Source organism: Pantherophis guttatus, chromosome 6, assembly GCF_059756535.1.
Source record: "Pantherophis guttatus breed Tessera chromosome 6, ASM5975653v1, whole genome shotgun sequence".
NCBI lineage: Eukaryota > Metazoa > Chordata > Lepidosauria > Squamata > Colubridae > Pantherophis > Pantherophis guttatus.
In genome coordinates this window covers 55,486,307-55,547,254 of record NC_142068.1, presented here as the reverse complement: position 1 = coordinate 55,547,254, position 60,948 = coordinate 55,486,307, and the positions used below count along the sequence as shown (strand labels likewise).

The following is a 60,948-nucleotide window of genomic DNA, read 5'->3' as shown; positions in this document are numbered from 1 at the left end:
TTGTCATTTAAGGTAAGATTTTTTGAATCCTTTCATGAGGGCAGCTGTTTACTCTTCAATGTATAGAACAATTTTAAAATATTTTTCTTTACACCATAGCTCACAGGGAGTCAACAACTGTGGATTTAAAGTATTTTCTCTGAAATTCAGCACAGTCATTTTGAGAACTGTCATAGTGGAGAAAGGAGACAAAGACTTGGTATCTTACCTTTCAGGACTAATTGGCACATTAACAGTAGTGAAATACCACATTGTTGCCTTTTATTTCTTTCACAAAATAACATTCCATTCTTATTTTCTGTATAACAGAACAGTAACAATTCATCTAAAGCATTTCCAAACTTGACCAAAATATATGTTTTATACATGGAAATGACACATAAACACACATTTTACAAAACTATAGAAAGTGTCTGTTTAAAATACAAACCATCTGCTGATAACATTAGAAAAGGCACAGAGATTAAGTTTACAAACAGGATGTTATGTGTACCACACTACATAAATGTTTGATACTTACATGGTCTAACATTTGTTGGTTTTTTATTTTCACAACTAAGGCCATAAGCCGTGGGCTTATTTCAACACTGAGAGAACACTGTTACAGGAGTTGATAGGTTGCAATATAGACCATTATGTATTAAGAACCAGAATGTTACCTGCCTCCCATTTGTCAAGCTAGTCAGTCTTGAAATCTCTAATCTTGCTTTGCATATTCTTCAAAAGCACAATATGTTGCAGACTCTCACTCAAGGAAAGGTGTTAATCCATTTCAATCTGCTGATATCCAAAGTCCGTGGACTTTAAAAGCAAAGTCTGTGAATAGACTTGGTATGAATTTCATTTTGTCCAGACACCATTAAAAGCCAGGTGTGTCCTATAATTTTGTAATTTGCAAAAACAAAACAAACTAGAAAAATAAAACTTTTAACATGAAGTGTCTGCCAGATACTTTATTTACTCTAGTACAAGTCTATTAGGGAATATACCTGTCTGGTCTTCCTTTTTAATAACCAAATAGCATTTTTACAAAGCAAGTCTCATGGGAGTTTGAAGTGCTGATAGTTTTGTTTCTACTTTAAATAGGCACATTTATAACAGATTTATCCAGAAGTATGCAGAGATTAATAATGCAACATGAGGATTCATCTTGACTTCAGAAATTGGCCGATCTGCTATAGCCATTCCATTTTTATCTTTGGATCTGAAGCAAGATTTGGGATAAAAAAACAACAACTCTAGATTAATTAGTTATCAGTCTTGTTTCTTCATTAGCAGAAAACATTAGGGAAAACATTAGCAGAAAAACTAAACACTTCATGAAGAGATAAAGCATGCCAAATTTTACAGAAATTGGTATAAAGATTTTGAGGCTATGTTCCTTGAAAAAAACTTTTTTTTAATGTCCTAGTACTGGATGTTGTTTCGTGACATGTTCAAATTTATAGCATCAGTAGCTTTGTTGGAAAGAATCATCCAAATTGAATTTTGAATAGGTAGGGAATATAAATCAAAGAACTTGTAAATAATTTTCTTTTTATATGGAAAGGTTCATTGCTTGGAAATTGGCTAGGTCAGGTACTTGACATGAAGAAAATATTAAACCATAAACCATGCAGCAGCCTAGGATGAAAGATTGAATAACAACGAGGCACAGCTCATAGAATATCTGCTATAACTAAAGATTTCCCAAAGCTATAATTGGGTCCTACAGTCCAGGATCGTGGAAACAACAATTCCTTTCATGTAAATGACAAAAAGGCTTCCTGCATCATCATTGTTTGCAGCATGTTGAAGCTCCAGATCAAGACTTGACTCTCCATCCCAGGGAAATAACAACTCTGTTCTGAATTATCACATTTCAACTGGGATCTGGAGCTTGTCTCAACCTCATACACACACTACTTCAAACTTACATAAGCAAGAATTATTCTTTCTATATAATTCCGAATATGATGAATGGTCATTTGAAGCTATTACAAAGCTATTTGATAATGCAGTAGACAATGTTTAAATGAGGATAAGACACCAGATTTGGGCAAGTTAGATGAGGTTTAAAAACAATGTTCAGTGGAATGCTATTAGTAGCAATGTAAAATTAAGAGGAATTATTAAATTCCTCTTAATAATTAATAATTAAATAATTAAATGCTGTATATCAAACTTCTCTTTCCCAAATGCCACATAGTTTTGCAATGAAATTGATTCTCTATTAACCAGATAAAGTTTTGTTCACTCTACATCATTCTGAATTAGGTTAAGTGTAAGAATAGTTTGAAGTAGTAGTTAATTTGAAAAGTGCAAAGTATTATATAAATATCTTTAAATAGACAATCTGGTAATTTATAATTGCTAGTTTCAGGCACTCATTGCTGCAATGAATTAAATGAAAATGTATAATAAGGGAAACGTTTGAATTAATATTGGATCTAGATAGAGATGTATACATTTACAAAATGCATAATGTTAAACACCAAGTTTTAACAAAATCTTCTAATATTTTTTTTCATAAGGCAATGGATTATCTTGATCAACGGCAATAAATAACTATACCTTTGGTTTCATTTTGTTTTACAAGTTCACAATTAAAAGAGCAGTACAATTAAAACTTTTTGATGAGATGGGTCATTGAACTACCAATACCAGCTTTTAAATATTATTCATCACTCTCACGTTCTTCATTATCATCATCTAATGGATCTGGTTGGATGCTGTTCTGGGTATACATTTTGGTTTTATAATGACAGTTTTGATCCATAAGTATTGCCTACAAAAGAACATAGTTATTATTATATTACCAAAGCATTGCATTGTTTTATGTAACAACAGAAGACTTCAAAATTAGTTATCACTTAAGTATATAGCACATAAGATTAATTTTCAAAAGTTCAATCTATTTGCCTGTTTTAGACCAGTGTAACTAGTGTTTAGCTTTAAATATAAAACACTTAAAGCAGCTGTCCTATTTACTAAACACAATAATACAAAACAGATTGATCCAATGGTTTGTGAATTAATCCCAACTAAAGCTGGAATTAAAAAGTACTTTTATCTGTAATTTTAAAAAATGTATCTTAACTTAAGATACTATTTCAGCTATCTGGATAACATCCAAAATATGGGGAGTTTAGTCAACTACCAGGGAACAGCAGCTGAAAATACAGAAGACAGCTATCTCTAGTGTGGAATTATCCAGATAACTCACAGAATAACATTATTCTTTAGTTAGTTAGTTAGGCTAGTGAGTTAGTATTAGCTTTTTATCCTGCTTTATTCAAATAACTTAAGATGACAGACATACTTAAGACTCCTTCTCCCTCCCATTTTCTCAGAGCAACAACCCTATGAGGTGGTTTGGACTGAGAGTGACCTGTCCAGAGTAATCCAGCAGCTTTCATGCCTAAGGCAGGACTAGAACTCAATAGTCTCCTAATTAAAAATGTATTTTAGAGAAAAGTAAATGACAGAACAACTTTGTTAATGTATTTAAAAGCAGTCATGATTGTTTTGTTGCAGAAAATGTAACCATGGAAGACATGGTACAAAATTGTTCTATATTGACTCTGGAGAAGAACAAGCAACAGCTCTGTGCTTACCATTTTTTCTTCCTTGGCAGGTGGACTGCGTAGAAAAAAACACAGGGGAGCATAGAGGATATCAATAATTCCTATAATTGTCATGAGCCATGGGAATCCAATTGACTTTGCAATAGCACCACCAACAGATGGACCTTTGGAAATACAAATTGTGTAACCAAAAGAAAAAGCTGAGCACCATCAATAAGGAAAAAAAAAAGACATGATCTAAAACATTGGGCCACTTCATGTCTAACCCTAAGTCAAGGGGTACACAAGTAGGCCAATTCAAACTTCCTGGCTGGTCTCAATTGGCTCCTCCTACAAAAATGATAAGGCAGTTACCTATGTTTCTATTTAATTGACGTTATGTACAAACCTGGATGACAGGTTTCATCTATCATGGTGCAAACTGAAGCCAGGCTTGTTTGGGAATGCCACGAGATCCCAGTTGGCATATAAAGATAAACAAGCCATAGATTGGTTCCAGACTTTAGCCACCCTGAACAGAAAGAGGACCTGTACAGGAATGATTGACAATGTGCACCAACACATTTGTTCATAAGGTGTATTGATAGGCAGGATACTCTGAAAGTATGATTAGATATTTAAAATGTGAACATTATACTAAATGTTCTGATTGCTTGAAATGCTTAGTATAATGTCCTTGCTTCGTTGCCGTAGTTCTCATTCTTTCAAGAAATTTAAGAGTTAAAAAGGGAAATCAGTTTGTTCTCGCCCTAACCTATCATTTTTGTTATCAAGCTATTTTTCTGTAGCTTTCTTTCAGAAAGTTTAAACAGCATAAGTGGAGATCTGAAGGCCCCAGGCCCAGAGTGCCCCTCTTGACTTTCATGCAGGCCTTGGGACTTCTCCCAATGACTAAAAATAGATAGCATGATTCCCTAGCATTGTGCAGTAAGAAAGGCAAAAAGAATAGCTTGGGTAAGCCCTAGAACAGGGGTGTCAAACTCACATCATCACGGCATCGTCACATGATGTATCGCAACTTTTCCCCTCTGCAAAACTGGGCATGGGCGTGGCCAGTGTGTGATGCATCCACCCAGCAGGCCGCGAGTTTGACACCCCTGCCCTAGAATAACCTTTAAGCATCTCTTCAGCTGGAGAGTCAAATAGCCTTCAATTGCAAACCCTTATGGAGGTGGAGGCGGGTTAATATAAAATAGTGCAAGGATCTTCTGCAACAGTGTTTTAATGTTAAGTGCATTTCAAATAAACAGATTAAGTCCTTACCTAAAGCAAAACCCATACAAAAGGCAACATCTGCAATTGCATAAACGCTCCCATAGACAGAAACATGGCGCAGATCAACAAGGTAACCCATAATAGGCATCAGTGAAGAATCCACCATCCCTAATTATAACACCAAAAAAAGTATTTTAATCATGATGTCCAATTTATCTCCAAATTTCTACATACAAAATGGCTGGAAATAATTTCTGAAGGAAGTAGGTATGTGGACAAGTGCCCAGTTTTACTGAATTTACTACAGAATTTTTAAACCGACAGGCATTTCAACAATAACAAAAACATATTCCTTTCAACACAATGCAATCAAAATTTGAAATAGGTTGTGCTTTGTTTCCAAAAACTGGAACAATGACATAAAAAAGGGTAAGATCTTAATAAGAAATTTTGCTCCAAATGTCACATTTGCTTTATTATACATGTGTTTGCCCTTCTAAATTGGGATTACTTTTCACAGAGAGGAACAGCCCAGTTCCGCCTAGTCTATAAAAGCATCATATCACTCTTACAAACTTTGTTATGGTATCAGGTATAAAATCAATGGGTTATGATAATCAGTTATGATATTTCAGATCTGAAATTAGGAACACTTTTTAATAATCATGAATCCACCATCTACCTTATTATTCCAATATCAAAGTTCAGTTGATATTATTCAATATCAAAGTGTATAGCTGAGTACTAAACATATAAGTTTAGATTTCATATAATTATGTATCCTGCTACGATGCAAAATTTAAATTGTCTTAATACAAGTTGTCTTAATACAAGTATATGATCTTCAGCTGAATGGTTATACTGTAATATAATGTATTATACTAATGTGCAGTTTTTTCTTGCCATAAACTTTCCTTAAATCTCCTTATAGATTTGACCTGGCAGGCAGACAGATATATCAATCCACTAGAAGAGATATTCCACTCTATAGCTATTACAGCTGGGCTGCTAGAAATTAATCAAACCTTCTGCCATAACAAGGGTGAAATCCAGCAGGTTCTGGAGAACCGGTAGTGGAAACTTTGAGCAGTTCGGAGAACTGGCAAATACCACCTCTGGCTGGCCCCAGAATGGGATGGGAATGGAGATTTTGCAATATCCTTCTCCCAGGAATGGGGAGGGAATGGAGATTTTGCAGTATCCTTCCCCTGGAGTGGAGTGAGAATGGAGATTTTGCAGTATCCTTCCCCTGCCATGTCCATCAAGCCATGCCCACTAAGCCACACCATGCTGAAGCCACGCCCACAGAAGTAAAAAAAATTGGATTTCACCACTATGCCATAATATATAAATACAGCATTTCAAAACAAGAACTCTCCTGTTGCTGATAAAGATGGTGCTAACTAATATAAAGAAACATTCACCTTCATCTGCAAAAGCCTATATATGAAAGGCAATTTTCTGTGAAAGATTCATCCAAAATGTTTAGCCCTTTCTATGTTTATTGGCAAAATGTTCACAAAATACGTTCTGCTACCTTGTGATAGTGTATAAAAAATAGGACCTTGGACTAAATTTAAAACTGATAAATTATATGCTAGAATTAGTTATCCCTGATAAACTAAAGGCAATTTATTAGAATATAATCAATCCAGTAGTATTTACTAATGTCAAAATATTGTACATGTTCTCTATCCCGTAAAGACTCTTTATATGCTACAGAACGACATATGTATATCTAATTATTGTACCATCTGTTATATCTGTTATGATACAATAAAATATGTTTAATTTTCTTGCTGGCAGCACAGTCTACCAACATTGCATTGAGACAGAATAGGTTTTCTTATTTGTCTTATGTATTGATAATCACTGCTGACTGTACTTCTTTTGTAGATTGCAAAATATTTGCTTTTTGAAAGGAAGCAGCAGTAAAGCATTATCTTTTCCTACTATGAACACTAATTAACTCTATTGGGGGTTTTTTTATGTGTATATTTTTAAAAACAATAGCCAAGCCACAAATTTCCATGTATTTACAATGGCTAATGTATATTGTTGTAAACAATCTTTTTAGAATGTTGGACTCTTAACTGTTACTTATTGTTGTTAGTAATGAAAATGTGATAAAGTTCTTTATGTTAAAGCCATCATATTTCAAAAATATACATACATCTCTTGAATTCAGAGTCCAGGCAGGCAGGAGATCTAAATTACTAATTGATGTCACATGTTGCAACTTAGTTAAAATCTGAGATATAGAGTAGTCTATCTGGGATCATGAACCAATCCCATAAATCCTGGTGAGCTACTGTATTTTTTGCACTTTTTCATACTTTGCACTTACTGTATTTTTCACACACTTCCCCCCCCAAAAAAAAACAGTGAGTGGAAATGTCTGTGAGTCTTATAGAGCAAATATTGCAGTAGGGGGGAGGGGGATTGGTGCTGCCATTTGTCACTGCTGGGGCATGCTGGAGCCTTCATTGCCAAGCAGCTGATTGGCGGTTGGCCTCCCGGAATACCGACGATCGACTGTTCTATCAACACTGCCTATCTCTGCCGATTGCCGTTCAGCTGTTCTAGGCAGTGATAGGTGGCAATAGGCGGTGGCAATCGTTGACTAGAACAGCTGATCGTCAGTATTCCAGGAGGCCGATCCAACCGCCAATCAGCTGCTTGGCAGCAAAGGCTCCAGCATTCCTCTGCAGTGGCAGCAGTTCAGCTCAGTTGACTGGTAATGGGCGCAAGGAGAGGAGCCCTGATGAGCCACGTGCTGGGGATGCAATAACATGCTGAAGCTGACCAAGGCTGTTTGCTGTTTGCTGCAAGGACACTAGCCAAATGAATACCTGATGGATGCTGGGAGACAGAGACAGATTTTTTTTCTTGTTTTTCTCCTCTAAAGCTAATGTGCGTCTTATGGTCCATTGCGTCTTATACTGTGAAAAACACAGTATTTTCTATATTACCGCTTCTACCACTGTCCAACCGAAACATAAAGTGTACCTCAAGTACCTCCCCTTTTTTCACAGAATTGTGCATATAAACAGTTGGATACATCTTTTCACAGGAAAGTATTGTCCCCTTTCATATTCATTGAAGGTAATTGTGATAGAAATCAGAATCTACAGGATATAACTTATATTGTTCTACTGATCGTTATCTAAGAGAGAAGATTCTATGTAACACATCAAATAACAGAATGTAGCATTGCAATATCCTCTAAACCAGAGTTTCTCAACCTTGGCCACTTGAAGCTGTGTGGACTTCAACACCCAGAATTCTGCAGCCAGAATTTTTTTTTTTTTTTTTTTGCTTACCAATGGCAAAGCCAACTCCAAAATTTGGTGCTATAAGTCCATATATATTTTTAGCAAATGGTACCTGGAAGTAAAAGAAACAAAATGAAGTATAAAAGTTTTTCATTAGATGAGCAGACAATTTCCATCAGCTTGAGGGCTATGCTAGTTTTGCATGACACATGCCTCTTAACATTTCCAAACACAACTTTTTGGCACCACCTATTTGGTAGAGCCCCAAAAAGCAAAGGGGTGAGACGTATTTCCAAGATCCCTGCATTAAATTAAGATTATTAAGATTAAATGTACACCTATGTTTGTTATAAGATTCAAATAGTATGTGGATAATGTTTTAGTTTTAAAGACAGTGCATAGATTTTAGTGACACTAGTTACCCATACAAAGTCTTCAGCTATGATAATGGGAGCATGAGTAAATGGAATTTATTCAATAGAATTCAAGTCTAACTGGTTGTTTTTATACATGAGAAAGCAACATCATTTTAAAAATTGGTAGCATTACATTAAAAGATAGGGAAACATTAAGGCTCAAAAAAATGCAAACTAAAAATGTTAATGAAAGCAAGATTTCTAAATGTTGCTGAAACAAATTAAAATAATAATAGAATGAAGAGGGCATAGCTCATTTTTTATAATTATTTTTCTCCTGAATGAGGGTAACAGAATGAAATGGCTGCAATTTGAGATGTAAAAAAATATTTCACTGGAAATTCTGTAATCATTTGTTTGCCCAGATAAAAAATGCATGACAAAATATATAGTAGATATAGATATAGTAATGAATATTACATGTGAATAGCAGTATTTATATATTTTAAAGATTATATCTTTAAATGGATTTACAGCCAGGAATGTGCATTTTAAAAATGTGCACTAGGAAAATATACACAGGAAAAAGGAGTGCTAGAGGATCTACATTGGAAAAATATGGAAAAATATTGGACAATTTATTCAAGTGCATAATTGTTATGTATATTAGGGGGAATATTCCAGTTTGTTTTAAAAAAAACCCGTAACAATAATTTTTAAACCACAATTTTTCACCTTATAAAATGTGTGAACCGAGCTGCTACAGTTTGTTCAATAATACATCATTAAAACAAATCACAGTTGAAAGTAAGAAGCTAAATTAAACTCAAATTTTAAAGCTCCCCCCTCCCCAATTTTAATGAGCTACAGGTAGTCGTCAACTTACAACAATTCATGTAGTGACCATTTGAAGTTACAATGGCACTGAGAAAAGTGACTTATGACCATTTTTCACATTTGTGACTGGTGCAGTATCCCCATGGTCACATGATTAAAATTCAACTGCTTGGCAACTGACTCATATTTTGACGGTTGCATGTGATCACCTTTTGTGACTTTCTGACAAGCAAAGTCAAGAGGGAAGCCAGATTCACTTAACAAATGTATTATTAAGTGAACAACAAAAGTCATTTAACAACAGTCTCACTTAGAATGAAATGGCTCAGATGTGATCATTAGTCAAGGACTACCTGTATTTTGATCTGACTAAATACAGGATGTTGCTTCCTACTTCACTGTTACACACAACAAAAGAACAAAATAGAACAAAATTGAATTTTTTGCAGTAACAACTTTTACTCACACACAAAATGCTTATTCCCACTATTATCATCCCAATTAGGGCACAAAACCACCTATGAAAGAAGAAACAGTATCTTTTAGCCATCCAGAAACACAGAAACCAAATGTATTTTCCTGAAGTAATATATGGTAGCTAACAGCACTATACGACTTTAAAATAAGATTACTTATTATTATGAATGCATCAGGATGTTTTCACTAAGAATTAAGAAACACCAAGCATTTAGAAAATGTTGTCTGTTAATTCAGAGTTTAAACTTAGCCTACCTTCCCATTTTGTGTGCAAGGCTCCCAAAAAGATTTGTTCCAATCAGATAAGAGATGCTGGCTGGAATGAAAGCAACGCCTGAAAAATATGAACGAGTGTCTTATCAACATTGCTTTCAGTGAAGCATAGGAAAAACTAATACCTTCAGACACAGCCAATTTTATTAGAACATATCTAATGAAGGTCCACGGTCTGAACCAAATAAAATAAAATACCCTTTAATATCCGGGTTACCTCAAGCCTTTTATAATCTCAAACAAGACAATCTATCAGATTTAAACTATAATTATATTTTCAAAAGCGTTCTTATAAATTCGTGTTTTTCTGTAGGTGAAGGAATATATGCAGCTCTAGAACAAAGAAATAAGACATATTAAGTGTCAATAAATTTTGTTAAAAGGTGAATTAAATTGAAAAGTAACAAAAACTAATAACTGATTTTTTTTTTCTAGAATTAGATCATAAATTACTCTACATTTAGAAATCCAAGTTTATAAAATACAAAATAATTAATGGAGAATATGGTTATCAGTCCATTGTTGCTATATAATGCAACTGAATACTTGTTACTGGCAACAAGAAAGATTATTATTCTATGGATCACATCCTGCTTGTAGCATTACCTATTCATTTATTGTAAACAGAATACTGGACTTGACAGGTCTTTGGTCTGAATCAGCAGGATTTTCTTTAGTAACCCTGTTAGATCAGGTCAAGTTTTGTTTTATTAAACGGGTACTTTTTGGGACATGCCCAGATACTATATCTGTGATGGCAAACCTATGGCACACGTGCCACAGGTGGCACACAGAGCCATATCGATGGGCACGTGAGCTCAGCTCCCTGGGCACACCAAAAGTAGGGAAACAGACTGTTTCGGAGGGCCTGGAGCGAGTGGGGAAGGGCCATTTTTTGCTCTCCCTAGGCTCCTAGAAAGGCTCTGGAGCCTGAGGAGAGCAAAAAATAGGCCTTCCAGTCCTACTGTAAGTCAGCAAACGGCCAGTTTCTGGCCTCCGGAGGGCCACCAGGGGGTGGGGGAAGGCCGTTTTCGCCCTCCCAGGCTCCTAGAAAGCCTCTGGAGCCTGGGGAGGGTGAAAAACAGGCCTACTGGGCCCATCATGCTATCGCGTGCCAAAAGCGAATGGAACGCAAGGGGGTCGCATACATGCATGGGGGAGCCGGGGCGCATAGAATTATGGGTGTGGGAACATGCACGCACGACCCCCCCACGCTCCCCCTGCTTTTGGCACATGATGGCAAAAAGGTTAGCTTGTTCTTGTTGTCCTGTAACAGACATTGGTATTCCCCAACTTAGAGGTAATATGTGTTTAATGCTTGATAGAGCTGCCTCCAAATTACTTTTAAAGCCATGCAAGTCAGTGACTGTCACTTTGTCTTATGGTAACAAACCCCACATGTTAATTATGCATTCTATTAAAAGGTACCGTAACTTCTTATTCCTATTCTAAATCTCATCCCAAACAGCTGGTCCCTGGTCCTAATGTTTTGAGAGAGGGAGAAAAATTATTTCTGTTCTCAATAAAAGATTAGAGATCAATAAATTAGATAGGGTAAAAGTAAATGAGAGAGCAGACAAAAAAGAAATAGAAACCCAGATGACACCTGTGTAAATGGAAAACGGGGAAGGAGGGGGAAAAAGGAAAAAGTGTTACTATATAAATGTACATTTATGATATTTGTGGAATCAGTAAAATAGAAAAGAAATTGAAAAGAAAGTATATATAAATAAAAAATGGGGGTTGCTCGGGTACCACTTTGGAAAATATTGAATTGAAAATGAATACAACAATGGAGAGAGAATGGAAAGAGGAATAAAGGGATAGATTGGAGTGGAGAAGAGAGGAAGGAGAGAAAGGAACATAAGAAAGGGAAAAGGAGAGGAAGAAAGGGAGGGGAAATAAGAGTAGGAGAGAAGGTTAGAAAGGGAGGAAGAAGGGAGGAGTGGGGGAAAGGAAGGGGAAGGAGAGGAGGGGAAGGAGAGGAGGAAAGAAGAAAGTAGAAAAGGATAGAAGAAGGGAGAAGGGAAAGAGAGGAGAAGGAGAAGGATTGTGGTAAAATAAGGGAGATGAGAAGAGCAACCCCAAGTATACTCAAATTTTTTAGGATGAAGAATGAACTAATATGAAAGTTAAAAGAGAATATATATGATTAACAATGGATAAGAGACCGTACATTTAAGACATGTTTATGAGAAATAAAAATTCAAAAATTCAAAAAAAATATTTCTGTTCTCTTTCTACATGTTATGTATGATTTCATACATATCATTCATATCCTTTTTCTGTTGCCTTTTTTTTCTAAACAAAGACTCCTAAAAGTTTTAGCCTTTCTCACAGGGAAGATGTTCTGAGTTTTGGTTACCCTCTTTTACACTTTTTTCTTCTATTTTTTTTTTCTTTTCTGAAATGGTGACCAATACACAGTATTTCAGATGCAACATACCATACATTTGCAAAATATTTTTTTCTTTTATTTATTGTTTGTTTTTTAAAATACCAAGATATACAATTATAATAAATTTAAATTGAACAATCTATACAAATAAAAATGATAAAAAAACCAAAAGGGGGGAAAAGAGGCAGAAGAAACTGAACATATTCCACTTTATATATTACAGCTAGTCACTGGTTTGCAAGTATACCATGTTGTGTTATAATCAGATACAAAATATTGTTGCAATAACATCTATACCAAAAAAAACCCACCTTGCTTCATCTTTAGTTTAGAATAATCAATATTGCCTTTTCAAGAATGGATATGATGCAAACCCTTGGTAGCTGGAATATTAGCACTTTTCCAATTTCTCAATATTATTCTTTTAGTCACCTTATCGTGCATATTCCTCACATCAAGAATTCACTGAACCATATCATATAGTCAATTACTCAATTAAGATATAGCTTGTGTGCAGCAGCTTTGAAAAAGTCAAATCCTTTTTATAATGATGCCTAGTATAGAACTGCTTTTTATTGCATGCAGTCAACATCTTAATTGAGTGATTAATTAAGGAGAGACCTGTGAACCCACAAACTATTTCTGACTATTACAGATATCTACACTTCAATTGAATCAGATTTGTTCTTTGCATTCCTCATATTTCTGAAATTGGAAAGAGCACTTTGACATCTGACCTATCGTCCACTGCCAGATCTGTCCTTAAGGCTAATTGTTCCAAATATCTGAAATTCCCATTTTGGAAAAGCCAAATTGTGAATCTGTTTAGTTTTGGGCAAGGGATAGGTTGAAAGACTTTGGTTCTGATTCTGAGTTGGCCTTTTTATTAAGCTATCTTCTGTGACCCTGAGAACTATAGTCAATTTATATTCTATCTGTATATCTAAGGGTTTTGGAGTCCCAAGGTGCATCATTTCATATATGTCTATGAAGATTCTCAATCATCCAGGTCTTGGTTGTCCAAAAGTGCTTTTTCAAAAATGCAACTGGACTTTCTTGACTTTTTCTTTGAAAATGTTTCACTTCTCATCACAAAAAAATATATTCCTCCTTCTTCTTCATCCCAAGCTTCTGGGATGAGAAGCAAAATATTTTCAAAGAAAAAAATCAAGAAAATCCAGTTGCCTTTCATACACCTAACCTGACCTATATTTATCACTTAATTGATCACTTACCCATTTAAAGAATTCATTCTGGATTTCTTCACAATCACTCTTGGTACTGTGAACAGTTTGGTTCATCTACTAATAGTTTGACCAGATCAATACCACTGATTAATAAATTTAAATTTTCTGTTCCCAAATAGACCCTTAAAGGATTTAGTTCCCTCCACTTAGAAAACTAGCCTTTTATTCCAAATTTTTGTTTTCTATTTTCTAAATAGCAATCCATAAACTGGTAGATCCTCTTATTTCAACACTAAGTTTACTAAAGAGTCCAGTTGAGTAATATTAGCATATGTGCTGCAGAACGGATAGGAAACAGTAACTATAATGCTATTACATTTGGCATCTATGCAAGTAAGAAACTATCCCCTTCACTCTGTAATAACAATATCACAGAGTTAGTTTCCCTTTACATACCTTTCAAGCTAATGGAGTTTTGGAAAGCGATTACATGGCAATAGCACTTAAACGTATATACCACTCCACAGTACTTTATAGCACTCTCTGAGTAGTTTACAAATGTCAGCATATTGCCCCCAAGAATTGGAGCCCTCATTTTACTGACTTTAGAAGGATGGAAGGCTGAGTCAACCTTGAGTCAGTCAGGATCGAACTCCAGGCTGTGGACAGAGTTAGCCTGCAATACTGTATTCTAACCACTACACTACCAAATGGACTATGGTCTCTATTTGTCTGTATAACCTTTTGAACACTGAACAAACTAGAACCATGTTTGATGTATGTTAAATGAGAATTCAGGGGAAAAAAGGTTGAAGAAGAAAATAGGCTAGTTCAGGTGAGAGGAAAAAAGTCCAAAGAAAATTCATCCAGTTTTTTCTATGGGAGAAGCTCTTAGGCAGCACTTGGAATGTTGCTGACTGTTCTATTCTAAACCATTTTAGTCACATGGCCCAGAATAGAGCTATTATTCAGAAGTTGGGATATATTGGTGTACATAATTTGGCAAATATAATTAAATATTATCTATTTCTAATGGGACATTCCAATGCTCAGAAAACCTCTACTGAGTAAAGCTTTTATGCACCTGTAGCATAAGTTATGTAGCATCTCTACTGTTCTCTTTATAAGGAATGTGTACAGTACATCATGGACAATCAGCCACAGTTAGGTTCTTGCCTTAGCGAAACATGTTCCATGTATAGGGAAGGCTTTCATTTTCGTGGATCATCAACAGTAGCTCAGTCACCAAAATGAAGCAGCATGACCGGTCCCCTATCCTAAGCATGGGATTGCAAAGCATTGTAAAAGGCACTGCTTTTACTCACAAATTTATCCACAAATATCTGCTTTCGTTAGGCATCTGATGAACCAAGGCAATCCTTTGAAATTCTGCACAGCCTCATGCTTTCCAATGCATAATGCATAAGGTACTACAAGTTGGATAATCATTCTATTAGCTAAATACAGACCTCAAAAATAAAAACTGAACATCAATGATTAACAATTCTGAGAAGGCAATCACACACACTTAGGATCAAAAATAAAATAGTTAAAGATTTTGCTGCAATTTACCCAGTTGCCATTTGCTTGAACACATTGTCTCCATCATCCAAATGGGTAAAGCTGGTTCCAGCATAGCAATTGCCATATTTGCAAAACATATTGCTCCTTGAAAAGAGATGAAAAATAGATTTCTGGAATTATTTCACTTAAATTCTAATCAATAGGTGGAAAGAGCTATGCTGACATGAACAAATGCAGTTTGAAGAGTTGGTTGTCAAATGTACAACAATGATTATATTTCAATTGGTAGCATGGGGGGGGGGAAAACATTTAATCCTGTAATTTCATAGAAGTTCCACTTTTCCAAAAATGAGACAATAAGCAGTACATTATGTCAAAAGACATGGAGTGCAATGTGTTATGATGTTTAGAAAATGTTTTAAATCTAGCAGAGATAATGCACAACTTTTAATACAAATAGTTTTGCTATTACTGACTCAGTAATATTTTGTTTTAACAAAATGTGTATTTCTATGTAATATTTTCATTTTTCAGATTGAAATTTTATTCAATACAACACTTGAGAAGGAGCACAAGAAGGAAACCAAAAAAATCAAGTCTTGTGGATTACTTATCACAAAATAAAACACATTCCCTACAAGTAAATTCAAATATACTGTACCAAGTGTGCTGCTATTTCTGATAGAATTTCTCTTACAGCACATTATGGATTAATATGGAGTAATTATTGAATTTTTACATGAAAATCCTCAGATTCTATAACTTGGTCTTATGCCACTCATGCACTGAATGACTTTTAAAGCAGTTTAAACCATTTTTATAAAAATAAAAACTTACCAGTAACTGCAAACTCAGCTTGTGATGACTTTTAAACCTTTACACTTTGTCTAGTATTTCTTAGCTATGCAGAAATTATTTTGCCCAAGAAAGGCTCTCTTATCACACAGTTCAGCAATAAAATGACCACTGCTGTCATTCTTTGTTCAAATATGCCACATTGTATTAGGCTGTCTATTTAAGGTATCTAAAACCTTGATGTGCTCTCACCTATATGCCTATGGGCAAAGAACAAGAATCCAGTTCGTTTCTTGCAAAGATGATGATGTTGTACCAAAGATATTAGAACTTGGGAAAAAAAATCTTTGCTTTTTCAAGTTTTGATATCTTCTTGCAGAAAAATAGCACTGTCCTGTGAGACTGCAAAACTCTCACAAGATTTTATAATGTAAGCCATTTTTATTTTTATAAATTTGTTTAAAACAATGTTAATATAAAATGATGTGAATGACAAGTTCTCTGACATTGTGTTATACCATAAGGCAAGGATGGCCAGTGACCGTTGCCACATTTAAGAGTCCTCAATTTTCTCCTTTTTTTAGTACTTTTATTTGCTTTATAACTTATAGAGATCAACATAAACAATTTTAATAAAAATATGTAGGAAGCTATTGTATCATTTACTCCATCACAGGAGCATTAACTGAGAACCAATTCTAAAGAAAAATATTTGACATAAACACAGCTTCAAACATTCAAAGATCTGCAAATGTAATTTAAAATGCTATACATTAAATGCTATACATGGACATACTAAGCACATTTTTGTGGAAGGGAAATGAAGCATCATCTGTGCTACCATAGTCTCTCCAATTAATTTAATTCAATGTCTTACAAAGTTCTGTACACACACACACACACACACACACACACATACACACACAAGCTCAATCAGATAATGTTGAATGATTATAAGCAACTTGATAAATATCTGATATAGCTAGAATTAAGCTTTCTTGTTCACTCAAGTAATAAATTTAATCCCTGAGTACATATCTGAAGAATTTTCATTTCATAATGTTTGTTATCTCTGAATATAGGCTCATGCAGTGGTGGGATTCAGCCAGTTCGCACCACTTCGGAAGAACCGGTTGTTAACTTTCTGAGCAGTTTGGCAAATTGGTTGTTGGAAGAAATCATTAGGGCAGAGAACCGGTTGTTAAATTACTTGAATCCTACCACTGTGCTAATGCATCTATCTGAGTTATCCAATTCTCTCATATTGCGCTATTTCTATAAAGATAAAGCTATTCAAGAGAAAATAACACTATAGTTCAGTCTAAATTAGAAGAAAATTGAAAATAAAACTTTATGTTTAATGTACAAACATGAATCCACTTGGGGAAACAGTTGGTTTCATTCTAGTCTCAAATACCTCATTTCTTCCCACAGAACAGGAGAAACAGAATCTAGTTTTCCCTAGAATAAATATGGTTTAAGAGGAATGTAGTTTGCTAAACAAACCCGAAAACAATCCACAAGTGGAGGTTTGCTTGATTTAACAATCAACTTTGAAGCAAAATGCTTCATACATAATCAAATTATAAAGCTACTAAAAAGAGAACCAAACACCAGGAGGAGAGAATTGTGGCATTGCCACATTGCCCTCATGCTTCAATGATTTACAACTTGGTATTAAATAGTTACATTTTTTGACAAGTGATTATTATTTAAAATAACTCTAAGAGTAATTATTACCATGCAATATAATTCCCTTCCCAGGGATTACCACCCAAAAGTGCAGGAAAGAATCAATTAATTGGTCCTGGACAAATAAGGTAGGACTGCTTCTTCAAGTTAATCATCAGCAAACAGAAACTCAGATACTTTAGTTGTGTAGATGAAGCTAGTATTTGTGTGACAAGGTTGAACAAAAGAAAAAGGGAAAGCAATTGAAAATATAAACAAGATAGAAGGAAATCACTGGAAAGTTCTTGGAAGAGCTATGAATTATTATGGGGGTATAGGCATCAGTTCATATATTCAATCAGAGGTTTAACCCATCCCAGTTGTGCATATCTAATAAAATTCCACATAAAAAATATGCTAAAAGAAGGTATATTTTTACGTTTAATACAATGGGAAAATAAGAACACTTTAGGTTACAATTAAAATTAATGAATATTTCTTCCAAAAGAAACATGTTCTTTTAATTTCAATGATATATAAGTATGTCTAATCATCTCTCCCATTTTTTTAAAGTTCCCCACTTTTGTAATTTTCCAGCCTAGTTTTTCTAATACCAAAGAGCAGTTGTCAAGAGGCCAGCTGCATGTAAATCAACACTCAGAAGCATTAATTCAACAACTTTTCAATAGTATTTGACAAACACAGTGATATACAATTTCAGTTTAGTATACTTCCAAAAGACACAATTGTGTATTGTATCATGGCTGTGAGACCTTTTCTAATTATTTAGTAAGTGGTACAATGGTTTTGGATGTCCTATTGCTCAAGTGGCCTAGCAATTTAAATGCAAATTTTGTGCAACAAGGTAATGTTATTTTCATTCATTCCACTTAAAACATACACATGTACTGTACAGCTGCAAAAAATCTCCAGAAAAAAAAGCTAAGGGCAGATAATTGGGACAAGTGACCAATCACTTCTTCAGATTACCCAGAAGAAAACTGCACAACAGCAACAACAGTGTGAAAACAAAAATCATAGACCAAAAAGATAATTGTGAAGAAATAATGGGTTTTGGGGCTATTGAACTGAAGAGACTCAAAGATAGTATAGATCTGGGACAAAGGAAGGCTTAAAAATTGGAAATGCAAAAAGAATTTAACCAGGGCTTGCTGCTGTAACAGAGAAAAATAAAAAACCAGGTAGTTAAGGAAATACAGTATCCTTACTGTATTACTACAGTACTAAACTTCTTATTAAGGAATTCTTAAGAAATACCAGAGAAAAAAATAATGCTATACTGAATCTGACAACCATATACAGAAATTCATAAATGGTTCTATAAAGCTTTGTTGCATACATTTTGCTACCTGGGATGTGGAATTTCCTTTGTGATTCCTAATTAGCATGAATAATTATCTTGCAAAATGTCCTGAACCCAATTCCACTTGAGTTTACCAAAGATAATTTTACTTTGTTAAGCAAAAAAAGGCTGGAAATATCATTAACACTTCAAAAGTAAAAATAGTGATTAGCTGTAACCCAGAATTTATCAATGGAGGAGAAGGAAGAGGAGAAGAGGAAGAGGGAGGAGAAGGATGAGAAGGAGAAAGAAAAGAAGGAATAGCACTGAAGGTAATAGAAGGTATCTGGTTTTGAATGCTGAAAAAATTTTTAATTTCATTTTTCAAGTGACCTGTCAAATTCAGAAAACAGCCACATATTTTAAAAATGCAACTAGGTAAAATCCCAAAATACCTGCAGCAATAAGAATGTATGGGTCTCTCAAGAGGGTCAGTAACGATGCTCCTTTTTGACTCTGTTAAAATAATAATTAAAAATTAACAGTTTTATAACGGGTGAAATAAACATTCATTTAAAAAGTTATCTGAAGTACTTACTTCTGGCTGTATCTTAGATGGCTGTAAAATTAGCAATTGTATTGCTGCAAACAAAACAAAAAAGGATCAGTTTACTCTATAGGTTGTAATTAAATTATAACACTATAATTTAGTTATATATGTGTATGAAACCATAAGCATTACAGGTAGTCCTAAGCTTACAACAGTTCATGTAGTGACCGTACAAGTTACAATGGCACTGAAAAAAGTGGTCACAGTTATGACCACTGCAGCATCCCCATGGTCACGTGATCAAAATTCAGATGCTTCAAAACTGACTCATATTTATGATGGTTGCAAGTGTCCTGGGACCATATGATCACCTTTTGCAACCCTTTGACAAGCAAAGGCCAGATTCACTTAACAACCATGTTGCTAACTTAACAATTATGATGAGTCACTTAACATCTGTGGCAAGAAAAGTCATAAAATGGGGTAAAACTCGCTTAACAAATATCTTGCTTAGCAACAGAAATTTTGAGTTCAGTTGTGGTCCTAAGTCGAGGACTATCTGTTCTTTGGCTTACCTCCATCAAAAAGAGTCAATGCTGCTAACACCAGGAATGGGGCTGCTTTCCCAACAAATTCATACAACACACTTCCAAAAGGTGGACCCACTAGGAAAAACCAGACCAAAGTCACTTTTCTTAGTAAATATTTAGATTCTAGTAAGATATATGGCCAAATATCAACAATGATGAAAGGCAATTCTGTAAATAGATAAATATTGTGTCTGCCATTTAGATTAAAACCTCATTTTTTAATGGGAAAAATTTTAACCTCAAACAAAGCAGAGAAAGCATGCAAGATCATGGCATCAGGAATTCTTCCCAACAGCTTAAAATAGCTGTGCTCTGGCTCATGTGATGATGGAATAGGGGAAAGGGCTTGAATGGAACAGCCAGCTGTGTTCAGAGCCACTGCCCTACTAGCTCTCTCATAAAGGGATTCAAAGGGGATATTCTTGATCTTTTTCCCCACAGCCATTAGCCCAATTTGGTCCATTTTCAAACGTGATTTTTCTTCTATCTGCTTCTCCCCAACACCCAATTTGGTCCATTCCATTCTATTTTTAGATAATTATCTCACCATCGGACAGTTCTTAATGCATAATTTCTTTTCAACATTCAGTTGATTGAAAGGAATAAAAAAAGATCATTCTACTGAATCATTTTGGGACATGTAGTAGCTATTCACAGAAACACTTGCCTACTCCATACATCTTTCAATTACATATCAAATACAGCAGAATATGATAAAAATTCAAGAATGTCTAGGCAACTATTGCTTTGCTACTCGTTAATTATCTAAAGTTACAAAATGGAAGGAAGGCACAATTATATATTCAGTGTATTGGCAACTGAGAGTCAGTCTGGTGTAATAATTAAGGCCCCAGGCTAGAAACTAGGAGACTGTGAGTTCTAGTCCCACCTTAGGCACAAAGTTAGTTAGTCAACTTTGGGCCAGTCACTCCCGCTCTGCCTGAGAAAAAGGCAATGGCAAACCACTTCGGAAAATGTTCCAAGAAACAGTGACTTGTCAAGGCACTTGCCAGGAGTCAAAACTTCCTTCACAGTACTCTGTATGGGTTTAAGAGCCTTGGTAGTACAGTGGCTAGAATGCAATACTTCAGACTAACTCACTGCTCACTCCAGGAGTTCGATTCTGAGGGGCTCAAGGTTGACTCAGCCTTCTTTCCTTCCAAGGTCAGTAAATTGAGGACCCAGATTGTTGGGGGCAATATGCTGACTCTATGAACCGCTTAGTTCTCTATGCAGCTCTATGAGAGCTGCAAAGCACTGTGAAGCAGTATATAAGTCTAAGTGCTATTGTTATTGCTATCTTCTCTCTGTGTATGTATACAGTATGTACAATTCTTTGACGAGCCAACAAAATAATTCTGAGTCAAATAATTTATTTAATAGTATATTCCTGTGTAGTTTCACTCAGATGTTAGTATTTATGTGTTCAGTGGCACTGATTAGAATGTAAGTGTGAAAAAATTCATAGCCTGTGGGACTGATTACATATGCATTTAGTTGGGAGTAAGAAGGACTGGCTTTAAAGTAGCACTGTTGATTGAAAAAGCGGCATATGAAATTTCTAAAATTGCATACAAGTAGTTCTCAATTTACAATAGTTCATTTAGTGACCGTTCAAAGTGACAACGGCACTAAAAAAAGTGAGTTACACTTACAACCATTGCAACATCCCCATGGTCACGTGATCAAAATTCAGATGCTTGACAAGTGGTTCATATTTATGACGGTTGCAGTGTCCTAGGGTCATGTGATCCCCTTTTGTGACCTTCTGATAAGCAAAATCAATGGGGAAATCCAGATTCACTTAACAACCATATTACTAATTTAATAAATGCAATGATTCACATAACAACTGTGGCAAGAAGAGTTGTAAAATGGGGCAAACTCACTTGACAAATGTTTCACTTAGTAAGATCAATGTTGAGCTCAATTGTGATCGTAACTCGAGCACTACCTATATTCAGATCCAGGGAACATTGTCATACTGACCTAATACCCCCAAAGCCAAGCCTCCCAAGGCAATCCCCATTGCATTGCCTCTTTCTTCATCGTCGGTATAGACACTGGCTAGCATACCCATCCCTGCATAAAAAGAAAAGCAAAGTAAAAAACACTAGGCTTGTCTTCCGCAGACAGGAAATTACACTAAGATATGAGCAATCACCTGTGAAACATTTATCTTCACACATCCAATAAACTGTCCCTTGGAAAATCTCTTAAAATCAGGGAGGGAGGGGTGAGAATTCTCTCCAACTGTGCCTCTTTAAGGCAATGGGGCCTTTAGTACAAAGGAAATAGATGCCTTTTTTCCCCTTTAACTTACTCTTTTCTTTGCAACCCTTTATCAGAAAGTGGTATGCAGGAAAGGAGAATGGATATAACCTGGAATTCTCAAGAATATGAAGAATTCTAGGAATCTAGAATGACTGCAACAAACTGCACATTCTAAATGACACAGAACATATTAAATCTACTCGATCTGAAAAATGATTTTAAAGTTTTTAAAAGTAGAAGAAAATATCATAAACATTCTTAAGAAATTCAGAGTTGTTTATAATTAGAGGCCTCATCTAATTATATAAAGATAATAACACTAAAATGGCTTGCAATTTGATCAAATCCTTAGTAAAGAAAAGAATGCTGATGTACATGTTAAAAACCTACCAGCTACAGAAGAACAAGATGAACCAACACCTTGGAGAGCTCTTGCAATTAAAAGCAATTTATAGCTTTCTGAAAAGGCAAACACTGGGGGGGAAAGCAAGAGAAAACATTAAAAAAACAAAAGATTCCACTCTATCTAAATTTAAAAGTTAAAGCCTTTTATATTACCCTATTATTAACATTCATTTAATCTGAATTTTCTGCGACTATCATGTGAATTTCAATCTGCATTATTTTCTCTTATTTCATTTAGAATTATTATTGATTAAATGATTAGCCTATTGGTGACACAACATAAAAGAAAAAAATGTAGGAAGCTTCTTATCAAAACAATATCTGTTCCAATATTTCAAATTCCTTCCCATAGCCAAAATACAATTTAACTGGTTTAGGAGAGTTTTTCCCCCCTGAAAATGGACAAGCAATTTCCAAGCCTCTGTGGGGAATACACATTGCTATATAATAAATAGAATAATTCAATTGAAGCAGCCACTCTAATGAATGAGAGACATTCAAGGGCATTCCTCTTTCCATTGGGCTATGGTTGCTTTTCATCTGACAAGTAAGAAAAGGCAAGATTAAAGTGCCTTATTTTTCTATCCACTCTGTTTCTTCTGGTTCAGTGGTATGGACTGTATAAGAAAACATTTCAGCTCAAACCATACCCTAAGCAACAGTGGTAAAGGGAATGGTTATGTGAATACTACATTATTATGGCACAGTTAGAATCCGTGGAACAAATTCTTGTCCTCATTGATGTTTTACCCAACAATTTTTTAGTGAAAGCTTCATATATTCTTAGAACCAAAAGATATACAGATTTGACAATGCAAAACAGTCTTTTGTTCCCATTTCTCCTTCTCTTCTGTAATACTTGGGGATATAGGAGAAAAACAACACTTACTTATTGTTGAAATAAACATGATGCAGAAACCAGCAAACATGGGGACCTGATAGCCTATCCTGGAAAACAAAATCAATAGCAATTTTTGACTCATTACACATTTTTTTTCTATATCTACAACAGATTTTTCATTTTTTTAGGAAGCTGAAAATAATATTTTATAACAGAGCTAGACAACTTTTTCAAGGTCAGAGAAGAATTTTGAGGGGGCAAGCATCTGTGAGGAGATGTTGCTCATGTAAAATGAGTGGAACCACAAAAGAATTTCAAATTTTTGCCAGACTACAAGCTTTGTTTCAACAAGAGTGAAATAAATTCTGGTTCTTACCTTAAATTAACTCTGTCAGTAAAACACTACAAATGAATAATTACATTCAAGAAATTGCTTCAGTGAGAAAACACAACATACAGCAATGCAAAACTTTTAATATTGAAACAAAGCTTCTTAATACTGTAGCCAATGATGGGGGTTTCCCGAAAGCCAGCAAGATGGTTAACATTTGTGAGAGCATTGTGATGCAAGCCCATGACTTATGCAAAGGCCCAAATGATATCAGAAATCTCTTTACAGATCTCTGCGGATTATAAATCATTTATTTCAAAACTCACAATTAATTTTATTAACTTAGCATACAGAACCACATATCAATAATGTATTAGTACCATTAGAGAAATACAGAAATAGGAGGAGTACAGAGATGTATACACAAATTCTCTGGTGTCCCAAGAGATGTTTCTGCATGAGATGCTAAAACAAGTAAGGCTCGAGGCCATTCTCTGTTAATTCTTCATCAAAACATCAGATTAGCACCAGATGATATAAATAGAACTTACTATGATTTTGCACCCAATGAAAATAAAAGAGGGAAATTTACAGAAAGCTTGTGCCACAATGGTTTTTCCACTACAATTGCCCTACCCTTTTCTAATTTGCTCCAATCACATCATTATTGGCTTTGCTGGAACCATTAAAAAGGGAAAAAGGCAAACCATTCTGGTAATACTGCTAAGGAAACTACATAGCCTACAATCATTAGGAATTGTAGCTAAACTAAGGAGGGAACTATACTTACTTTTATAAAAACCTGGAAACCCTTTATGATTTTTGGGTTTGTTTGTTGTTGTTTTTTTGCTGAAAATGAATAAACATGAACTAGTGATTTCAGTATTCGTTGATTAAAACGGTTTGTATAAGAGAAGAAGCAAATCATGATATGTAATTTGGAAGGGGGCTGGGAGAGATGTCAATTATTATGTTTATAATTGCTGAAAAGAAAACCAGAAATGCTTCTTTACATTTCTTTTTCTTTTGTTATCTTTCACTGTTTTTTTACTCTTTTTTTTACTCTTACTACTTTTTCTTTTATGTTTCTGTAGTTTCTTAAACTGTTCTTCTAATAAAAACCTTTTTTTAAAAAGGAGTTGAGCTGAAATCAAGGGAATCTCACATTTTTACTAGAAATTCAAATGAACATGCAGTTGTATCTAAAATGCCTACATAAATTAGACCTAACCATTCCAGGATCTGTATGTTCCATCCATATATTGTGAGCCCATTCAGCATGTGAGCCAGGCTTCCTATATTACTCTAAATAAAAATTAATCCTGCTTTCTAGAAGTAACACAAGAGTAATACTTAGCAGATTTTAATATTCAAAGTGCAATGTATTATCCTGCCCTCCTGCTATTTCATCCAAAACAACTATTTTATTTATTTTATATTAAATATCAGAAAGGCATAGGTTCAGGATTCAATCTATCATTGTACTTGTGATATTCTAGTATTTTAGACTTTTCAGTTCAGAATTTGGCTGATAAAATTGCTATTGCTTTTGATATTACTTTACTGTTTTATGTGCTTTGGTTTTATTTCTTGTAGACAGTATGGTGGTCACCAACTGGTTGTCCATGGACCACTGGGGGTCTGCAAGAAAATTTTGGTGGTCCACAGAAAAATTATTCGCATTTTTTATATTGCACTAAATCAGGGGTCTTCAAACTACGGCCCCGGGACAGATACATGCAATGAATGTTTGTGTTGCTGCAGAGTCTCCCCCTTCTGGGTCTTTTTGTGTGGGTCAGAGGGGGACAGAAATTCCGACTTGATGTCTGCTTTGGCCTCCTGGTGCAGGGCTTTGGGCAAAGGCTGGGGGAAGGGCTGCTGGTGGCAAAGAACTGGAGGACCTTGTTCCAGTGGGACTGCATCATGGCCTGGAACTGGCTCATCATCTTAGCCCACTGAGCCTCCAGGTGCTGGTACCTGGCCTTGCACTCCCGCAGGTCTTCCCTCTGTTTGGAAAGCTATGCTCGTAGTTCTCAGTGAGGTGCTACTACTGAGCCTCCTTCTCAGTCAGATCCAATTTGAACTGAGCTGTTTTGCCAACTCTTTCTCATGGTGGCTGCTTAGCTCCAACAACTGCTTCCTGTTGGGGCCCTAAGGAGCCCGGGCAGGGAGGCAAGGAATGGCTGGGAGGGGAGGGGAGGGGTGAGTAGAGGCTGGCGAGGCGCCCCTTGACATGAGTGACATCGAGTTAGCCACGCTCACCCAGTCACATGACCACCTGGTCACGCCCACCCAGCTGGTCATTAGGCAGATCATATTAGTGGTCTGCAAGATTTAAAATTATGAATTTAGTGGTCCCTGAGGTCCGAAAGGTTGGTGACCCCTGATATATAACATATACTATATAAACATAATTAATAATAAAATAATAACCATAATGCCTTTTTTAAAAAAAGCAACCTGTTTTACATTACATAAAATAGATCATCATGTGTGCAGTGTCTTATGGGTAAACACAAATTTGTACTTATTTGTTTGCTGTGCTATGCCTCTCCAATCCAGAGAGATTCTGAATGGCTTCTACTCTATTCTTTCAATAAGATTAAAATAACAACAACCAAAAAAAAAACCCCACAATCAGATAACTAACAGTAACAAAGACAATTAGAAATAGAACTGTGATCTCCAAGGTAACATTCAGACACAACCCAGAATGTGAGCTCTACCTCAGATCAGGATCATTTCCTGGGTCTGTATAAAACAGTTTTACAGCTTTACCAAAACCCGGTAAATTGGGGATTAGTCTGATGTTCTCTGGAAGTACAAATGCTTCAAAGAAGAGGGTCTGTAATTGAGAAAGCTTTTGGCTTGTATAGATTGAATGACCCATGAAAAGTATACCTCACTTGATCTGAATGGACAGGTAAAACCATTTGGAGAAGGCAGCGCTGTAGATATGCAACTCGTGAACCACAAAGTCTTTAAAGATAATACATACAATTCAAGAATTGCACCTGAAAGTAAACTGGCATCCAGTTCAGCTCTCAAACTAGAGGTGTTATATGGGAGAAATGTAGCAGAAAACTACTTGTTTTCTGTAAAATAAATTAGAATAATCCCATGGGAAATGACTAAATCAAGAGTGATTGTAGGATTTTTCAGTTCAGAAATATTCATAATTTCCGCAATGGATATAACTGTACAAAAGTCCTCTTGACCATAGCTGTCATCTTCTCTTTAAACAGGAGCCATGAGTCCAAAATAATTCTGAAATTATGAATCAGTTGTCCACAATGAAGTATAAACCCATCCAGAAATAAAGATAGAATCCCTGGAATCAGAAGTCTTATGTTCCCATAATCACTATCTCATGCTATTATTATGTTGCAATTGTTTGCTGTTTTATAGCTGTTTTTCAGTCATGCTTTAATAGGAACATAGTGTTTATCAATATGATTATGCTAACTTTTTTCCTACAGCTGTATTGTATGTGCTATTGCTGGAAAAGTATAAAATTGTTATGATATATATTAAAACCATGGTGCTACTCTAATTTATTTATTTGTTTGTTTGTTTGTTTGTTTGTTGAATTTGTTGAATCCGGTGGACTTCCAGGTGCGCTTCAAGGTGTTGGTGATCACCTTTAAAGCGCTCCATGGCTTAGGGCCGGGGTACTTATGGGACCGTCTTCTGCCACCAATTGCCTCCCACCGGCCAGTTCGCTCCCACAGAGAGGGCCTTCTCAGGGTGCCGTCATCCAGACAATGTCGGCTGGCGACCCCCAGGGGGAGAGCCTTCTCTGTGGTGGCACCTACCCTCTGGAACAATCTACCCCCAGAGATACGAGTGATCCCAGACCTCCAGACTTTTTGTCAGGCCCTTAAAACCTACTTCTTTCAGTTAGCGGGCTGTCCTGATTTTATGGTGGGTTTTTAAAATTTGAAATTGGTTTTAAATTGAAATGTTTTAAATTATGGGCCAAACTTATTTATTTTAAATCTATTTTAACTTTTGTGTACAAATGTTTTACTTTGGCTGTTCACTGCCCTGAGTCCGAAAGGAGAAGGGCGGTATAGAAATCTGAAAAAATAAATAAATAAATAAATAAATTTATCTTGCCGCCTATTCATCCATGGTGACTTAAGGCGGCTTACAGAATATAAAACCTATTTAAAACAATAAAACTAATAAAAAGAAAAAATATATAGTATAATGCTTCTAATCACAGCCTGTCACAGAACAATATGAGCCTGCCTGAATTGTTATCTTTACAGGAGGAATGGAAACCATATTTGATCAACAAACTGAACAACAAACCCATCATACAGTCTTCTCTGTCTGGTTTCATCAGCTCTTACTTGCAGGCATTTATAGTAACAATAGCAATAGCATTTAGATTTATATACTGCTCCATATCCTTTACAGCAGGGGTGTCAAACTCAAGACTCACGGGCCGAATCCGCAGGGTGCTTAGATCTGGCTTGTGGGGCCACCCTGGAAACAGTGAAGGACTGGCTCGCGGTGCCTCTGCCAGTGAAAATGGAGCTCGGGAAAATGGAGCTCTCTTTTCACTGGCAGAGGGTTGCAGGAGGCCGTCCCAGCCAAAAACGGAGCTTGCAAGCCCATTTTCGCTGGCAGAGCACTTGGACCACTAGAGGCACCCCTGACATGAGTGATGTCAAGCTGGCCATGCCCATCCTGGCCACGCCAACCCCAGCCCCCCGAGGTCAAACACAACCCTGATGCAGCCCTCAATGAAATCGAGTTTGACACCCCTGCTTTACAGCATTCTCTGAGTGATTTACAAAGTCAGCATATTACCCCCAACAATCTGGGTCCTCATTTTACTGACCTCAAAAGGATGGAAGGCTGAGTCAACTTTCAGCCCTGTCAGGATCAAACTCCTGGCTATGAGCAGAATTGGCCTGCACTACTACGTTCTAACCTTGTGCACAACAAGCTCCCTTAGGAGGATGTTCTTTGAAAAGTAATATAAAAATAAATATGTTTATGATTAAAAAAATGTATTTGAAAGCTTGGCTGGAGGGAAGTGCATAATTTTAACTCACCACTCCCATATTATTACTGAAGAGATTGCAACAGTTTTACTAACATAAGCTATTTCATTTCTAGTTCTCATTATCTGATATCTGTATTAGCTAAAAAAAAGTTCACTCCTTCTACAAGGTGCCAGTCAAAAAGCAGAAAAGGAACAAAGTTGAAAATTATTTAAAATAAAATAGTTGGTAAATAGAAGGCTGATTTATTTAAGGATGATATAGTCCAGGTTTATTAGCAATTCGTTTTAATAATATGTATCAGTGAAACCAACCACTAAACAAAATAAGAAATAAAACAGATACAAATTGAAGCAAATATTTCTCTAAAAAATAAATACACAGGAAAATAGAACAAATGGGATATATTTTATTACGTAAGAAAAAAAAAGAAAACATACCTATTTGTCATTGGTCCTATAAAAGGGTTAGTAAGGAATTGGACAGTTGCTTTGGAAGCAAAAAGCAAACCAACTTCTACATTTTCATTCACCAATTCTTTGTCTTTCTTTGGACAGTCTGAGGGAGATGGAGTTGTCTTAGTCATATTGACCACCATTTGCTCTGTCTGAGCATAATAATCTTCTGGCCTTGTTTTTTCAGAATTATTTCCAGTAACTATAGTTGAATTGTCATAATAAGAAAAGATGCTTTGCAATCTGTTCGAGTTGACAGAAGGAGTCTCTGGTCTAACGGTTTGGACATCCGTTACATTTTTGGGGTGTCTAATGCTATACAAATAACTTGGTATTATTGGCACTGAAAAAGCAAAAAGAGCAATTGTCACATAAGGGCATATACACATGTCATAATAAACACAACAAAAATAAGCACAAGGCTGCACATTTTCTTTCATAAATACATGAATGAAAAAATAGCTAGTTTTCAGAATATTTCATCATGGAGAAATTACTGTTTGGATTTATCAAAATAACTTTATTTCAATAGAAGAGTTCATAAAAGCAATTTAAACCTGATCAAATTTTGTACTCTTTGATACATGTGTCCAGGCTTTCCATTTTTCTTCATATTTAATCTTATGTGAACTATTTTATCATTTCAACTTAATTTAATTCATAACATCTTTTAATATTTGCATACTACTTGAAAATGCATTTCATATTTGTATTCTTATACAGCATTATTATTAGTTTAATAAAGCCCAAAAACAAGCTGTATCATAATCTAGGCTATTTAATTTATAAAATAGTTCTAAAAAATTTGAAAACATAGCTATTCTATCAGTTTGTTTCCATTTATACAAGAATCCTGATGAAGAAAGACAAACCCATATGTTCATTCATAAAATGATTGGAATTCAAGCAGTCACTCATTCTTTTCTACATGGAATGAAAAAAACGTGATAAGACTTATCAATATTCAGTCCAACATCAAAGAACTGAGGAAAAATATATTGAAATCTTCCTCAATTTCGTCAGAATTCTGCAAAAGTATTCCCCATATGGTTGAAATAGGGAGTTGAAAATGCAAAAGCATCTAGAAAATTGATATTAAAAATTATGTGTAAGCTGATTTTTGTGTACCCCAGGCATTAATATAACTATGATTCGAATAAAATACTTCCAATCCTTTAAAAGCTAAAGATTAAACTCCTATGCTTGTTATGCCCTTATTCATTTATATGTCCTTTACCCACAGCAGTTGTTTGCAGTGCACAGTATAAACATCAAATAAGCATCCTAATTAGAACAAACACAATAAACATCAAACATACTGTAGAAGCAAAAAGGCTATAATGACAAATCAGCCTCTATAAAGTTCATCTGGAAACAAAATACTAGTCATATAAAAAATAACAATAATCTGGTATGTAAATGAATGCAATATTGATACCAATTAGTTGTCCAGGAAACATCGCAGAAAAAGGATGAATTTCCCTCGTCATAATGGAGTTCAAGGAACTACTATTGTATCTTTTATATTTTTAATTATTTCAGTAAAAGAAGGTTCTTTTTTTTTTTTTTTGGCAAAACTGCTACGGTAAATAAAATATAAATAAGGAAATAAATAACAATGATACTTTTAGTCTTGACTTTCTTAACTGGAACACAATGTAATAATTATCTACAACTGGTTGCATTTGATATTTCTTCAAGAATTTTGAAAGTAAAATTATTCTGTTATTCATTCTATGAAATGATCTACCTGTACTTGATCTCTGAAGAACAGGAATCAAGAATATTTATTTAGGATTGGATTTAGACTGTTAATCTTAATTAACCTGAAGAGATTTTAGATTAAGTAGTATTCCACATTAACTTCAGTTAATGTGCACTTCTGGTTTTATTAATAACTCAGTAATTAGCTTCCTATTTTTGTCACGAACATCCAAGATTCCAAGTAGCTCTGGAAAAGATTCAGATCTAATATTCTGAACAGTTGTTGCAATTAACAAAGACAATATTAAGGTAGATAATCTCTCCTTCACACATTCTTTACAAATGTACATAACAGGTGTTTTCCAGGTAAAGAAATTTGATACAGTTTAATAAATTACACACAGGTTAATGGTCCTGTGTAAATCCTGTTCAATTTCAAGTCAACGTATTTCAGATGATATAGTAATTATTTTAGGAAATTAAGGAAACAGAAGGAAAATGAGTAAATATGGCAATCTGTATATGGTTGAAATTCCTAACAGCATCCTAATTATATAAATGTGTGAGAAAGAAAATGAGGACTTTTAAAATAAGGAGGTAGGAAAAACTACCTGGCAGGGAATATTAATGACAAAATTATCAATCATTTAGATGAATCATGTTTTGCAAATGTCTGAATCTAATTACTGTGTAAACAATCCTATTTATTCAGGAAACCTTTCAGTTGAGATAAGTGAATGGCCTTCAGCAAGTACGTTACTGAAAAACTAGTGATATGGAAATAATTTACAAAGAGATATTTCCATACTTTAAAAGTAAAAGATAATTTTGACATGAATGTAACATCAAACAGATAAAAATGTTAATATGACAGAGCATAACCAATTTTCTCAGGATATTGTTGCTGTTACAGGCAACCTAGTGGGTAGGAGAGACATAAATGGCTATTATTTATATAGCTGTTCAAATAACCATGCTTGCTGGGAGGGGGGAACTATGCAGAAAAAGGCATATTCTACCAGGAAGACCAAATGAAAATGGAATAGATGGGAACGCTTGATAAGAAAAATAGGGAAAGAGTGAGGATGCTAAGTTGCAAAACTTAAAATCATTTGGAAAAATCTCTTCTCAAAGCTAGTTCTAAAGCATGACAAGGGAAAATTGAAATTTACTTCTGCATATGTGCAGGAGAAACAGGAACAAGAAGACTACTTATTCCAATTTATGGATCTCAAATTTAATTTTAAAAACTACACTGCAAAACCAATATCTAGTGAAGATTTACTTACTTGATATCAGAGCAAATTTAAATTACCATAATAAAATCCAATTTCAACAAGTGGTTTAAAATATGTTATGAAAATATTTTTATATATTTCCTGAATAAACACATATACCATTTGACAGCTACAATCAATTTTATATGTGAATAACTTTTCCCCATATGTCTCCTCAGAGTCAGCTTCATTTAAATCAATGGACATATTTCCTGGTACGTTGGTACAGGATTATTAAATTAAACCAGGTTACTTTATATTGAACCAAACAATAACAACGCTGAAATAGCCATCTTTTTTATGGGAATGGAGTTGGAGGGGGACAAAAACAAGAATTGTTAATGCGTATGCATAATTCAACAGACTTCAGAGATAATTGACAATCTACATTTAGGATATTAGTCAACCCGAAGAGTCTGTTGAACTATAAGCCTTTGGGATATATTAAAATCTGAAAAGCCCCTGATGAATAACACGTATTATTATTTTGGAGTCTGTAGTTGGAATTCTAGGTTGTTTTTAATTTTGTCTTCATAATTGCATAGAAAGTCTAGTAAAGAAATAGAAATAAAATACTGAAACTTATGGAAAGATTAAAAAACAAGTACAGAATTCTAAATGATGATTGGGTTGTTTTAAACCTGGAAATTCAAATTAGTTAGGGCAAATGTAATTATACACTATGAATCCACCCAATTCATTTCACAGAGAGATTATAAGAAATGACATATAAAAGTTTTAAAAGATGGTTCATTTTAATGTAAGATGTATCTTCATGAAAAATTAATTTTACAGTATATACAAAATCATGATTTACATTATAGAAACGCTTAAGTATTAACACAACTTGAGATGTATTTAAATTTCTATATACAAAGGAACTAAAATACAGGAGTATTTTAGAAGACACCAGATACGTGAAACTTTATTTTTGAACTGGGAGAGGATTAAAAAATATCATTATTTGAAGATTCCAGTCTGGGTATCGACAATTGAAGCCTTCTCATATCCAGTGATATTTAGAAGAGAACAAATTGTTAGATACAGTGAGTTATTGGATGAAAAGGGTGATCTTAAGTTAAAACAAGATTTAGAAGATCAGGGATTTAAGATGGACTGGTTTTCATATATGCAAATACTTTCTAGATATCGAGAAGATCTCAAACAAGAAGGTATTTATAATGTTTTGACTATTTTAGATAAGATATTAATGTGTTCTGATGACCCATGCTTTTTCATCTTCATAATTATTTTATTGAGGAAATGTCTCCTGTGCAATGATACGTGGTAATGACTTTGAGAAAGAAAGAAATGCTCTCCTGAGAATGTACCAAAAGTGCTTTTTTTCAAGAGGCAACTGGACTTTCTGGTTTTTCTTTGTAGACGTTTCGTTTCGCTTCGCTAAGAGCTGAAGAAGCTTCTTGGATGAGAAATGTCTTCAAAGAAAAACCAGGAAGTCCAGTTGCCTCTTGAAAAAAGCACCTTTGGGACAACCACGACCTGGATGACTGAGAATCTCCATACAGTAGTCTTTTTAGAATAAAATGTTTCTTCCTTTGATAAGAATGCAATGTTTAATTATCTGATCAATGTTCATACATACAAGCCATCATGCAAGCTAATTCAATTTCTTGCTGTTTCCATAATGGCTAATTGTTGTGACACTGAAGACCTAAACCATAATAAACATAAGGGTGAAAGAGTCAAAGAGCCTTGGTAGTACAGGGGTTTAAGGCACCCTGTTATTAAGCTTATTAAGACCAGCTGCCTGCAATTATTGCAGGGTTCGAATCTCGCCAAGGCTCAAGGTTGACTCAGCCTTCCATCCTTTCTAAGGTAGGTGAAATGAGGACCCAGTTTGTGGGGGCAATAAGCTGACTTTGTATAAATATACAAAAGGATGAAGGCTATTGCTGAGCACATTGTAAGCTGCCCTGAGTCTTCGGAGAAGGGCGGCATATAAATCAAATTAAAAAAAAAAAGTCTTTTTCATCAGACATGACATGCCAACTTTTTATCTTTCCTGCCATTTTGTTTTACAAAAGCCACAAAGGAAGGAAATGAATGTAGCAAACACACATCCGCACACAGACACACATATACACACACATGCACAGACATACACACTTCATGCAGGAGTTTAAGGCTACTCAGAAGCAAAGCAGTTACAATATTTATAGTATCAGGAACTTTTTACATACCAACTACAGTCAGCAGCATGTTGTCCAAGAGCAGAGCAATGAAGACAATCAACAAGATTAATTTCCGGGACTGCCGACTCTCTCGGAGCCAATTCAGCACACTGAATTCATGCCAAGCCATGGTTTAGTTCTCCCAAATTATGGCTTATAAAATAAACATTAAAAACAATATTTTAATACAATCTAGAATTTAAACATTTTTTCTTCCCCCTTTCCTGGCACTCTTTTTAAAGAAGAACATGATTCCATAATCTGCCACCACTATGGCTACATCTCTTTCTCTTCGTTTTCATGAGTGTCTATCATTGCTGCTTCTGCTTGATTCTTTCCTTATGTTGTCTAGCTAAGCAAGGATTTTTCTCTTATCAAGAATAAAACCATAAATGATGACTAACACTGCTGTCAATATTTCAACGCCAAGTTATTATACAGAAGTTATTTGCCTTTTGTTAGAGCAGGGTACCCACATGTAAAGATAGCCTGTGGAAAATCTAATTAACAGTGCTTTATAGAGAACAAAAATAATCTAAAAATAAAGATAGACTAGTTCAGTTACATATAAAAAGATATAAAGTTGTTCATTGAACCAACTTGATATAGTTGAAATACTTGATATCTTAAACTAGCTTCATTTACTGCCCATATTTTTGTTAATCTGCCTGGCTTCGCTCTAGACAAAGAGCATCAGGCACTTATATCTTTATTTAAAATACATAAAAAATTAGTTGACATGAAATAAATATGTTTATTTTCCACAATCTCAAAGTGACTTTTGAAGACTGAATTACGTTTTAGACAAAATTATTTGGAACACCAGTGCATTACAGACACGTATCCAGAAAATTCCTCCTGATTATAGTTTGTTTTCACCCAAAACCCATTTCTAAAAATCTCTACTTCTAATTTCTCATTGTTTAACATAATGTGGCAATTTTGCCTAAATAACAAACAACAAAGATTAACAATAAATGTAAAAAAGGGGATTACTATAGTAATATTTGCAATCTCAGAACCTTGCTTGTTTTGATACTCCAGATGCATACATCCCCCGTGGATCCAAACTCCAATTCTACAACTTGGCTTTCATTTCACGAAAGAGTAAATGGGAAGCTGACTCAAATATTCCTTTTTTTTTTATAGGGAGGTCCCAGGAAGAAACAAACCTAATGGTTTCCTACAAACCCCCACACAGAAATAAACCCTAAAACAAATTCACCCCAATCAATATTTATATTCTTCACTAACTGACATATAGCATCATCACAATGATTTTTTCCCCCAATATCCCTGCAAAGATTCATAAGTTGATTATAAGAGGTGGTGCCGGTAACATTGCATGAATTTTGATCATTATCCCAAATCACAATATAATATAAAACTACAAGTATACTATTTTAATTTCATACATACTGTTTCATCCTATATTTTAAAACTTCACTATATTTGCATTCCTAGTTTTTCACTACTGGTATTAATCAATTGTTGAAACTGATATATCAAGAATCAGGTGAGAAAATGTCTCTTCCAGGTCTGTATTTCAATACTGAAAACAGGTGTCAAGGATGAACCCCAATATACATCTCTACATTGTTTCTGCCATTCCTTCCCAACTGTGTCCAAAAACACATCCACGGTGCTCTGTCTCCAGATTAATTCCTTGTTCCTGGATTGACAGATTTCATTAATTCCAAAGTTCAGATAACGTTAAATTATCTGGGTCTGGGTCTGGATGGGAGGAACAGGCTCCGACTCAACCCCTCCAAGACCAAGTGGCTGTGGCTGTCGGCATCCCGATATAGCCACCTGGTGCCATCGCTGGCTATTGGGGGCAAGTCATTGGCCCCCACGGAGAGGGCTCGTAACTTGGGCATCCTCCTGGATGCACGGCTGTTTTTAGAAGAGCATATGACAGCCGTGGCCAGGGGGGCTTTTTATCAGGTTCGCCTGATACTCCAGTTGCGTCCCTTTCTGGATCGGGACTCCTTATGCAGAGTCATTCACACCCTCGTCAGCTCTCGCCTGGACTACTGCAATGCTCTCTACATGGGCTCCCCTTGAGGTGCACCCAGAGGCTCCAGCTGGTCCAGAACGCAGCCGCGCGGGTAATTATGGGGCGACATGGCGCTCCCATGTAACACCTCTCCTGCACAAGCTGCACTGGCTCCCGGTGGTCTTCCAGGTGCGCTTCAAGGTATTGGTTCTCATCTTTAAAGTGCTCCATGGCTTAGGGCCTGGGTATTTATGAGACCACCTTCTGCCATCGATAACCTCCCACCGGCCAATGCGCTCCCACAGAGAGGGTCTCCTCAGGGTGCCGTCGGTCAAGCAATGTCGACTGACGACCCCCAGGGGGAGAGCCTTCTCTGTGGGGGCACCCGCCCTCTGTAACGAGCTACCAGGACCTCCGTACTTTCTGCCGAGCTTTGAAGACTTTCTTATTTCAGCAAGCCGGGCTGGCTTAAAATTTTCATGGGTTATTTTATGGGTAAATGGGTTTTAAAATTTGGGGAAGCCAAACTGATCTAATTCTGTTTTAATTTATTTTAATTTTTATATTGTATGTATTTTAATCTTGGCTGTTCACCGCCCTGAGTCCTTCGGGAGAAGGGCGGTATACAAATTTAATAAATCTAATCTAATCTAATCTAAATACAGAGGAGGGAGGGAGGGAGGGAGAAAGTGAGAGAGAGAGAGATTGTGATTGTAGAAGTGCCACAATTTTTATGCATCAGCCTTGATGGAGTATTGTCCCCCTTTATGAGATGCACTGGATGAGACAGGAATGCCATCCCTGGGTATATCTCCAGGGATTTCTCTATGCAGGGTGATGAAACCTTGTCCTCAAAAATTAATCCACTAGTTTGTAAAGTGCCATTAAAATACCTCATCGGTTTGGCTGCAGTCAAAAGCCGAGGAAGTTTGGGGGAGAGGGGAGAGCCGAAGGATAGTAACAAAAGTGACTGGGATGCGCGGGGACTTCGGTACTTTTTTTAAATGCTTCCTCCGGATCCGAAAATCCATCTTTGTACCGGTCTCTCCCGCCATTCCCTCCCCGCCCCACTCCTCCAGGGCGCTCCAGCATCGCTCCTCGCCTCGTTTCCACCAGTTGCCTCCCCACCCACCCACTCTCCCGCACTTTGCCACCGCTTCTCTTCCCGCCCCGACCGCTCTTTTGACCCACCGCCTCACTCAGCCCGAGCGTCTCCCGCTTTCGCTCCAGAAGCGCCGCCAGGTTTCCTTCACTCACCCCACACACTCCTGAATTCCCGCGTCCCTCGTCCGCTCTTTCCCTTCGCCGCGCGCAAAAGCCTCCACGCACCCTTCCCAGACGACCAGGCTCCCCAGACGCAGCCCTGAGCTTTGCCTCGCTCGCTGCCGGAGCGCCAACGCCGCGCCAAAGAGCCCCGGTGCCTCAGAGAAGCTCCGCTTACCAAGCTCCTCCTTGACGTCACGCCAGATCCTTATCTCTCTCCTCACGACTCCCTTCGATGTTGCTGGCTGATGGACGCCAGCCCGGCAACCAAAGCGTTGCCTGGTCCCCCACCCCCCAAAAGAAATTATAGGTAGTGCTCCCTGCTTGGGGGCATCTTGTTTCCTACTCTCCCCACCCCACCCACCCACGCCGCTCCTTCTCCTCTCTCAGTCTCAAAAGTAAGCGGGTCCCTCGTGCTTGGAAGAAGGAAGGAAGAAGTTGCCCTTGTGGAAAACTGCGGCAGAGCCCGAGGCGCTTTTTGCAGGCGTCTGGCTTAGAAGTCCGAGAAGAAATAACCATGGCAGGGCAGATGGCTTCTCCGCCACGCTCCTCTGGCAGCTGCTGCACGAGCGGTAAATACTAGGAAGACAGTGTGCCCAGAGCTCATTTAAGCCAGCTGGCTTTACTGGCGTCTCCATCTTCGGACGCAGCGCATAGGAGGCTGATCTGCTTTGTCTAATGTTAAAAGCACTGAAATGTAGTTGAATAAAAAGCACTGCTTGCCTTTAGGGCTTTTTCCTCACTTGCGCTTTCCATCAGCACCAGATTGCCCTAGCAATGTTCAAGATGCCCCCTTCGGCCACAGGCACAGGCCTTGTCTTTTTCCTGGCAGAGAATTTAATTAATTTATACCTTTCTCCTTGATCTCCAGGGTAGCGGACACAATATCCTTTTAAAGAAAAACAGGTCCTGCTACATCAAGAAAGGAAGGTGAGGTGTTACAAAGTACAATCAGAAGTGTGTCTTCGCTGAACAAGAAAGTGTCCCCAGGTCACCTTACCATAGGCTACTAGTCAGCAAGCTCTACCATCCATGGAATTGACCCGAAATTGACCCATCATTGGTCTGAAAGTACTGGTAGCCAACTTATGAGAAAGCATCTGATTAACAAGGCAGCCTGAGCTTTGGAGACTTCTGGACAGAGAACTCTGATGTCATTTTTGGGATTTATGTAAGATACTCTCCTAGATTAGATGTCACAGTTCCAAGTCCCCTACCACAGCTGGGACCATTTTGGCCTTTTCATATGTTGTCTAGTAGTTCCTCCTGTCCTGGAACTTCTCCAGCTTCTCATACTCCTTCTTTCTGATGTTGTTGTCACTGGGCACTGCTACATATATCACCATTGCTGTCTTGTGTTCTGGATCTGCTAGCATGATGTCTGGTTGAATTGCTAGTTCCTATCAGTATGTCTGGTTCTGGAAGTCCCACCATATCTTGGTCCTCTTATTCTCCATGACCTTCTGTGGAATCTCCCATCTGGCCTTTATATTGTGTGGATGTTCTTGTAAACAAGGCCAGCTATTTGATTGAGTTATTCAGTGTACGCTGTTCCTACCTGCATCTTCAACCTGTCGCTATGTGTTGGACAGCCTCTGAGGTCTCTGCATAGCCTCCACCTTGGGTCCTGTCTAATTATCAAAACCATAAATCACAAGTTCATTTTTTTCTATTGTACTCAGTCTGTAAGTGGCTTCCACTCAGCAATAATCATAGATATTGTCTTTTCTCATAACAAATCAAGTCAGTATAGCATCTTAGCAAGTTTCATCATCTTCATCAACCACTCCTCCACCGTGGATAATATTTTCGTCTCATGCAAGATTCTAAAAGGAATTTCTTTGCATCTGTATTATCAATCTTCAGCCTTATATTAAAATGCAGCTGCAAAATTTGTTGCTTTGTCTTCTTTCTGACAAAGTGCACCAAAACATCCTTTGGAACATTCCTTATTCTTGCAAATCTGGAACTTATTCTATATACTTTATCAATTTCTGCCTCTGTGTCCTCCATATCTCAATCCAAATGTTTTTAACAACTTTTTCTCTAATATTTTCACCAGAAACCTCTGAAATTGCTAAAAAAAATATTCTCTCTCAATTCCAATGGAACCAGACTACAAAAATAAATAGTTTTACAAACACACATATATCACTCTGCTGCATTTTTTAAACAGCCAGCCTTGAAAAGGAACTTGTGAGAATTCAGTGACTACACGCTACTAGTATTGTCTGTGGACAACCTACATCAATTTCTATTTCTCCAATTTTTAAAAAAAGTTCTTCTAATCAGTTCTGAGAAATAATTGTTTCTAGAATTATCAGAGCAAGGGGAACAGTCTTGACATATTGCTCCAATATCTATCTCCATACATTTTTCTATTATCAACTTATAGCATCTTCATAACATTAAGAGCAAGGTGGTGCAGTGGTTAGGGTGCAGTACTGCAGCTACTTCAGCTGACTGCTAGTTCAGCAGATCAGCAGATCAAATCTCACTTGCTCAAGGTTGACTCAGCCTTCTATCCTTCCGAGGACCCAGATTGTTAGCGGGCAATATGCTATTTAGTATACTGTTTTTGGTGTAAGCCACCCAGAGTCCTCGGAGAGTGGGCGGAATAGAACTATGACTAATAAAATAATAATAATAATAATAATAATAATAATAATAATAATAATAATAATAATATAAATAAATCATCCAGATATCCCTGAATCTTGCCCTCATAAAGGCTGTTTTCACACAATGGATAGATGGCTCTGGAACAATGTTTCTCAACTTCAGCCATTTTAAGGTGCATGGCCTTCAATTCCCAGAATACTCCAACCAGTGCATGCTGATTGGGAAATTCTGGGAGTTGAAATCTACATATTTTAAAGTTGCTGAGTTTAAGAAACCTTCTGTCCAAAGTATTATAGATCCTACTGTTCTGATGCATTCTGATAATAAGCACCAGAACTTTTGGCAATAAAATAGGAGACTGTTTCACCCATGCAACGTTCACAGTTGTCTAGTGAACCATGAAGCATGGACTCCTCTGTTGCTGTTCACCCCTTTCTTAAAGAATCGTCTCTGCTATCCCTAAATACAGATTTGCCACATCATGACAAATCCCCTCCTCCATCTATGTTTTGCTTAACCTTTTTAACCATGCAGAACAACTGAAAGATTGCTTGCTATTTTACAACATTTGGATTGGTCCTAATAAAACTATTTCTTGAGTTTTATGAAGAAATAAAAAATATTGTAAATTAATATATAATCTCTTTCTCTCCCTTTCTCCATTCTTTCTGCCTCCCTCTTTATACATACATCTTTCAATTTTCCAATAGGAAACCAAAGACCTATGTGCTGTGATTGTAAACAGATATTTACTGAAATTTGAATTGGAATCCAATGCAACCGGGGGGAGGACCTTATTTAGTCAAAGCTACATTAATGTCTTTTTATAAAACATCAATAGCAATATTGCACTATGGTGAAAAGGAATAATTTACACATTAGCAATACTTCAAAGAGAAAAAAATAAGTCTTTAGCTGTAATGCAGTCAGATTTTCAAAGAGAATTCCACATATGTTGTACATTAGGAGAGAAGAAGAGATTTCCTTATAACAAGATATATTGTAAACATCTTGCCATAAAAGATTTCCTCTCTAGCCTGTAACTGTTTATTCTGTTCCTTCTATTGCCTTTTCCTCAGAGCAGTGCATGGTGATGATGGCTATTTAGTACTGCTCAAGTTTGAATCATTGGTTTTCCTAGCCTCTCAAGCTCTTTCTGCCTCCAAGGAGCTGACATTCTCACTGCCAGATACAAAAGCCGATATATATTAAAAGGGATCTTGCCAGCACCTTTAGAACAAGTGGCTGAAATTGTTTCTGAGAGTACTTATTTGTGCACAGATATATTATTAATACTTACATGGTGGTAACATCTAAAAGGTCATTGTGCTGCATTTTCACTGTACGTTCAATGGAAACTCAGTTATATTTAATCAGTTTATTTTTCCATGGATGTGATTGAAAAATTGATGCCCTTGTTAATTTGATTATTGTATGGTTTGGATCATGTTCACAAGTTCACTCAATGAATGAAAACTGGTTTAAATCAGTACGTCTGCTGTGTAGCTACATTTTGCCCTCAAGAATTTGCAAAGCAGTTAGCGGATTTCTAGTAATTTAGACATAAGTGAATATTTTTAAATGCAGGTCACTGCAATTTTTGGCTTAGCGTGTTTCCAACCAGGATGGATCAATGATACAGGCAAGTATTATGGGCCCAGCTGGCAAAGGAAAGCTCAGGGACCGTATTGGTTGGAAACAAGCGGAAGAGACCTTCATCCTGCAGTGAATAGACAATGGCTAGAATGAAAGTCCAGGCAATCAAATGACATTCCTGTGGAAACAACAGAATATTATTGTGATTTTTAAGTTTTGATTAATTGATTAAAATCCAGCTTGTAGCTAACATTGCTACAATAAATAATATTGCTGTGATCAAAGTTCAAATACATGTTATTTGAAAACACACCATTTACCTTTTACATGCTAAATCATTGACACTATTTTGCATAGTCATTCTAGTGTAGAAAAGCACTCTTGCTCACAGTTGCTCATTCCTTAGTCACCTCCTGAGTGGCCTAGTGCAATGCACTCTACATGGGGCTGTCCCTGAAAATCCTCCAGAAGGTAAGCTAGTAAAGAATCCAATAATGATGGAAGTTATGAATGCATCTCAGGGTCCACTGGTTACATTGTGAGTCACATTGGTTTCTAGTGTATTTCAAGATGCAATTCAAGATACAGGTATCATCTATAACACCTTTCATGTTCTAGGGCCAGGTAATTTGCAGGACCAACTCTTCCCTGATGTTTCTTAACATCCTATTAATCATAATCATAATCATAATCATAATCATAAGTTTATTTGTCAAGCATATATAAGATAACAGGTAAAAGTATAAACATAATTTGAATACATGAAAAGAGTAAGTAAAAAGGAATATTAGGACAGGGATGGTAGGCATGCTGGTGCACTTATGTATGCCCCTTAAAGACCTCTTAGGAATGAGGTGAGGTCAACAGTAGACAGTTTAAGGTTAAAGTTTTGGGGGTTTGGGGAAGAAACTACAGAGTCAGGTAGTGCTTTCCAGGCATTGACCACTCTGTTACTGAAGTCATATTTTCTGCAATCGAGTTTGGAGTGATTTACCTTGAGTTTGTATCTATTATTTACTTGTGTATTGTTGTTAGGTCTAGCAGGAGAGACATCCAAGGAATTCTGTTGCCAAGGTAGAAAGCCAGTTCAGTCATTCTTTCTCAACCCAACTCAACCCTTCACAGGATTGTTGTTGTGGGGAAAATAAGAAAAATAAGATGTATTGTATACATTAGTTACCTTGAGTTATTTGTAAAAACAATAAAGGTGGGATATAAATAATAAGTACTCAGGTTATGGCCACCCATTAAGATACTATAGATTTCATACTCCGTAGTGCCTACTCACAGCTCTAACCCACTGGTATGCTTGCCTGGAATGTGGTTTCAGCATCTGTTCCTAGATCATGGTCATGTGAGGTCCACACTTAGGAGCCCACAAAGTTATCACTTAACAATCACACCAGGATTGGCTCTCATATATGAGATTTGCAAACATTATGCATATATGAGATTGTGCAAATTCACAGTGCTATTGTTTTTACTGATTATTTAATTCCTTATCAGTTCCTTATTTTTATTTTGCACCATGTAGCTTTGAAAACAGACTTTAAGAGAGAGAGGGAGGGAGGGAGGGAGAGGGAGGGAGGGAGGGGAGAGAGAGAGAGAGAGAGAGAGAGAGAGAGAGAGAGAGAGAGAGAGAGAGAGAGAGAGAGAGAGAGAGAGAGAATGCTAAGTACCTCAGCAGATAATTAAAATTCTAGCATTTTACCTGAAGATATTCTGCAGCAGATTACAAAGACACAACATTCAGGGTTGCTCCCATTATCCTCATTATAAGCTATTACCTTTTTGTACTCAAGATAAGGAATGGTCATTTTATTTCTCCTGTTTAAAAAAAAAGTTTAGCCTATGAGCATGTCCCTTCGATTCTATGATGAAATATTTAATATATGTGATGAAGTTGCTCCTGTATTTTCCTGTCCCCTCATATCTCCAGCACATCCTGGCACTAACATTAAATGTCATGGCCCCCAGCTATTTCATGTGCCTTCAACTAACATTGTAGTCCTTTGAATATTATTTACAGAATGGGAAACAATTGTCTGTAGAAAGAAGATTTGTGAGTTCCCCTCCCACTTTGAATATTAATCAGCATAAAACTCGCTCTTTTAGAAGTGACACATCTGTGATTTGGTTTACTGGTAACAGTCTCAAATAATTATTTGGCTGAAAAGTCTAAATAAACTCAACACAATAGCCTTTCAATGGTTTCAAGATAGTTTCATAGAAGAGTCAGGTTTTGATTTGTCTACAAGGAAAGTGTGGCATGCATTATATGTTATATCTAAACCAGTGTGCTTCCCTCTTCTGTCCTGGATTGGCTAAGCATTGTATCAATCAAATGCCCCACTTTCTCATGGATTGGTGTTTAGCCATCATGATCCAGATTCATAAAAATATAGTAAATTCAAACAATGTACAATATAGTATTCCTTAGGAAATTCTATCACAATGGTCATCATCTAGTCTGTTATATTGCTTTCAGGTCAATTCTTACCAGAGATGTACATGAAACAACAATTAAAACATCCCTGAATCCCACAAGTTTCTGCCAAACCACTTTGGATCCACCACAGTTACAGAAACAAGACCTGGAGTGTTTTCATTGCTTTTGGTTTGGTCAAAATGAAATTCAAAAGGTTCCCACTGTATTTTACAGATCATGTAGGCAAGGCTGATATATGTTGTCCCCTCTTCCTCTCCCCCATGGCCTGTCTATTTCCTGTTTTCCCAGAATCTTCTCTCCCTTCCCTCCCTTCCTCCCTCCCTCCCTTTGCCACTATTTGTTGCCTAGATATGTGAGGAACCTATATGGAAATTTTTCCTCACCAATTTTTCCAGTACCTCCCCACGTCCACTCTCTCAGCTGCCGAAGTCCCAACGTCATATCCCACCGATTTTGTGTTGTTTCTAGAACAGATCACCAAATCATCATTCAGAATCTGATCCAGTGATAAGCAAATTGAGCTACTTGTTTTACTTGGCAACGGAAAACATATGATATTATTTCTGCTTTATTTCATATACATTCCATCATGCTTTTTTTCTGTACTGTACTGTATTATACTGGTTATAAAAATGATCGATTGATTTCCACTTAGGCTCAGCTGTACCCAGGTCTACTTCTAATTGCTATTATTTGAAATATTTGAAATTATCCTTCTCTAGAATAATATCAAGAGCACACACAACTACAGCGGAATTAAACACGTCATGTTTAAAATGTTTTTTTCAGGTAGAACATTAGATGGTAAGTGTTAATTATTGATGTTTTCAGTGACAGCTATCACTTGAAATAATCATTTTGTACCAGACAGAAAAGAGAAAAGATCATATTGCCTTAACTTGGTATTTTAACAAGGACAGAACTGCTGTCAAGAAAAATAAAAGCTGATTAATAACCAGGTTAAATCACAGGTTGTTTTATCTGTCTTTCCCAGCTAAGTGTTCTCTTAACACTTGACACAGCCTTGCAGGCAAACTTTGCCTTAGCTTCCTAATCAATAAGAAGAGACACTGAATGCCGTGTTACAAACCTAATTATTTTTTTTTCCTGGACATTTGTCTCTAACTAAAAGGCATCTGACAAATAATCTTCCCCGTCCCTTGAGGTTAAAGGAATCCAGTCATTACATGCAAATTGTGTTTATATTGACTGTTTATGCTGCTCTTTGAAACCTTTTGGCATTTAAGCAACTAAACACCCAGCTGTAAATACCATCTTCCAGGCACTGCGGAAGTTCAGAATGATGTTCAGCCGAGATCTCAGTTTCAAATGTGATTACACTCTGCTTTGCATGTTGACCCACGTTTAAGTATAAATAAATAGCAGTGAACTGTATTGGTTACATCCGTGGGTTCACTTGTCAGACACATAGCTTAACAAGGTATAGGCCAAGGTAAGGCAAGGAAACAAGCACTTGTTCCCCTCTGGGCCCTGCACTCTGAAGAGAAAATATCACATCTTCCCTTTGGCACAATACTTAACAGGAGCATGGAAGGTAGAAAGCAAAGGCTTTCTAAAAAATGCACAGAAAGTGCAATGGAAGCTTAAAGTTGAATTGATTTATTATGACATGAACTTTCACACAGAAGGAACAACTTAGTCATAGGCCCAGAATGGTTGAGAAATTAATGCATACAGGTCCGTGTAGATTTAAGGAATAGAGATGGATAAACAAAGACCCCAAAGTTTAAAGCCAAAGATCACTGGAAGCAGCAGAATGCTCAAGAAAGAAGTGGCTTGGATCTCTGAGCTGGAATTTGCATTGTCTGGGTCCGAACAATAAAAAGGCACCTACTGTCTGAGCCAGTCAACCATGATTTTGGAAGACAAAGTATGGCCTCTGTTCATGACCTTAAATACTCAAGTAAGCTCATACTGGAGAAAGTAATCTATCAATGGTTTTTTTCTTGTACATAATATTGGTTTCCTTTTCATCCCCAATGAGAACAAATCAGCCTATAGCAAAACCTCCAACTCAACTTGCCCAGAATCAAGTATTCATTGTTTCCCAGTCACCTTTGGGAAGATTGTTTGGAATGTTTATTAGGGCTGTGCAGCATATTGGACTGAATTAAAACAAGTGTTTTATAATGTATAGAGGCACAAATGTAGCACTTGTCTGTAACACTTTAAATTGCCTGTGTTTTGCCATGGGGTCCTGTGGCTACTCTGTATAATTATCTCATGATTTTAAAATGCGGCTGCTCTGAAAAGCTTAGTAAAGATGCTATATTCATGCCCCCAGAATAGGAAGCATTGCACAGCCATATACTTATTATATTAAATCATTATTTCTTTCATTATTCAAAAGCTAATATAATTCTATAATCTAGGAAAATGCATGCATTTGTTCTGCACTGCAGGACAGTAATTCGTGGCCTCCCACTCCATAGGGAATCCATAGGGAGGGCCAATGACGAAAGGAGCATCAGAACAACTAAACACAAGTCCTGCCTTTTTGAATATGATATCACCTATAAGGGACAGAATGTGCATCACAATGTTTCCACCTGATAATCAGCATTTTCACAAAGCTATTGGATTCTCCAGGTGCATCTATCCAGTTGTGGGTGGCAACTCCCATCATCCCTTATTGGTCCTGTTGGCTAGGGCTGGTGTGAATTAGAATTCAGTAACATCTGGGAACACGGCATATTCCCTATCCTTGTTGTACGGTAAGCACTGACATCAAGAAATATTCCATGCGTTGTCTCCTTTTGGGTTGCGTGTGCATGCGTATTCACCATGGCAATCTGTTTTGACATGGTACTTTGACCCTTTCACTTCAAATACCTCCTATACATTTTGAACAGAAATAAAAACTTTGTTCTGAGAATAAAAGGAACTGAAAGATGCTGATTCATGAACAGACACGTGCGAGGTGATATTCTAATAAAGCAGAAAGGTCTGTGTTCTGTTGTATTCATCAATGCTTCTGCAATGCAGTGAAGGACAATAAATTAGTGCTAATGGAACATTGTCCTCAGCATGTACTAGTAATTTCCCCTGTCCAGAAAGTTTTAGATTACGTTTAAATTGGTTTTAGGAAATCCTAAACATGTTTCCCAAAAGTAAAAGGGAAGCTGTTTAGGACAAGCAGCAGCTGTTTAGAGAGGTAGACAAGGAGAAGGTGGGCCACAGTTTTCTATTTATTTATACATCCTTTACAAAGAGTCTGGATAGTGATCAATCCTATGATCCAGTTTTTGAAAGGCTAGTAGATATTTATCCAAAAATAAGAATTAGAAAATGGGGAGGGGGAAGTAGAACCATTAATAATAGTTTAAACCAGTAGAGTGCAGCATTATTTAAAATTAAAGTTGAAAATCATTAATCTATATATTTAAAAGCGAAAACAACTCACGAATTAATCACGAAATCTCCAGAACCATAAAGCCTACAAACTTAAATTTGCCACCTTTGTTCCTCTTGGCTTCTAGGTGCTCACTAAGAAAGGATTTTTCGAAATGACCATCAGAGCATTAGTATTTCCTATATTATTATAACACACTCTGATACTAATTAGTTAGACGTTCTACTCCCCTTCCCAACTTGAAAATAAGAGCCAATGGACTAAAGCACTGTTATTAACTTCTGCTGCTTGCAATTACTGCAAGTTCAAATCTCACCAGGCTCAAGGTTGACTCAGCCTTCCATCCTTTCGAAGGTAGGTAAAATGAGGACCCGGATTGTGGGGGCAATAAGCTGACTTTGTATAAATATACAAAAGTATGAAGGCTATTGCTTAACGCATTGTAAGCCGCCCTGAGTCTCCAGAGAAAGGCGGCGTATAAATTAAAGCAAAAATAAATAAATAATAATAAGGAGAGGAGAGGAGAGAATGGGATAGCACAGGACAGGCTTCTGTGGGACAAACCTCATGGAGAGAAGGGGCTAGAAAGGCATAGGAGAGGCTTCTGTGGGGCCAGTTTGAGGGAGAGAAGGGGAGAGGAGAGGATTTATGGGGCCAGCCTGAGGGAGAGAAGGGGATAGGAGAGGATCTATGGGGCCAGCCTGAGGGAGAGAAGGGGATAGGAGAGGATCTATGGGGCCAGTCTGAGGGAGAGAATGGGAGAGGAGAGGCCGATCATAACTACTCATTAATTTTCAAACTCTAAGTGTCAATTTATCAAGCCCCATCACATAGTTTTGTAGCAAAGCATGGGTATCCAGCTAGTAGGTTAATAATAGTCCTCTGAATTTAGTGAGACTTAGTAATTCTTCATTGGACTGAAAGAATATGATAAAACTTCATATCTGCCATCATTGCTTCTTCCTGAAACACAAATGTTTCAGGAAGAAACATTTGTGTGGGTGTAGCTGAATCTGGTGAATTTTGATAAAACAGTATCTTTTACATCACGGATGCACAGCAGTGGTCTCACTAGTGCAGCTGAATAAAGCCTAATGTGGTTTGCCATTTTAAATTCTTAAGTATTTCTGAGAGCAAATAGCATTTTAGCTTTGGCTGCAATGCATTGCTAACGAAGAAAGAATCCAAGACATTAAAAAACGAGGTTTAATTTGGATCAGAGATAACCTCTAGAACCAGTTTTTATCATGTGAATATAAATAAAAAGAGTGATTTAGTAAGTACATCAATGATTTGTCTCACTATTAAGAAAGTATACTACTTAACACAGCCAAGTGGTAAGGCTGAGGATTGAGCGAGGAAAAAAAAGAGATGTTTCCTCAGATGTTTTCTCAGAAGCTTTAGCTTCTCCAGTTCCAGGAAACTGTATATTACCAAGTCCATTTAGCTGTTGGGAAGTTTCATATGACATTTTAATGTAATAAACATGTAGTACCTCTACTTCCCCATCCTCTATGAAGATGAAAGAGGGTGCAGGAGCTTGGCAAACCTCACTTAGCAATGTTTCACTGAGCAATCTAAATTTTGGGCTCAATGCTGGTCATAAGTCGAGGATAACCTGTATAAAGGGACATAAAATTTTACTATAAATTGGATACTTTAAATCATGCAAACCAACAGGTAATGTCCTTCCATTTAAAAAAAGACAGTACAGAAAAGCATGACTCATTAATCTGCTCACACATCCCTAAAAGGCAGAGAGCTTTCTCAAACAGAACATTCTGCTATCTGCCCTTCATGAATGCTGAGGGTAGAGCATTAAATCAAGCTAACATAAAAACTGTCTAATACAATATGTCAGCATAGATAGTTTGGCTAGGTAGGCTGTAGAGACAAAGTTATTATTAGCCAACCCTCCACATATATGACTAGAAACTGAACTCCTATCCCCTTGTAAATCCATATTGGAGGGATGTTATCTGAGTAGCTCATACAGCTGGTGTTCTTCCTCCACATTCTCTTTCTCCATGGTTCTCTTTGTAATTTTTCTTGTAGAATTTCTTCTAGAATTTCTAGAAAAAACAGCATCGCAAAGAAGACTTTTAGCCAAAAACTGAGGAAGAACCAAATTTCTCCTTCAATGTAAACTAGACTTACTGTATCTCCAAGTTAAATTCAGCCACAGACCACTATGACTTGTGTAACAAACTATGTTTAAAATGAGGTACAATTCATAATGCATAAGGCACCCTTAATAGGAGAGAGAATATCTTCAATTTGAGGGAGGAAAATCACTTTCTTGCATAAAATACACCTACTTTGCCTCAGATTTCATTCAACTAATATAGCAGGGGTCCCCAACCCAGGCCACAGATCAGCTGGAGGTGAGAGGTAGGCAAGTGAGCGAAACTGAAACCATTCCCCTCCCCAATCCATGGGAAAACAGTCTTCCACAAAACTGGTCCCTGGTGCCAAAAATGGGTTTTGAGGAGAGGGGGACGTCATTGCAGTATAACTATCATCTCTGAGCATTCTAAAGGTAGCTTCAAGTGGCTGATAGTTGCTTAATTTTTACTATCCTGCCCTTACCATATCTGAATGACAAGATGGTGGCAAAGAGATATAGAAAACACCTTATCTCATTTCTGCCATCTATTTGCTTGGCAATCCCTAATAGAATTCACAATTACAATCCTGAAAAAAGGAAAACATGACAGTAGAACGAGAAACAGAAATATTTTTTTCTGACCCATAGAGGACAGATGTGGGAGATAAAAGTCCAATGGAAAAGGATGAGTGTGTGGCAAGAAGAGGAAAGCAATGCCAGGAATGGGCATAGATTCACTTCTGAAGGGAAGCTTGCCCAATACTTCTCACCTCTATCACGTTGCTGATGTTTAGTTTCCACAAGTCACTTAAAAGTCTGATTGACAGTTAGACATTGTTATTATTTTTCCATTACACGTGAAAAGAGGTAAACACTTTTAGTATATGTTAAATATCCTCTCTGATCAAAGTACCCTTCTGACAAATCATAGATACAGAAGGTGTTTAGGTCAGTTTTGAGATCTCTTGAGAAATATTTTTTTTTTCATATACACGTGTATTTTTTTATACACATGTAATGTACGTAGGGTATCTAAGTCCATAATTTCCATGTATCTTTCAAATTCCTTGATTCTGTGTATGATAACAAATAATGACCTTTTTAAATATGCCAGATTTAGCTTCCTCGGACTAGGGATAAAAGCTTGAAAAGGAATAGGGAAAGCTTAAAAGCTGCTTTCATTGTCTACATTTTAAATTCGTATTAGCATAAAGTTTCTGCTTGTAAGGGACAAAGGCCAACTCACAAAGGCTAAATTAGAGATAAAAGAAATAATTTGCAAACCTTATATCAAGCCATCTCTTTGTTCCTCTGACAAAATTCGCTTTAAAGTTTGAATCAAAACACAGAATCATTTCAACATCTGTAGCAGCCATTAAATTGTACGTCCCTAGAGCTATTTCAAAGCACAAGTTTTCAAAGAGGGGCAGATGCATCTCTTAATGATGTTAGTTTGTGTTCTCTTCTATCCTACATAAAGATAGAATGGCATATTCTTTAGGAAGATACATGATGAAAAACACCATTTAAATCTTGCTGCTCACTTTCATTCATGGATTATGATAACTATACTTTCATGCCAGATTATGGGATGAGAAATTTTAGAATAAAATCAGATATATCAGAACTTGCCGACAGAATTACCTTTCCATGAAGACTTCCAATATTTCTGTCTCCCAATCTCCACTCCTACCAGTTGCTTACCCCCCCCTTTTTTTTTGTTAAAGAAAAAAAATATTTTCATCTGGGAATCAAAGCACCGAAAAGATTGTTTCCTTCTAGACCAGGGGTGGGAAACTATATGGTCCTTTTATGACTTGTGGACTTCAAGTCCCAGAATTCCTGAACCAGCCATGACTTAAGAATTCTGGGAGTTGAAGTCAAGTCATTAAAGGGGCCATAGTTCCCCCCCTCTGTTCTAGACAGTGTACATTTACCCCAAATTCTGAGCTGATTTTCTGTAATTGTCTTCTTAATGTCCCTCTCTAATAATGCAAAATGGGAAACTAAATGAAAGTAAGGGTCTCTCTTATTCTGGCTGCAGAATGCTTTTCTTATCAACATCTATTTTATTGGGTTTTCAACACAATAGTAGATACAATTTTGTACTTTGCAAGCATTGAAGAATTAGGTGTTTTTATTCTCTCCCTGTTGTATTTTCCTGCTTTTTCACAATATCAAATCACAATTTTTTGATATTGTGTGTTCTCTACTTCTGGCTTTAGTTTAGGCTGCTTTGTTATCATTTTATTATGCTTTTACATTTTTTTAAATACTGGGCCAAAATCTATCCCCTGATTTTCTGAACATAAGGAGAGGCTTCAATATTTGAATCAATGTTCAGGCTGATTTGTATTTCTGTTCACAGTGGATTTGAGCTTATTTTTTTATTGGATATTGGTCACTGACACTGATGTCATAATTGTTTCTGTTACACATCTCTTCCTTGTTTGTCAACTAGACCCGTGAAAAGACTCAAATGAGCATATAGTTTCAACTAAGACTTCAGAAAAGTGTTCCTTAGATGATGCTGGTGTGCAGGTACAGAAAAAAAAATTCTACCTAAGTAATACAGTCAAGCAAACAGCCTTCCGGGTCATTCCATGTCAATGGTCTGGGGCTCCCAGGTCGACTAACACAGATTTTAATGAAATTTGGTGTGAACATGTACACACATCCCCAATGAACATTGGTGAAGTGTTATGTTTGCCGATGCAATACTTGTGAAGATATAGGCATTTGTGTGACCCCATACTACAGCCTTTGACAGTAAGACTCTGAGATTTCAGCAACTTTGAGACATAATATCTCCAGCAATATTTTGTTGAGAGAAACAAAATTTGGCCATCTTGTACAACTTGTTGTGCTCTATTAAACAAAATAATAAAAACATTCTCATGAGCGATCTCCATCTAGATAATTGGGACCAAAGTTGGCCGAAAATGACTGCGGTGCAAAAAAAGGGTAAAGTTTGGTTTCTTATATCTCTGGAAGGAAAGGTATAAGAAATGTGAAACTTTGTGCCTAATAACTTAGCAACACAAGGTTGTTGAACATAAAATTTCATTCACCTACTGCTTTCCAATATTTCACAAATTGAGTGTAAAGTTGATGGTTTTTGTAAAAATGCCAAAATTAGGGTATTTTCTGCCCACTTTTACAAAAAAAGACCTTCTGGAAACTCTGTTAAATCATTCTCATTAGAAAGAGCATGTTTCAAACCCCCTAAAAAAGTAGATTTGGTGTTTCATCGCTGATGTATAAAGCCCTAAAAATAGGGACAAAGTGGAGGACGTTGTATGGCAGCATCACATGCATTCTATTATTGTTTCCTCTTGTTTGTTTTATATAGACATCATTACTACTATTATATTGCATTGGTCCATGATGACATTGTCACTACCAGTTCAGGCACTTGAACCAGCAACCCCATCTCCATAAGGGGCATGCCCGATAGCCATGCAATACCAGCCACAGGGGGGTTTTTTGGTCCAGGATCCCAAGCAGGGGTGGGTTCTAAAAATATTTACTACCAGTTCTGTGGGAATGGCTTATTTTGTGGGCATGGCTTGTGAAGGTAATGTGACTGGGTGGGTGTGGCCAACTTTTTTTTAACTTTTAAAAGCATTTTTTTCTACAACCTTAAGAGGTTGCAGAAAAAAATGCAAAAAACATCCATAGATACACTCAGAAGAAATTTAATCGCCCGCCCTTCATTCACTCCCCTCTGCGTACCCAGTGCTCTATTACAGCCTCTGCCTCTGGGTCCCGGCCGGGCAGCCAAAAAAGCCTTTCTTGCCACTTCCTCCTCCTCCTCCAGCTGCTGCTCTGATGGGGAACCCCGATGAGGGGAAAGTGAGCTACTCTAGCCTGCCCATCAGTTCCTTCTCCTTCCTCCCTGTCCCCTCGGTTTACCAGCTCCATCAAAGCAGCGCCAGAGCCGTCAGCTCGGCTTTTATCTGGTGCCCTGAGTTTGTGCACTGAAAGGAGGCTCACTCAGCCCCTGGTGGGCATTGAATGGAAACCCCAGCCAGCCTCCCCTCCCAGCTCCACAGCCACAAAGACAGAGGCGCTTGTCTGGGGCCGGTGGCAGCGCCCATGGAAGCCAAGGGGTGTTGAGATGCCGAGGCAAACCCCCACATCCTATGCCCCTCCAAGGCAGTCTTTCTGTCAGCCACCCTTCTCCCCCCCCCTTAACAACCCCTTGAAGAGAAGCTCGGTGCATCTTCCTCAGTCCCGATGGAGGGAGCGGGATGGGAAGTCCCTGTGCCTTGCAAGAGCGGAGCGGTCCCTGGATTTAGGAAGAAGAAAGGCGCTAAGCAGGGTTGGGGATAGGCGCATCCTCCGCTCCTCCGTGGACAGTTTTGTCAGCCAATCAGGCCTCCTTCCTTCCATCCCTCACCCAGGGATCTGCCGGGCCCCGGGCCTCCCACGCTGGCTGAGCAAAGCTAAAGATAGCCCCAGGCCTCTGGAGGGAGGGAGGGAGGGAAGCCCTGGCCTGCTGCTCCTGCCGCCGCCACACCCTTGCCCCCAGCAAGAGCGGTTCTCATGCTGCTGCTTCTCCGGCAGCACCAGGAGCAACTCCTGGGGCAGAGAGGGCAGGGCAGGCTGTGGTGGCAGGCCGTTCTTGCTGGGTAACAGACAGGCTGCTCCTGGAGCAGCCAGGAGAAGGAGAAGCTGCCAGCGGGGAGGCGAGTCTCCCCAGGAGGACCAGAGGAGAGCGCAGCTTCTAACTCATGGAGATCTACCAGTGGGGAAGTGGGCGCAGTAAGAAATGTGTGAGCCAGAAAGCGGTTATGCTCCCTGGCCAGAGAGGGTTGCACGTTCACTCCAGCAAAGGTTTGTATAACCCTCTCTGGCCAGGGAGCATAACCGCTTCCTGGCTCGCGCATTTCTTACCATGCCCACTTCCCCACCAGTAGATCTCCATGAGTGAGAAGCTGCGCTCTCTTCCAGTCCTCCTGGGGCAGCTCACCTCCCTGCTGGCAGCTTCTCCTTCTCCTGGCTGCTCCAGGAGCAGCCTGTCTGTAACCCGGCAAGAACGGCCTGCCACCACAGCCTGCCCACCCTCTCTAGTCTGGCAGTTGCTCCTGGTGCTGCCAGAGAAGCGGCAGCATGAGAACTGCTCTTGCTGGGGGCAAGGGGGTGGCGGTGGCAGGAGCAGCAGGCCAGGGCTTCCCTCCCTCCCTCCAGAGGCCTGGGGCTATGCCAGAAGTCTGCTCAGGTGGGGAGACAAGGAAGCCCCGGATGGCTCATCCTTGCCACCACTGCCCCCTCGCCCTTGACAGCAGTGGTTCTCACACAGGAGCAGCAGGCAGGGGAGAGGGGATCGTGGCAGGCTTTGGCAGCAGACAGTTTGAGCCGGCTAAGAGGCAATGTTCCTCCTCCTGCCAGTCTCGAGCTCAGCTCCGGGCATCGTCCCCCCAGCCATACCTGGCTTCTCCCTGCGGCATAGATCCCAGGCAGCGCAACTTCGGGGCCTTTCCTCATGGTGACAGTGATGAGGCAGGCGGGCAGGCAGAAGATGCATGGGAGCGACTGGCAGCAGCACTCCTGGCTGGCAAAGGGTGGAGTCCTGGGGCTGCATAGTGTTGTGGCCCCGCCCTCTGAGCCTGTCCTATCGGAGGAAGAAAGCTCCGAGCATGAGGAAGAGGAGTCAGCCAGGCCTCCCTCTCCAGGCCCCTCCCCTCTGGCACTGTCTCAAGTGCCGGCCGAGGGAGAGGAGACAGCTGATTCGGATCAGAGTGATAAAGAAACATCATTCCTGGACGCACGCCTCCGAAGGCGTGATAAATGTTTGCAGCAGCTTAGGAGGCGTGCTAGGGATTAGAACTGAGTCACTGGACCACACCCCAGAGACTATATAATAGAGGGTGGTGGTCAAGGATCCTTGTGACGAACAAAGCAAACCTTGGATAGTCACTAAAGCCTCGTCCGGAACTGCTGAGAGAAAGATTTAAAGTGTCGGACATTTGGACTCTTGAGTATTTATCTTTCTGTTTTACTTTGAAAATAAAGTCACTTGGCAGACGGTGTGTCTATCGCTGCCAAGTGGGAGATAAGACCTGGGTGCGTTCCAAAGTGTTTCTTTAACCCTCGACTGGCTGTGTTTGGGTGTGTGTGGGTACGAGGACAGATCACATGTGGGCATTGACGGTGGGTGACATAAGCGAGCAGCGACCAGGCCGGGAACCAGTTCGAGGGCGTGGCCAGCCAATCTTATTACCGGTTCTCCAAACTACTAAAATTTTTTACTACCGGTTCTTGCAAACTGGTGCGAACCAGGAGCAACCCACCACTGATCCCAAGCCTGTAGTTCAGTTTCTTCCTTGAGGTTCCAAAGCCTTGTGTGGGTATCTGTCCAGTTCCCAAGCTGCCGATTGGGCAGCTTATCCTAGGTTACCAGGCCTAAAGTAGGTATCTTACATGGTTTCCAAGCCGAAATCCATACTGTTCATATGAACTGTCAAATTCCAATGATCGTTTATTTATTATTGAATTTAAGCACCACGTTCTTTAGCATCGCTTCTGGAAACTGATACTGTCGACCTGATGTAACTGAAGGCACTGGAAGCATGCAAATAAGATGTGGTTCTGGAACCCAACAAATGTCTTGTCTTTCATGCCAATAAAATGAATGAGCAGAGCCTCGCGGATACATAAATGTTACCAGCGCATCATTTTGTTCAATCGAAATTTCCACAATGTTGCCTACCTACCATTTTTTGTCATAAATGCAGGCAACCTAACAACCGGGAAATAGGTCAGCCAATTTTAAATTCGGATCGACGGTATTGGACAGTTTGGCCACAAATTTAATCATGTTATTTGAAACTTTGCTGACAGAAATCAAATTTGAATCAACTGGCACAAACTAGTGATGACTTCTTGTGCCAGCTATTGTGCTGCTAACTTTCCATCTTTCTTCTTGCAGCATCCTGCTTTCTTCGATTTCTCTCTTTGGAACGTAGATATATTTAATTCCATGAATGTTTCTGTCGCAAAAGTTGAACAGATCTGTCGGCGTCAGTATTTGGTCGGTTGATGGTTGCTGGAGACTGGCTTGAGCAGCCAAATGTTTAGCTGTACCACGAATTCCATTGCATGGTGATTTGGTGAAAAAAAAAATCACATGGTGAAACGTTCACAGACTTAAATGTTTCTACGTTCCGAAAGAAGAAACTGAAGAAAGCAGGATGCTGCAAGAAGAAAGATGGAAAGGGACTGCTTCAGGGACTGTAATTAAAGTTTCTCCATGAACAATAGAGTAGAGCTTCAAATACCCATATTGGAAATCTTCTTGGAGGGTTTGCATTCCTGGGCCAAAAGAGTTCCTAAAAATGGATCCCTTAGGATACAATGGAAACAAGGTAATCTGGAAAAGTTGCTGATTAGTGAAGAAGTGATTGTGAGGGATAATATTCCTACATCAACAAAGCATCCAGAAGCTGAGTATGGCTGGCATTTCTGTTTCAGGGATGAGCAACCTGTGGCTAGAGAGGCTTAACTACGTATCATATTTTTAGCCTTGATTCTAGAGAAGCTGGAAGTTGTAATTTGGTGTATCTGTCATGACACTGGTTATGTAGTTCTGGCTTTATATAATCTTGGAAGAGTTGACTATAGGCTACATTGGATAATTTTCTTCTTTCCCTACTTCTTGCATTCTGGTTAAGGTGTCAACAATAGCCTGTACATACCGTATTTCCCTGAAAATACGACATGTTCCAATCGCGCGCAAAGTGCATGCACGAAGCGAACAGGTGGTGACACCACTGATTATCATATATTATTTCAAGGACATCATACAGGTGCTGCCACCTGCTGTGAGATATACACATACAAAGATACATGCACACACAGAGAGAGTTCTCAGGATTTCAGAAGAAAAATAAGCAGCATGTGCTTCTCACACATTCAAAATCACAGATGTTTTCACCCATTCTTGGTTTTCTTGAGCATTTACAGCAGGAAGAGTTTAATGAGCACAGTAGTATTTAAAGGGGAGTGAAGGCTATTGTCATGCAGTAATTAGGCCTTTGTGTAACAGCTGACATTTTGCATGTTTACATCTCAGATTGTCTGGTGCTGCTAAAATCAGCCACTCGATCTGGACAATGCAATGTGTCACTGGCTTAGGCAAAGTACAAACTAATAAAAATCTTCACCTGGCTTCAACTCGGGAGCTAATAAAGCAGAAGATTCACTATTGATTGACAAAGCTTTATCAGAATTGTGTCAATCCTATCACTTGTTGACAAAATGTAGGGTGACAGACTTGATTTGAACCCTGGGTTATGATAGGACTACAAAAGGAGAAAAATACTTTGGAGTAATGTTTGCATCTAAGATCATTTTGTCGTGAAACTAGTAGGCATTGCTAGGTTATTCTCTCTGCTTGTTGAATTTGTCTTAACAAGATCCCAGCTATTGGCTAAAGAGTATGTATGTCCTCTGAGAAGTAAATTTAATTAAAGAGCTAAAAATACATGGTTATGGTATTTTTAAACTAGGCAATTTTATGCATATTTACTTGAGCTGAAATTAGTGGAGATTGTTTCCCAGTTATACATGTAGAATTGGATATTAATGATTGCAAATAGAAATACCTCAAAGATTCAGATCAAAGCAATAACTTTATATTTTAAACAAGTAGTCTTTAACTCAGTGAGCTTTACCTCTGAGTAGAAATTAATTTTAATGTACATCATACCAACTATTTACATTAGACAGATGAGTTGGATAAATATATCTAAGCTGTGATTGATTGATTGATTGATTGATTGATTGATTGATTGATGGGTTGGCTGGTTGATTAAATATGTATGGCTGCTCATCTTTTTTTTTTAAAAAAACCTGATATGGTGCTATAAATCCAGTGATTTAGTATATAATCTCTCTTGACATCTATTCAGAATGTCATCTTGCCTCTATCTTATAGTCTTTTCCAAATTTCCCAATCTTTTCCTTATTTTTATTGTTATAATTTGAACATATTCTAAACTAAACCAGTACATTCATAATTTCCATTGCATATTTTCCATAATGCATTAACATCAACCCCGTACATAGATAAGTTTACAAATGTTAGGAGCAATACAGCAAAAACTATCATTACAGTCTTTGGCAATGTGAAAATGAGGGAACTAGCTTTGCTTTCTTGTTTCCCTGAATTGCCATGACCAATCATTTTGTGTGTGTGTATTTCAGTATCTTCAGTAATGAAAGTGTCTTTGAAAATTAAAATGTAAATTTTGTATTCTAAAGAGAACAACTATTTTATCATAAAAATGATAAAATAAGAATTCTGAAACCAAAGGATATAAAATGATAGTTTTCTACTACAGAATTCCACCTGGATGTTCTGCTTTTCCTGTTTTAATTGAAGTGGGATTTAAATGTGGAAAGAATATATGTTTGATTGTTGCCATCTGCTGGTTGATTTTGCTGCAAAACTAAGGTTGGCTATGCCATCTAGTGGTTTCTTTGGAGACTTTTGGTGGGTTCATCTACTGAATCAATCAGCCCCATAGATCAAGCCCATCTTCCAGGCAAACAATCCAAAGAAGTCTCATGTTGACCACAGGTATGGTAGGATTTTTCAGCTTTTTGTTTCAAAAAGGAAACAGAATTAGATTTATAATGTCATGGTTTGTGAAAACAGCAGCTGCATTCTCACAACCTCTCCAATTAAACAGGCATTCACAATATTCCTAGTCAACTGTGGAATTCTCAGATCATTTACCCAGAATTTATCCCTACAGATCAGGGGTGGGTTCTACTTACCTTTACTACTGGTTCGCAATGGGACGGCACGTGCACGCTCGCTTCGCTCACGTGCACAAACACTCTTCTGCGCATGTGGAGACACATTTTGGTGACGTCGGGATCGGTGGGCGGGGCCTCCCACCGGTTTTACTCCCGGTTTTATAGAACCGGTTCGAACCAGGGGCAACTCACCGCTGCTACAGATCTAATAAAACAGAAAAGGAAGGACATTGGAATATCCTGTCCAAACCCCAGCTATGTGAACACACAAAAACATGCAAGCAAACTTGTGCCAATCCCGAAACACAAGAGATAGCTATGTCTAGTACATGGAAAAGGTTTTAAAGAGGTGTGTGTGTGTGTAAAATCAATTAGTCTATGCCAGCTTTCTTCTAGGACACTCAGTGGAGAAGTCAGCAGGAAGTCAGAAGTCACTTCCACTTCCACTGCTTCTTTGCCCAGCCTGGACCATTCTGTTAATGATATATATATAAATCATATATATCATTCCAAAATAATATATATAAATAATATATCATTTCGGATATATTTCCTTACCTAAAATGAGAATTTTAGGTAAAGAAATATATTCGAAATGATGACCCAATTGTGTAGTTCCAAATAAAATCTTATTTGACTTAAATGTGCTGCTTATTACCTCATTGAGAAAGATTTTGCAGTTCAGACAGGTATTGGAGAAAGATCTTTTGGCCCCTGCACTGGTATATTGCCCTCTTCCTTCTCAGTTCTCTTCAGAATCTATATTCATTTTTTCCAAAAGTAAAGGGGCAAGTGAAGGCTAGCCTATTTTTGGAGACTGAGAGCACATGCACATTATATCCTTAAACTCTTCTTCTCTTTTGCTGATGCCAGCTTAATCTCTAAGACTGCTTTAAAAACTCCTTTCCAGACTTAGAATCTTTCTCAGTGGCTTGCCTAGGGTTCATTCTGGACTACAGGCTACCATGGCCTCCAGTAGACCACTCCCCTATTGCTCTGCCCCTCCTAACCTACCATTCCAGAAAAGCAATTGCTAATTGCTCTCATTTCTACAGACAATTCATATTTGAGATACTTAATTTTATATGTATGTATGTTTATGAAAGCTTTTGCAACCAATTGCAAAAGTGAGAAAACAATAAATACAACACTACATACTTACATTAAAAAAGTAGGTAACTCAAGAAAAAGAAAACAGCAATTAAAAACATAACAAATCTGCCGTGATTTTCCCATATTTCAAGCCAGTATTCTACA

At 37.6% G+C, this 60,948-nt stretch overlaps 1 protein-coding gene across 2 annotated transcripts; it reads right to left on the bottom strand.

Moving 5' to 3' along the window:
- Positions 1-239: 239 nt before the first annotated feature.
- On the bottom strand, positions 240-37,929 carry SLC18A2 (solute carrier family 18 member A2). 2 transcript variants are annotated; one of them, XM_034440229.2, is made up of 16 exons: positions 37,771-37,929; positions 34,524-34,667; positions 29,327-29,684; positions 23,586-23,644; positions 22,682-22,765; positions 22,007-22,099; positions 20,003-20,092; positions 19,476-19,519; positions 19,333-19,393; positions 15,157-15,252; positions 9,982-10,060; positions 9,716-9,767; positions 8,105-8,168; positions 4,830-4,949; positions 3,597-3,730; positions 240-2,767 (listed from the first exon to the last, which is right to left on the bottom strand). In XM_034440229.2, the coding sequence occupies exons 2-16, from the start codon at positions 34,642-34,644 to the stop codon at positions 2,657-2,659; spliced, it is 1,566 nt and encodes a 521-aa protein (XP_034296120.1). In that variant the 5' UTR covers positions 34,645-34,667; positions 37,771-37,929; the 3' UTR covers positions 240-2,656. The 2 variants fall into 2 exon arrangements, with proteins under 2 accessions (XP_034296120.1, XP_034296121.1); XM_034440230.3 differs by lacking the exon at positions 37,771-37,929 and adding an exon at positions 35,934-36,392.
- Between the last annotated feature and the right edge of the window lie 23,019 nt (positions 37,930-60,948).

Bases quoted from the DNA above. Each gene is read 5' to 3' on its own strand.
- SLC18A2 (XM_034440229.2), bottom strand. From the start codon at position 34,644: ATGGCTTGGCATGAATTCAGTGTGCTGAATTGGCTCCGAGAGAGTCGG. The intron at 29,685-34,523 runs GTATGTAAAAAG...TTGCTTTTTCAG, and splicing joins CATGCTGCTGACTGTAGTTG to TGCCAATAATACCAAGTTAT. The intron at 2,768-3,596 runs GTAAGCACAGAG...GTTCTTTTGTAG, and splicing joins CTGCCAAGGAAGAAAAAATG to GCAATACTTATGGATCAAAA.